Here is a 53,022-nt window from a genome sequence, read left to right as displayed (position 1 = left end):
TCACAAATTTAGCGTACAGTTTTCGTGCGCTCCTATGCACCTGCTTTGGAAATCGACTTTCTCCGCGCGCTCAAATCTCACTTGAAATTGTTTGAAACAACATATTCAAGAAAAATGGAGTTTTCCACTTTTCCTCCCGACGACTTCAAGGAGCGGTTCTTTGTCTCGACAACTCCTTTTAACAACACCACGTCGTTTCTGGAGGATTTTCTGAGCGCGCCTTCAAACAAGACCAGCCGGGCTGTGAGGAGCGACACGACACGTCTCATCATCGCGGTGTGCATCACGGCGCTGTACTCGCTGGTCTGCGTGGTGGGACTGCTGGGGAATGTGCTCGTCATGTACGGAGTGGTCAGGTAAGAGAAGAACACATTTAGAATAATCGTGACATCAGTAGATGTAGAGGCGAGATGGGGAAACAAGACACAAAAAAAGGAAAATCCCAAAACAAAACATGTTGTCTTGTTTCCCACAACCTAATATAATATACTTTCAGACCCCCTGAAAGACATGCGTTATGTATTCCATTAGATAATACGAACACACACACACACACACACACACACACACACACACACACACACACACACACACACACACACACACACACACACACACACACACACACACACACACACACACACACACACACACACACACACACACACCATGACCTCTGCAGTGGTCCTCTGTAATTGTCTACAATTTCAGTGTGTCTAAGAGCCACTTTCCAACTGAACCACCCACACATAAACACACGCACCTCCTCCACAAAGATACAGAGAGGGAGTGTGTGTGTGTGTGTGTGTGTGTGTGTGTGGGGGGGGGGGGGGGGGGGGGGGGGGGGGGGGGGGGGCTGCAGGACTATATGATCTCCAGCTTTGCCTTGAAATGACTTCATTGCAATAATTATTTCTGTCTGTCAAGAATTATGCTATAAACTCTAATGATTGATCTGGGTGGGGAAAGTAGCTGCATATTGAACTGTCTAAATTAATAACTGAGATTCAGTGTCTGGTATAAAGTGCGTTTGTAATTGCAGTGATGTTCATGGGCTAAATCAGCTCGAGCAATAATGTGAGTGTTGGGCCTAAAGTGTCATTCAATCACGTCCCTCTGCTGCAGCTGAAGTAGAGAGATGTGTGGGAGGATGAAGTATATGAGAGTTTCTGTAGTTTTGTTTTTCAATTTCAAAACAATCACACAAAGAAAATGCAGTCCTGATTCTTTGGCAATGCAATTACGTTTGGAGTGAGATCAATGGATGGTGTGGAGTAGAATGAATCTCTTTCTGTGAGGGAGTAGAATAAAACAGGTAAGACAATCCCTTGTCTTCGTTTATCCCTTTACACGTCTGGCAGAAAAAACATTCACAAACTCAATGTAATTAAATGTGACCAGCTAGTGTCATGTTGTGGGCTTACGTGGCTGAATCCAGCTTCATTCCGACCGCCAACAGTGTGACAAGTGTCCAGACAACAACTGCACTGGTTAAACAAGAAAGGAGAAAACAGAACGAGAAATATGGGATGTGAAGGTTTTCTGTAGTGTCAAACCCAGCCTGTTTCACCAAGGAAGGGTTTAATGCAGCTTCACTGAAGCTGGTGTGTATTTAGACTATTGCCATGACAGAATTTCTACCACTGAATGTCTCCTGCATTCTGGTTTTCTGTCATTTCAAAAAGAGGAAATGACAGATTGGTGGATAAAAGGGAGAAAAAGGTTGAAATCGAATGATAATTTAAGGCTCCAACCTTCATGCATTTTAAGAGAAATTGTGAGTCAATCACAAAAGGCTCCATTTATGTGACACGGCGACAGGCAGAACAAATATTTCATCTTCTCCACCTGGCCATGAGCCATAATCCTCCCCTTCCAACCTGCCAGGTACACCAAGATGAAGACAGCCACCAACATTTACATCTTCAACCTGGCTCTGGCCGACGCGCTCGCCACAAGCACCCTCCCCTTCCAGAGCGCCAAGTACCTGATGAGCACATGGCCCTTTGGGGAGCTGTTGTGTAAAGTGATAATCGCCATCGACTACTACAACATGTTCACCAGCATCTTCACGCTCACCATGATGAGCGTGGACCGCTACATCGCTGTCTGTCATCCTGTGAAGGCCTTGGACTTCCGCACGCCTGCCAAAGCCAAACTCATTAACGTCTGCATCTGGATCTTGTCTTCTGCCGTCGGAGTCCCTGTGATGGTCATGGCCGTTACCAAGGAGAGAGACGGTGAGACAGTTTTATTATTAAAAGGGAGGAAAAAATAAATAAATCCTGTAAATGATCCTTCACTGTGTGAAAATATCAGTTGTTCGCTCAGGCTTTTTGTATCTCTTGTGTTTGGTTTTAATTTCAGGGAGTAATCACCACGAAAAGAGAGAACATTTCTGCTGGGTGATTAACTTAAATTAGCCTCTCCGTATGATGCTTCATTAAACTTCTAATTGTTTTAACTCCTCAGGAAGAACTGCCTGCGTGCTCAAATTTCCCAAACCGGAATGGTACTGGGACACAGTAACCAAAATCTGTGTGTTCATCTTCGCCTTCGTGGTGCCCGTGCTGGTGATCACTGTGTGCTACGGGCTGATGATCCTGCGGCTGAAGAGCGTGCGCCTGCTCTCCGGCTCCAAAGAGAAAGACAGAAACATGCGGCGGATCACCCGCATGGTCCTGGTGGTTGTGGCCGCCTTCATCATCTGCTGGACGCCCATTCACCTCTTCATCATCGTCAAGACCATGGTGGACATCAACGACAAGAGCCTCCTGGTGACGGCCAGCTGGCACCTGTGCATCGCTCTGGGCTACACTAACAGCAGCTTGAACCCTGTGCTCTACGCCTTTTTGGATGAGAACTTCAAGAGGTGCTTCAGGGATTTCTGCCTGCCCTATCGCTCCCGCTTGGAGCAGAGCAGTTTCTCCAGAGCACGCAACAGCACCAGGGAGCCTGCATCTGTTTGTGCCCCGGCACCCACGCAGAGACCGCCTGCATGACTAGGCATGGATCTGTCGGGAGGGAGGACAGTCCAGAATGACCTCCAGACAGAGATCACTCAGTTCTCCACCACGGGAGTCTGAATCCACAGATTGGGCGGGCAGGGGGGGGGGACGTCTGAACAACCGTCGAAATAGAAGATTGATTGTGATTTGGGGTTTTATCTGATGAAACTTTGTGAAACACACTTTTAATGTGATCACAAACATGCCTGCGTGTGCCTGTGCTGAAGAACATTTCACTCTAAAAGTGTACGTATATACTTAAAGTGTAAACAAGACACAGACATATTCTAAAAGTGATGATCTTCATATTTCTGGCTCTGGTTAAACAGAAAACATTGTACAGTGTATTTCACCCCCATATTGGGTGAATACTCTGGGCCTCAGTCTCAGTTACACACAAATCTCTTCAATGATCAGACTGTCAGGCAGGACATTGATCTTAAACACACAGACAGTCTTATTAAGTCCTTTTCTTTTTACGGGGGAAACTGTGTCCAGTGTGCGATTGGCTGAGTTCGTCACCTGACCTGTCAGCTTGCCTGTTTCTGCTTGATGAAGACCAGACCGACTTCCATGGAAGAAAGGAGAAGGCAGAGCAGCCGAGGCAAAGATGCTGCTGGTCACTGCTGTCTGTGTCCGGAGCTTTTATTCATTTACAGATGAAAATCACATTATGCTGCAAGCAAAAGTGCATTTTAATTGTCTACATCTGCAGGGTCATCTGCTGTATAAATGATAACCAGTTTCCTGGTGAACAACAAAGACACATTATCACCTCTGGAGTCATTATGACACAGTGGAGAGCAAACAGCTGCCTGTTTACAGGACCAGCAGGGACAGACAGTATTAATCTGCAACCTTGGAAAGACAGATCAACATCAACACATTAAAACAATTCCACGTTGAGCCCCGCCACGTTCTCAAAAGAATATTTGTCCCTTAAGTTGTTCATGCTCCATTATACATCACTGCTGTTGGGTTGAGTGGTGACTATCTTTAATTTAAGAATTGCCTCTATTAATCTTTATTACATGGTGTGCAGTTTTGATTTGATGAAGTTAAAGTGGAGTACAGACCACACAATGAATCTAATGACTTTTAATTGACTTCATGACTTCACTTTATAGTTTATCTACAAAATCCCACTGTGAAAGTTATACAGAATGTGATAATGTGAATGTTAAGTTGAGACTATAGTTCCTTGATGATCATAAGTGGAGGATGTGTTCAGCTGTAAGAGTGCCGTTGTGGATAGAAGAGGATATATAATGAAAGAGCAAGGCCACACACATAATTAAGAGCTTCTCTGAAGGAAGTGATTTTCTGCACAAGCACAGCCGCGCTTTCAGTTTTGATTTGTTTTATTTTCTTTTGCTTCTCTGGTTCATGAGAAACGCTTGTAAAAGTACTTAATAGAACTCGACAACGTCGCTGTCATGATGAAGCCATGGCGACTGCTGTTTGGGGGACTCTGTGTTTTCCTCTAGCAGGCAGGCTGCTCTCTTTTTGTGCACAACCGAAATCCTCAGACTGTAAAGTGAGGAGCCGAAGGGTAAAGTGGCATTACTGTGAGGTGACTGTTGGAATGCCATGAGATGCATTAGCAAGCTGCAAGAATCTTCCTTTACATAATAATGCTGCTAATAGACAGTTTTACACTCACGATAGCTGAACACTTAGAGATCTGCACAGGGAGGAGCCTTTTGTTGTTGCTGCACCAACACAAGAAAACGGTCAAGTCAACGCTCATCTTTCCACTGCAGTCGTGCAGTTTTGTTTAAAAGGGAACCACTATATATTTATATACATATACTTTATGAAATGTAAAGATAACATTGTTCTGTAATAGAATATTTAGGTGTTGATGTGATTTGTTTCATTTCAATGTGCTGTCGAGCTGTTGTACTGCGAGCCTTCACTTTTAACTGTTTATGAAGATCAAGCGTTATGATATAACTACTAAGAACTATAAATGGCAGGCAATGTATTGTAAATTATGACAGGAAGAGAAAATGTTTCCTGTCTCCTGTCTGGACTATCTCAGACTTTTTTTTTTTTTTAACCACTGTCATGTATAAAAAAACATTTAAAGATTCTGCAGTTTTGGACTTTAAGTCTATTGAATGGAAAATTGTACCATAATGCCTTATTCACCTTTGTGTTCACGTGAATTGTTTTTATGAGGCTAAAAAGTGTTTGAACTTTAAACTTTTGTTTCACGGGTACAAGATATAAAGTACCTTATTGTGTGAATATCCTGATTCAGCCTTGGAAAACTATTAATGTCGTTATATAGGTTAGCAAAGGCTCCACCTTACACCTTTATTTGAAAACTCTGATGTAATTATTCTAAGTTTAAATCTTTGTTGTATTTTCTGTATTGTGGATGCTGGCACAAGATATCACATGAAAGTGAAAGTAGTTGCTGGGATGAAGGTTTTATTATCGAAGGCAGAGGGCTTCCCTGAGGGCAGCGGAGGCGCAATCACAAGGGAAACTATGACACAACGTGTACTGAAGAAAGAATAGGATCAAATAAAGCAAGGGTAATACTGACAGAATGATTTGATTTGAACAAATTCTATTAAAATGACTCCAAATGTTAATATTATTGAGTGTATCTTAAGGTAAAAACATATCAATGGCAAGATTACTGGTCAAACTGACATACAATTAGTCCTTTTTGTTGAATTACCGCACATCATCTCTGGTCACAGTTTGTTATCTTTTTAGGGAGGATCAAAAATTTAAAGATTAAAATCAAAGACAACCACCGCTGGTTTGGAGAATTTGCTCATTTCTTCAATTAAAGGATGTTACCGGTGATATGAGAAGATCATAGTCGTTGTTCTGTCACTCAGGACATAATGACTTTCCCAGCTTTTCAGTGGCTCAGCAGCTGATATCTGGAGCCATTTGTATTTGTATTATATATCTTCTTGTTTCTCCATGTTTTTCCAAGTGGATATGAACTATTTTTAGTGTGGACTGTTGACGGTAGATTTGATGTTTTAGAAAACCTAAAGGGAACCACACAGTGCCCCTGTATTTGAAGGACATTAACACATCTCACAGTTAAGTGTCATGAATGGACTTGTTGCTCTTCAGTGCAGATAAAACAGCTGTATCAGGCTACAGAAGAATTTCACAGCCATCGGTTAATGGTTTTTATCTTTTCATGAATAAAACAACATGAAATGTGATTGAAACTATGACTCAAATCACCATTTGTCCTTTTTACTCAGAGAGCAAATTAATTGAATTCCTGAGAGTTTTGATGTTTAAAAATTTTATTCTCATTTTGGGTGAGTTGATTAAACTTACCGGCATGAATCATTTCAGTGTGTCAACAGAGAAGAAAACATTTTATGAGCGGTCTAAACACGAGACATAGTAGTGCATTTAGCTGAGAGATGCTTAGTTGAAATACCAGAGAAGTCTGCAGAGGCTCGATCGAAAAATGACAAAATCTTTCCCTGGCGGGTTTGTCATCAAGGTTACATTAATAAAGAAATGTGGCGTCCTATTCTAATCTATTTCCAATGGAGTATTCTCACTTAAAATGTCACTCCATACATAGTGCAAGCTTGCTCTGCTTTTCAACCTACTTTTTCTTTTTTCATTGTGGGTGACAGACAATATGCTCAAATGATCTTTCATACAATTTCAAGCACATGTTAAACATCTGAACTCACCCCCTGCTTTGAATGATTGACGATGCGGAGAATAAGAACTCTGACTGAACGGTTCCAGTCTCTCATCTCTTTTTGTGGCCGTTGCAGAGGTTGAAATCCATTTTTTAAATGATAGGAATGAAATAAGTTCAGTCTGAACATCTCAAAAGCTTCCATTCAAGGCCTCAAAGTGCTCGTGTCTGAAGACAGAGAGTGACGTTTGTGATGGGGAGGATAAAGAGACCATGATTTCTGAAGGATTTCCACAGTGCAGGCAGCAGAGCGCAGACTATAGCGTGTTCCCTATGAAATATACATGCCTGTGCCCTGTGTTCACTGTGCAGAAAACAAAGTACCAACATGAATAATGCAGTCGAACGCCATAAGCCAGCTTGTGTCATGGCTCGGCTGTATGTTTGTCTTGTTATGCTGTGAATGCCAAGGTAGTTTATTCAGCAGAGCAATCAAATCTGTGGCGCCGACGTGGCTGTAACTGTGACTTTTCACAGTTTTTAAATACGGCTCCTGTTGTGCTCGATTTAGAGGATTTATTGTCATAGTTTAGCCACTTAAGGATCGAGGAGACTTGCTACTGAATGACATGCGGATAATTAAGTCTTGTTGTCTGTTGACTTTAAATTATAGGCACACATACACCCAAATTAGGTGAAGCAAATGAGAACAGAGAGAATCTTGCAGAAGCGTTCATTTCAGTTTAATGACATCCTTTCCGACATGTCAGTTCAGCTCAGAGCAGACATCTACATATTGTAAATCAAGCTTGCAGCGCTACACCACCTCCCGACTGACAAGTGTGCAACTTGTCAATACTGAGTCTCTGCCATGAAGCCAAAACTAAACATGCTCACAAACGGAGGATGATGATGCGCATACAGGAACAGATTTGACAACCGGGCTGGATACTTTGTGGTATAAATAGTTGCCATCTGACAAATTAGGTCACCAGAACTCAACTGAAATGTTTTCAAAAAGACGGACAATCAAACTGCTGTGAAGCCATATTTCCTAATGTTTTGCACCAGAGATGAGTTAATGATTGAAACTGGGTCACCTACTGCATAGGCAGTTATGGTGGACAATTAAAATGAAATATATATTGTAGAAAAGCAAGCCTTTCCCTGGGTTCATAATGTATTCACTCAACAGTTATTACCATCCCCTACATCATGTCCAAATAATATATTACTGTTACTCTTGCCCAGCTTGTTTAGTCATACACTCCATTTTCTTTGCCTCCCTAATAGTTCTATTTATCATCTCATTCATACAACAAAGAGAAGTTCCAACTGACCTCATTAGTCACACTTTTGCTCAGGTCTTGGAGTGTTTGACCAAATGTAAAAACAAACGTAAATATGAACATAACCTGGTGCATCGCCTAAAGGAATATGACAGGATTCATCATTCATTTGAAAAGGACACACACACACACACACACACACACACACACACACACACACACACACACACGCACACACACACGCACACACACACGCACACACGCACACACGCACACACGCACACACGCACACACGCGCACACACACACACACACTTCCAGCAGAGACGTGACATTGACTTATTCACTTCCTGTGCTGACTCTAACATCAGTCATAATTAATTCTGGCAGCATCCTAACTCTGACCTTAACTTAATCTGACCATCAAATATGAGATTTTTGACCTCACAATATTAACAAGTCCTCTTAATGTAAGCATGTACACCTGTAGGTCTGCATAGCAATAAAAAAATACAACTTTCAAGAGGGGCTCATGTTTTCAGAGAAAGGCTAATATACTGTATACTATAGTATAGTACGCTAGTGAATGTGAAATACTGTGCTTAAAAGATGCAACATTGGACTATTCATATTAGTACATAGTTTGACTCTCTGGCTACTAGAAGGTTTTTATTTTTTTTTATTTTAACAACTGTATTAATCTCCTTGGGGCAATTTCAACCAAATGACCCATCAGTAGCAGCCGCACAGAGCAGCGCTCAGTGGGAAGCAGCTGGGGATCGAGGGTCTTGCTCAGGGACCCACAGTGCTTGTTTTCGGGACTGTGGGAGGAAACCCATGAACACACGGGGAGAACATGCAAACTCAAAAGACCCAGCTGGAATTGCATGCTTGTGGCACATGGTTATGAATGGTTGTGGTGATTTTCCTGAAGACACACGGACACCTGTAACATCTATCTGACAGAACGAAAGAATGAAATTCAATCACATTTTATCACAATACTTTGGTGTAAAAGGTTTTCATCCTGATATTTCTACGGTTTTGGAAACTGCAGCTCCAAGCCCGTATGACCGAGGTCTAAATTCAGTGAATACACACATTTTTTGATGGTTTAAACATTGAAAATACTTTAAATGAATGAATGAATAAATAAATAAACAAACAAATAAACAAACTACACTTGAGTCAAATTGGCTGACCACCTCAGCTTGCTCTTCTAGACTAAATCATGGCTCCCATAGTAAATTTAATTCTGTCTCTAAATATCTGGGCGGGTGAAACCATTTTGCTTGACTACAAAATAAAACATACAAATGCATATTAATCATTTTGATGCCATTTAAAAAAAACAAGATGACACAAAAAAAGTCACGAATAAGACTTATTTCCATTGTATATCCCTCACCAATTCCTTGTTTTATCAGCGGCATCTTTCTGTGAAACTGGCCTCTCTGTTCATTTTACCTGCAGTCTATAGAGAGGATTTCTACCATCATATGTGACATGGACCTCCGTAATTATCACACAATCAATTTTTTTCAGCGACATCCAGGTCTGCTGAAGGGATGAGTCACACGCCAAAGTGGTTCAATAACAGGGTTTAATGCCTGGTGTTACTCTGTCAATGTGACACATTCGTAAACACGAGCCACGTCAAGAGATCTGCCCTTCTTTAATGCCCCGGCACAGCTGTTGGTTCCTCACTACGGGGCCTCATGAGGAGGCCTCCAGTCGCAAGGCGAGAAGCCCAATCTATCCAGGCAATCACTAGTAATTACAAGGTTCGTCCGCAGGCGATGGAGGACCAGCGGCTCAACAGCAAGAGAGATGTTCATTTGCTAATAATACCCTATTTGGTTTCCTGTGCACACACTCTCAAAAATACATGGGTTTTTGCTTCCGAGCACGAGCAGCAGGGGCATTTGGTATTGTTGCCTTGCTTCAACACAGAGCAGCGTTGCACTCTTGAAAGGTGATAATATAACATTTTTAAACATTTTCAAAATGTTATAAACATTTTGAAGGCGATGTCTACAAATAGGTTTGCAACATTTGTAAAGAACATTCTATACATGCAAGAAACAACACATTAATCAACCAGCTCCAGAGCAAAATCATAGGTGTAACAGTCACGACTGTATCGGTTGTACCCGTGGCATGTATTTATAATTAAAAATAAGAAAAGTTCAGTTTTTACAGTTTCACATCAGTTAATAACAAAACCTCCTATTGTGAAAAGCATCGGAAAGTCCAACATTCAAGCACAAGTTACTATTTGGCGTGGGACAAATCATGTGTAGTATGAATGTGATTCAGGTTCTTTGAAAGTCCTTTATATGTTGCTTTTTAGTAGTGTGGGTTTATCAGTTTCATCTTTAATGTGTAGTGTTCATAGACAATGGCAAACTGATAAGTATTCCGCAAAGTGATTTGTGAATGAGGCAAACTCGGACTTCTGATCAGTCCACCTGTATAACTGCTTAATATTCTAAAAGCACATTTAAAGACAGTACAATGTGTGAAATACTGCCTGTCACCCAGTATCCGACAGACTACAAGTGCTCTATCATAAGAGCCCCTTTGAATAGACTACTTGATAAAAGAAACCCTCAGAGTAAAGCCTCTCCAAAGCATTCAAGTCATCAATAAACTCTGTATTTCTTGATTAAGACATACTTAAGAAACAGCACGCAACACGGTGGGAAAAGATTACTTTGATTACCAAAGCAGTAGGGTAACTCAAATGTGCCACATCCATCTCAAGGCACAGCTAAATTGATCCAGAATTGTTGTAATTTTAATAGCATGATGCCGCTGCTGCCTCTGACTGTATCCTGCAGACCGTGGAGAGCCTGTTACACGTGTGCAGTGTAAAGCTCACACAAAGAGCACATTAACCAAACAAAAGCTTCTGAAACCCACGTATACACCTCAGAGATGATCAGCCATTTGGTGTGATTAATTTTTCCTCCCGGCATTATTCGAGTGAATGTGCAGCGGTGCAGGTGCCCGGGACTCCTTGCGCTCCACTGTGATTAGTTTAACAAGAAGAAGATTAACGCCCACAAGTGTTCTGAAAAATTACATTTTGCTTTCTGTCAGTGAAAGGAACTAATGGCAGGATGTCACGGTGAAAATCCTGTCTCTGTATCGCGTCTTTGTGTTGGAAATGTGCAACGTTTTAAATCATTATCAGGCTCAATGCTCCAGCATGTGGAAAGTTAACAAAAGCATCCATCTGTGACATTTGATGAAGGATTCCATAACCTCACAACCTAATTCAGTACAATTATGGCCTCACAGTGTCTGCATGTCTTTTTTTTTTTTTTAAAGTCCTTGAAAGCATTACTGGGGTCTTGAGGGCGCAAAATGCATATTACATAGGCAAAAAGGGCTCTTTTGGTGAAGCGGCGACTCACAAAGACATTCATGCACATACAAGGTTGCATGCCTTTCTGAACCAAACTGATCAGGCAGGTATCAAACATGGGAGTGATGCAGTTTGGTACAAAGTCATTTCTATACAGGAATATTGGATACAGCCTCTAATCAGGTACGCCAGGTTAGCATTCCTGCCAAACCCAAGTCTGGATAAATAGAGAGGGATGTGCCAGGAAAGGCATTCAGTTTACAGGTTTTACGAGTTCGATTCCCACAACCGATCAGTCAAGATTTGGGTCCACAAAAACAGCATGTCGGTTTAAACTGGAAACTTTACGTTAAGGCAGGTGGGAAGGAAGGCGAGTTGGTAGAAGAGGAAGAATAGGAAGACCGAGGATGAGATTCGGGATTGTGAACATTGGTAAGGTAAGGCAAGGCAGTTGTATTTGTACAGAACATTTCAGCTGCATAATGCTAAAGATACACTTGAAAGGAGGCAGCAAACAAAAAACGTCTTCAGCCTCATTTAAGAGAGCGAGGAGTCGGTGCCATCCTGCAGTTTTCTTGGCGACGGTTCCAAATGTTTGGTTCTTCAAAACTAAAAGCAGTTTGTGCATGTTTGGTTCTGACTCTGGGAACAAAAAGCAGGTTTGATCCAGACAATCTGTGAGGTCCGGAAGGCTCGTAACGGAACGGAAGATCTGAGATGTATTTTTGGCCTAAACCATGAAGAGATTTGTAGACCAGCAGGAAGATGTTGAACTCTATTCCCAGTGTGACAGGAAGCCAGTGCAAAGACCTGAGAATATATGATCCAGGTTCTTGATATTCGAAGTGTTTGAATCAGTTGCAGCTGCCTGATAGATTTCTTTTTTGCATGAACACCAGTAAAGACTGTAGTACGGCAGTCTATACCCCTTAGGACCAATGTATGGATTAGTTTCTCTAAATCCTGCAGGGACTTCAATCTTTTAAGCCTTTGGAGCTGATATTCTTCCGGTGATAATAAGCTGTATTTGATTTGATTATTTTAACGTGGCTGTCAAGACTCAGGTGAGCGTCTACCATCACCAAGATTTCTGGTCACTATTTAACCTCGCAGACTGATGGAGATCAATGCCTTATCTCTACTATTTCAGTTTTATCTTCAGTAGCTGAAGAAATCTATCCAAAGGTTGCTCTGTTCAATACATTCACTCTGTGATTGGATTGGACTTAATCTCCTGATTAGGGATTGAGAGTCATCTGCATAGTTACAACACATTTTGTTGTTATCTGTAAATCGAAGTGCGAGCATGTGGATGTTTAACAGAAGCGGGCCCAGGATTGAGCCCTGAGGGACTCCAAATGTAATTTTGATCTGCCCACACTCGAAATTAAAGTACCAAAGGAGTCGTCAACATTCCAGTCGCTCTAGCAGTACTATGAATGATGAAGAAAGCCGACATCATGAAGAAAAGAAAGTTTGCAGTTATGGTAGTAAAACTAATAGATCAGGTTAGAAAACATCGGTCTATCATGTTCAGATGAAACAGTAATCACTTTGTCATCATAGTGATCCGTCTCACCAATGTAGAGTTGATGAGGTGAACCTAAAGCTGTGAAGGTTTGAGAACATGAAAGTAGGTGAGCAGGAGTAAATCAAAGTAGAAATGTGAAAGAAAATGATCTACTGTGCCAAGAACCAACAGGAAAATGCTAAGAAGATTAATCCTCCATAATTGTGAAGTCTTTATCGGATTCAAAGAACTAGGAAAGTGATGCATGTGATTTTTAATAGAGCTCAGCTGATTCTCAACGAGGTCAGCCTATAAAGGTCAGCTGTAAAAACACGGCCCAAAAAAAAGAAAGGATGAAATGAATTAAGCAATTGAAAATGTTTCTACTTAGGAAGCTAAATATGAAGCTGGGCCATCAGAGGCTGGTGGGTGGTTTGTCTAACTTGTGGAGTTTGTGTCCGCCCTGAATGATCGTCTGAGGCATTGACTCGGTGAACGCACCATATACAGTGTATGGTCACAGAGCAAGCTGCTGAAAATAACCCACCAAAGGGCCCAGGTTGATACATTAACTGCTTATGAAAGACACGTTAGCATTTCAAAGTGTTCAGAGAGGCTTTTTGCCATGAGGACTCAGCCCTCACACTTCATCTTCAGTCCTTATGGTCAGATGAAAGGAAGACGAGGCGAGCAAAGACCCTGAGCGGTTCGCACTATAAACAAAGGCGCCTGGCTTTGATGTACCTTTCTGTACTCGTACCATCATTAGCATTCTTAAGTGTTTTTGATTTACATTCGTGACGCTGCGTGTATAGAATGTGTCGTTTGCATCCAGGAGGGACATTATATTTTCATAAGGCTTCTTTTCTCCAGTACAAAATCAACTTTAATTGACACCACAGACAAGCAGGTTTAACATAAAAACTTTATTCTAAGACAGGAAAAGCAACAAAATGCAGGATACAGTATGACGTGTTACCAAATATCCAGATGCAACAAGTTATATGCAGTGAATAAAAAGGAACAGTAGTTGCACGTTGTTTACTCGCCAATCTCCCATGTGAACCAAAGTCGAGATAACTATTGCTTTAATGAAAACATTATAAAAGACTTGTTTGGGAAGTCATTAAACAGCTTGCACGCTCGTCTGTTACATACATGCACCATCACATACATCCAATTTTAACTTCTTAAGTCATAGAAATGACTACACTAAATTAATTTGAATCAAATTCAACAGCTAGTTTCTTTAAAAAAATATTCTCTCATTTGCCATGATCTACCAAAGACAGCCATGAACCTTCACCCCCATGCTAAGACATACGCAGTCTCAAAAGAGGCCAAGACCTCCACACAGCTCAGCCTGGGGAGTTGACCCCTTTTCCCCCAGATTTAAGCACCCACAAGGCTCCACCTTGAAAAACAATGAAAGGCTCCTCAACGCTGTCAAGAGACATTTTTAATTGAGTTTCTTTCATCAGCTCTCCTGTTTGTCTTTGGCCAGAAGGACTGTGTGCTGCCCTCCGCTGGAGGCCATCAGTACTACTCGGTTCTCCAGCTGCTGCCCTGTCACCTTCACCGGGCTCCACTCATCATCTTCCTCTCCTGTGCCGAGCTGCAGGTTGGTGCCCATGCCCCAAGCATACACGGACCCTGAAGCACAGCAAAAACAGAGACTGAGCATTTTCCCCCCCTCCTTTGGCCAAATATTGAGAATTTGTCATAAAACCCTGATTAACAAACTGTACAAAACCCAACTGATGGGATGCCACGTTACCAAAAAGCTTCTTGACCACGACGTTAACAAAATGCTAGATTTTAAATTTGGAGCATTAAGAATCACAGGAGGATGAGGAGAGTCGTGGCCATGAAAGTTTATTTTCTATAACTTTTATCAAACTGTGCTTACTGAACTAGCGAGTGTGTCCATGGTCATTTAAAGATCACCAACTTCAGAAATCTTGGTCTGAATACATTTTGCTGTAATCACAGGACAAACTAATTTTGTGACTCGATTGTAAACCGACACCATTTTAACAGTTCATAGGGTCGTTTTCTGAATCAAAGGGCTCATGAATCATCACACCACGACGAGGACGTATGAATCAGGCAAGCATACAATAATGCTGAGTGCTACTTTAGGACCATCACCCAAAGCCCTTACAGATCTGGAGAAATACTAAGATTTTGCTGTAAAGGAAAATATTTACTGCACCTTCAGTTAATGTGTGTGTGTGAGGTCATGGGTGTGCTTGTCTGTCAAAAGACATTTTGTACTTTAAAAGAGTGTATGCCGTTTAAAAAAATGTGATGCAGTCCAGTGATGACTCCTATAGAAAAGATTGGTCAAAAACACTGCATCAATATAGGGTTTCCATTGCGGCATACACCTATTTGTTGATGTATTAAGAAACGGAGGCCTAAAAATGTGATCACTTGATCTGCATTTCCTTTCCCTTACCTTCTCTGGTGACGGCGTAGCTGACAGACGCTCCACACGCTACTCCTTTAGCCAGCTCCGCCAGCGTCACGCGTGTGGGTTCACTCTTCTCTTCAGCCCCCGGACCCAGACCAAGACGGCCATAGTCTGCTCTGCCCAGGCTGTACACATGCCCTTTAAATGGAAGAAGGAAAATATGACGTTGAAAGTTTCTCAGTTTATGCCTTAACACATTCTGGTGGTGTGTGTGTGCTTCAATTGGGTAATTCAATAGAGGATATGTATCAGGAGGAATTTTTAATCCCACACAGTAAGCCTGGATCAGACGGATTCTGCTAACCTTCAGCATCAAGGCAGACGGTGTGATGTTGTCCTCCGGAGAATTCGACCCAGGAGGTGGTAGAGTTCTTAAAACACGTCAGTTTTACTGGTACGAAACAAGTCTTCAGGCTTTTAGTGCCTAAACAAGATGAATCATTTAAAAAAACAACAACATGCAATCGAAGAGACTGAGCGACTGAAAATGAAGCAACATCCCACACTGACCGAGCTGGTAATAGTTTGAGAGGCCGAATCCGTACACGTGTCCCTCTTTCGTCACAGCAAAGGTACAGTATGCTCCGCAGAACGCTTCAATGAAGTGAGCCTTCCCTTTCACCTTGACCATCTGAGGGACCAACAGTCGCTCTGTATCCACAAAACACAAAAAGAAAGGAAAAGGTAATTCAATTCAAAGTAATACAGAAATACGACTGTAATTGTTCTGCTTTGTTTGCCATTAAACTGAAAAACGTGTTCCTTACCAAGCCCTTTCCTGCCTCCTCTGTCTGCAAATCGCTCGGGCACTCTGCCCAGCTGCCCCTGCTCAGCCGTACCCACCGTGTAAAGATTTCCCTCCAGCGTCAGCAAAACCACGTGATCGTTCCCTATCGAAAATATTTGGTAGTCATATTTTTAGAAGTAAAAAAATAAAAATAAAAACAAAAACAAAACATGAAACTGAAAAAATGTTTCCTACCTGAAGCAATTTTCACAACCGGCTCCGTCAAGGACATTTTGACGGGAGTGTGACACGTGTTCATGGGCTCCAAAAGACCAATGACACCGTTGTTATCCTGGAGAAAAAACCCCACATGAACAGAAATGAGTGTTGTAGTGCTCCGGACATAGCTAGGATCGCTCCATCTCTCCGTGTTTGCCTTTAATGGAGGATTTTCCTGTCTTCACCCATAGTCAACTGGGACTGCACGCTGGATGGAGTGGTGAAGATGATGTATGGAATGATCCAACACGCCAAAACCCTTTTCACCTAGAGTTGTACCACCTAATATAAAAGTTTGATTTGCTTCCAGGAATCCTGTTATTGTTTTAAATATCAGTAAACTCCCTATCACCATTATTCATTTCCATTTCCTAAACATAGAAAACAAAGCCACTAGGTTCATTCTCCATTGAATCAAGCATAAAATGAGCATTTATAATATTTTTGTGGGTCCCAGGTTACACACAAAAAAAATTAAAAGTAAGCTACCATTACAAAATTGTTTCGAGGGGTGTAAATGGTTGTAATGGTTGGTAACGAACCCTGAAGCTGCCCCAAATGTACACGGATCCACTGTCTGTCAGTGCAACGGAGTGGCTGTCCCCCGCAGACACCTGGAGCACCTTCTCGCCAAGGGCCACCTTTTCTGGAACCATCTCAGATCCTGTCCGACCAAGAGCCCCTTCATCATTACAACCGAAGGTGTAGACCTAAAAAAAACAACAACAAAAGTTCACATTGGTGTAAGAGGTACAGGTATAGATAGTTTTCATTTCAAGGAAAAAAAACAAACAGATCTTTGCTTACATGTCCAGACTCACTGAGGCACACAGTGTGCATCCCTCCAGCTGTCACCTGCACAATTGTCTCTGGCAGTGACACGAGGGCTGGCCTCTTCCGCTGCATGATGTCCTCGCCTAACCCCAACTGCCCCACGTCACCCTGGCCCAAAACCAGAACCACACCAGCCTCTTTACGATGGCTCCTGTGGGAGACTGAAACACAAATGTTTTTAGCCTCACTCAACCTCAAATGCAACAGCTTGGGAAGGTACTAAAGTAGTGAAATGCCTGTATACTTCCGTCCCACTCAGAAACATTTGACAACTCAATACTGGGACTTTTCAGCTGTTTACCTTTTAGTTTTTTGGGCTCTGCTTCATCCTGTAAAACATCTTCAGTCTTCCTCTTAGCAATCTTTTTGGCAGCAGGCATGGTGGCAACACTGTGAGGAAAACAATGAAGAAGTGCAGCTTAAATTAGATGATATTATTATTAATGGGATTTCCAAAAAAGGTCAGGATCATTGCCCTGAAACAGAGAGTCAAGTAATTTATTGAGTGGAACAACTGTGCTACTACTTTTCTTTTGGTTGATCATAAAAATTTCCACAACAATGTGTTGGACATACAATAACAAACCCTGAACTACTTTGCACTTTGATCGATTTACAAGAAGAATCAAAAGTCTTCTCATGATGTGACAATAGCCTAGAATATGATTATGAACCGACACTGGAAAACACGTTGTGCAGCTTGAATATCAATCGGTTTTCTTAAATGTGCTGTCATTTGGACCTCACAGTTCAACAGAATCGTCTGGAGTTCAACAGTTTTAGAAATGAAACACAAAACAAACCATTTATCTGTGTCAGATCCTTGTTTTCTCTAGTGAGGTCTGACACACCTGGATTAACTAATCTGTCCAATAACGTAAAACCGTTAGTACAGGAAGCTCACTAGGTCCAGCTACAATATTGTCCAACAGGCGCCCCTGCTGGAGGTCCGCCGGGCACAAGCAGTCTTTATTTGAATCGTGACATTAAGCAGAAGCTGTCGAGGTTCAGCAGCTGTTCGGGGCTCATCTCAATCTCTGGCTCAGTGTCACGTTCCCTTCAGTCCTCAAACAGCTGTGCCTCATCTGCCCTTGCCCCTTGTGCTGCCGCGAGACCACCGTCAGCAGGAATGGAGCACGTTTAGCACAGACCCAACTGTAGCCGTGGTGTTGACCTCAGGTTAACACACCCGGGCAGAGAGAGGGTACAGCCGGAGCGAAAATACTGACCAAACATGGAGAGGGTGGAAAAAAAACAAGCTGCGTGCTCTCGTGCAGCCGGACACATGTGTCCTTGCTACCGCTTGGCTTTAGCTCGGTCGCTCAAACAGGTTCTTAGAGCTAAACATTGCTAAAAACAGTGACACAAGCTGCTGCCGCCACAGCAAGTAAACAAAGATGAAAACTCCAGGTCGTTGCAGTTGAACTGAAGCTCAGTGGAGGTCAACAAAGTGCAGAGTCCAACTCGGGCTGGCTAACTGTTTGCTAGCCGCTGCCCGCTAGCTGGAGTCGCTAGCGTGACACTCAGAAATGAATGAGCCGCAGAAATAAACCGCATCACGTCCCGCTGATGGACGCTGTCCTGTTTAGGATGACATGTCTGCGCAGTTTGCCTCTGTAGGAAACGAGAAATTACAAACCTGTGAGACGCAGACGCCCGGAGTTTAACAGAAAGTGAACGAGTAAAGTCTGTTCCCGGTCTTCAGACGAGCAACGCCCGCGAGGCTTCACGCTCTGTGGAGGCATCGAAAGCCCCGCCCTCTTAAAGAGACAGCAGCACTCCGATACGCGACCACCACAACACACCCCAAATGAGGTTACTCCAACAAGTGATGGAACAGACACGTCAACCTCTAATCTGATATAAACTTCTAATAAATGGTCGATTAAGTAGCTACTGTCTTTAATTATCTGTTTATAAAAGTACCACTGATAGATTATATTCGATCAGACTTCATTAATCCCACATAATGAAATTCGTTTATTACAGCAGTTCCACATGGCACAATTATAATTGTGTGAATGCTGAAGGCAGTCAAACATTAGTGATCCAAATATTTATTTCTTCTTCTTCTTCTTCTTCTTCTTCTTCTTCTTCTTCTTCTTCTTCTTCTTCTGACTTCTTTAATGCTGCTTTTCAAATATCAAAACATGAAGCATGTTCCTGAGATGAGTGCTATACTCATAGACATTATAAAGAGTGGATGATGGGATGGGACACCCTGCATCTCCAGTACATTTATTTCTACTGAGGAAGGCATAGTCCACCTGTAATATCATCGCTCGACGAATTGTCACACATGAAAAATATGATCGTTAATGCTGAGATATTTTGTATTATGTTTTTTTTTACAAAGACTGACATATGATATGGCATATTAATAAATGTTTACATTTAGAAAGAGACAGAGAGCGAGCAAGAGAGACAGAAAGAGCGAGAGAGAGAGAGAGAGAGAGAGAGAGAGAGAGAGAGAGAGAGAAGGCCCTTATGTACACATCAACAACACAAGCATGACTTAATATTTATGTTTTTGTGTGCTGTGAGTATATTCTATGTCTATGGTCAAACCAGTAAACACAAACTTCCAGGAACAACTTCCAAAAGAAAATTCAAATTGGAGGCATATGAATCTAAAAGTAGTAAAGTAGATTGCACTGTAGAAAATGTAAGTTTAACGGAAACAGAATATGTAAAGTACAACAACCCCAAATTTAACTTAATTACAGTGATGCTTTTTTAATGGTCAGTCTCATTAAACTGATGACAAATAAATGCTGATGCCAATAGGACACTGCTTAATGAGCGATTCATTTGTACTTACTGCCATCAGAGTTTACAACAGCAGCTGAGGACACAGTTTGAGCAGTCCCTCCATTACCCTTTCCTCTCATCAACAATAACACAGGCTATTTACACACATTTACAATCTCTCCATTTGAGAGAGACTTTAAGATTATGTATGCCTTGAGCCTGTTTTACTGTTGCAATCTACATATATTGTGTTGCGCATATATTTCTCTTTATGCATTTCTATTCTGCTCTGATTCAGTATCAATATTTAAATTTTGTGTTGGAGCTGCTTTAAATTTAGATGTACCGTACCCAGGTATATTGCAGTCAGGGTGGTTCCGCTTCACTCTTAGAAACATTGGCTTTCTGTAAACTTTGAGTACCAAAAATCGTAAAACGTCTGTAAAAGAACTGCTAGAGTTGTTGAGCTGATTCATTACATTGAATCATCTTAAACATCCCTCAGGTTTTAGCTTTGACAAATATACCCAAGCTCCTCAAAACAAACAGCCACCAGGTGTCGCTGTAACCCAGATTTTACAACGTTCCCGTTCACACTCCAACATATAAGAGTGGTCCTTTGAATTAAGAGTCATTTGATGTAAGATTCAGCAATTAAAATGTTTTTAATTAGACCCAGATGTGACTATTTACAATTAAAAAGAAAACCAGTCAGCTCAAACATTTCCACATTCAATTAAAAACAAACTTAGTTTTACATAAAGTTACACTTTACATATTCCCATTGTTTAGCATTTAATCATAAACTAATATATTGTGCTTAAAAAAATAGCAACCTATAATACTTTTATATTTAGAATTTCTTTCAAATGAAAGGAAGACAAGATATACAGAAGCTTCATTTAAATCCATATCAACCTGTACACAGTATAGAGAACCCTGTAAGCTACTGGCCTGATGATCGTACAAGATTAAACTCATCCGTGGTTTCAAATTAACTCCCTGTTGACCGTTTATACATTTTCCCACTCGTTTTGGTGAATCCCTGATCTACACTCACAGCAACTTACATTTAAGAATCGGCGCGACCTTAATCCAAATGGCTACAGAATGCATTGCATGTTCGATCTTTAAAGGGAAGTACAAAAACTCATTAAAAAAAAGTATAAATGAAGAAGGATTATCCAGATCCAAAGGAAGTGGATTCTGTTTTGGCTCATGCAGTGGATTGCAGAAATCAGTGATATGAAAAAAAAAGAAAGAAAATCAGTATCCTATAGAACTTTAGGCATTAGGTATGTTGGCACAAGTGAGAACACCAACTGCCTCCCGACTGGCACTTTCTTTTTCTATAACTAGCTTGACGCTTATGGCCACCTCACATCACGACCACAAATACAGGCAAGCCAAATAAAAATAACAGGCTCAAATAAAAACCGTCACGACTTCATGTGATCAAAATTACAATATAAAATATCGTGTGCATTACAGAATATTTTGTAATTAGATCTTTCCCAGTTTCATTCTAAAGTATCACAATAGCAGTCTGTACACACTTAATATAAAACACACATTATCCCAGAGATGTCCAGTCCTAAAGCAGAATGTCCCAGTCTTCACCCTCCCAGCTCGCTGGATGCAGCTTGTTGTTCCTATAATCTATTATTACTGTGTGAAGTATTACAGATCATCATAGTATTATTGATATTATTGTATGTTATTACATTAACAAGATGAGTTAGCTTTCCTATATACAGTAAAGAAGAGAGAAAGAAAGGCAACACAGAATGAGGCCGCTATAAAGTTTGTTACTAGATCCGAGTCCCTGAGGGGTACCACACAACGGCAGAGTGAGAGTGAGCCCTGTAGGTCCTCTGCCACCTTCACACTTCATTGGCACGTGGTCCCCCCTGACGTCCGGGAGAAATACTGCATCTGGTCTTCACCCGCAACCACTTCAGTCCAGTGAAAGCAATGCAGTAGAGAGGGCGATGGAGGGCAAGCGAGACGCAGTCGTGTTTTGAGTCAATTCCAGGCCATTCCCTGATCAGCTATACAGTACATTCTGGAAATCTAAAAGGGCGATCTGTCTGCACGGGGAGCAGCTTCTTGCCACAAACATCTTAAGTGCTTCATTATCCACGGGCGGCGATGTTAAGGCCGATGAAACCTAAACAAACAAGAAAGATCTCATGAGGCGTGAACGCACATAATCCTTAAGCTTTTAATTAAATCAAATCCCATCTAGATGCTATTTATGGGACACAATTTTCAGCAACATCCATCGATATAAAGATCTCATTCTATGCATTTGCATCTATAAAGAGGGGATTAAAAGTGGTGCGCACACAGTCACTACACTTTTATTAATGAGCAGATGAAAGCAAAAGTTATGTCTCTTATAACCTGAAGTCTAAAGATAGTCACCTTTACTTTTGATATATTTAGAAAAGCAATGAGTTTGCTATCTGATTTATGAGGTCCTTTAATATGAAACAACACAAGCTATCTTCCATCGACGCAACTATGTTTTTTTTGTTTTTTTATTAGGTTCAATATAAAAAAAAATGAAAAAACAAATGCAATTCCCATCAGTGTCTTGACAGTCACTTGGGTTGTCGACAATTCCATGTGTTGTTATGAGTGGGGCTACAGTAATTTAATGTTTTTGTGTTCCTTTCTTCCTGATTGTCTCCATCAGCTTCTTCAGTGGAGGAAAGCACGTTTTATTTTTTAACTGTGCGACACTAGCGTAAAACTCAACAAACATAATGGCCTGTGAGTCCTCTAATCAAAACGGGAGTACTGCTGGCTCTGAAGAGCCACTGTGATGCACAGTGTCTCTCCTTCAACACGCCTGATTGTAATAAGTGGCTTTCTAACAGGCTTTCTACAGAGATTCATGACACCACAGTCATTAAATTCAGATGTGTTTAAGAAGGAAGAAGCTGCACGGTGGTGAGCACTCTTGAGTCACAGCGAGAATATCCACAGGTCATGGCCTAGGTAGAGTTTGTTTCTCCGGGTACTCCCGTTTCCTCACGTTTCCTCCCACAGTCTAAAACAGCAGAGGCTAAATGGTGACTCTCAAATGGCTCGTGATGTGAATGTGGACATGGATATGTGTCTCTTTGCCCTGTGATGCACTGGTGGACACAGACTTCTTCCATTTAGCCGAGACAGAGTCGAGCCCTGAGTGAGATAAAGAAGTTGTAGAAGATGGATGGATGAACCAGAAAGACAATGAAATTATGCCGTCTCCAGCTTACACAAATCTTTGTCTCTCTTCTTTGATTGTTGCATCGTTCAAAGTTTTAGACAGTTAAAATGCAGCAATTCTCGTGGGCTCAGAAGAAATGTCCTTGCCGACACATCTTTATATGAAATTAAAGGAATTTCAACTTCACACAAGAGTTGTCTGGTACTGTGTTAAATACTCACATCTAAGTGAGAATACCTTCCAGTCTGATTCCAAATATGGAGACATTTCTCTATAGTATGCATGTTCTCCCAGTGTGTGCATGAGTATTCTCTGTGCTCCCCTGTCCTCTCACAGTTCAAAGACCTGTATTTGGTGATGTGGTGGTGGTAGCGGGCATATTGATTTCACACAATCTGGCTTGTGTCACTTCTGAAAAACATTTAGATCTCACACGTTCATATTTTTACTTCAAATGATGTTCCAGACATGAAATTAGTCATCGACACGAGCTAACCCCGAACAGATTCCTTATAGCTATACTCCAGAACAGTTCCAGAGTGAATGTGTGTACTACTCTCTGTTGCCACGGTGACCGAGTATGACAGAAACAACAGAGAGAGCAATATGAAGGATTACAATGTCTTGACTCATCCGATAAAAATATACCTTGTGTAAATTCTGCTCTCTTCGTGAACCTCCATTTCAGTGCTCTTATAATCGTTGAGCTCCTTTCGGATGGCTGCCTGGATGAGAAAAGACAAGATGCTCGTTAAAATGACAGCACACGCCAAACTTCACACACAGTGACGATAATATATGACTGTTGACTGAATATTTGTTGGGTGCATCAATCAGGTTGGTTAGTCTCTCCAATGATGCTTCATTCTAAATATTCCAAGTAGCAAAGACGTTTTTCATGCTCCTCTCAGAACTGCACATTCATATGAAATGTGGCACCTTGCAAAAGGGGAATAATTTCCATAGTTTCCAATGGTATATAATTTATTGTCAAGTTGGATTAATTACAGAAATCTACCCGAAACAAATGTACAAATATTTTGTCTTCATAAAGTCGTCATAAATTGTCTCTATTCCAGTGTGGTCATGAATGTGATCTGATATGAATACCTTATCAGCTGGAGTCAGCTTGGTCCAGGGTTTGTCTGCCCTCCTGTCATAGTCCTGGGCATCTGTGACCTCCACGTACTCGTGGAATCGCAAGATCTTCCTCGCCTGTAGCTCTGCAACGGTGGGCCTTTGACTCAGCTACAATAAACACAAGAGTTTCTATTATCAGTTCCATGTACGTTAGATACGCCACACGACGGAAGTGGATGTTTGTAGCTGCTTCACCTTTCTGGTTAGCCGTCTCTTGATCTCTCTGACCTCAGCTTGTCTGTCAGCCTGATTTTTCGCTGAGGAGAGAACAAAGATGTGGAAAGAACAGCGGAGATAAATTTAGATTCGGGCATTAAAGCCTGGTTTGATGTGCAAAGGGAAAGGTTTCAGTTCAGCTGTTTCTAAAATTAGATTACCAAACAGTAATCAGTGTTTGAAAGAATCTTTTGAAGTAACACTCCTTGGAGCTGGTACATGGAAGTTCAAATTGCTGTAAATGCAAAGATGTGGGCAGAAAATTAAAGTGCTGCTTCACAAATTCATTGACGAGAGGAGGGCAAAGAGTGAGAAGGGTTTTTGTGATCTTCCAAAACAAAATGTCCAAACAGGACAAGAAGCAACTATTTCAAACTGACATTTCTTGTTTCACCGATAATATTAAAATTCTACATCTAGATTAGAATATATAGGCAACAAGAAAATAATTAATACTCACGCTGGAGGATGTTTCTTTGCTCAAGTTCCTCAGCGGTGGGTCTCTGGCTCAGTCGCCTGAAGTAAAATAAAGAGTAAAGAAAAAGAAAAATCAAAAAAAAAAGGAGCACTATTTTTACACCTTCACTTTGTCATTCAGATGATAAGTAGGACAAAGATCCAAGAAATGATCTCCTAATTTCTTGAGGACATGTACATACACAGTTAAACAAAACAAAAGGGAAGAAATATGAGAGACTCTATCTTTACCTTGTGAGAGCCGTACCGATCTGGGTGCGAATGGCCTCCCACTGCTCCCGGCTCTGCCAGGTGAGGCCCGTCTGTCCTGGAGGGTGGTCATCCCTTCTGCCCCTGTCCTGGGTGAACCTGTCCCTGTCTGGGGCCGAGGGACGGCTGCCCAGCTTCAGAGCCAACGTGTCCTTCCTCTTGACCCTGCTGGCCAGGGCACCTGCGAGGGAGAAAGGCAGTGACCTGAAGGCAAAACGCTGGAAAGCACACTCATCAACCTTGACATCATATTTCCGTGGGAAAAAAAAAAAAAAAGGCCATGCTTACTCAGCGGGGGCTCATCCTCCTCATCCTCATCCGAGTCCTCATCTTTATGAAGCACAGGACCATCTGAGTCACTGTCCTCCCCGTGCATGCCATGTTGTCTATCGTCATCGTCATCGTCATCTTCATCCTCCTCTTCACTGCTATTTCCCCCTGGGATGACACAAACACCAGCATCACCCACTAAGCACCGGCGGGTCCGTGGCTCCAGCTCCGGCTGGGGGATCTCCCCATCGTACGCATCCTCCTCCTCATCATCATCATCTTCCTCCTCGTCTTCCTCCTCCTCTGAGTAGTCATCTTCAGATCTACCAGAAGGGGAAGTAAATATATGAAAATAAATCATTATGGATTATGGTAAACTTTTTAAGTTTAGAAGATTCAAAATAATTGTTTCAAATTAAATATTTAAACTTTTTTCTGTGGACTCATGACTTTAATAATCAAGGTTAGAGTTTCTGCAGACACAGAGAATGCAAAAAATCTACAAAATAAACAGTGTACAAAAGAGTAGAAAACACACAGGTTATAACACGGTCACCTGCTGAGGGACTAAATATATCTGCAGTTACAATGTTGTCAGGTAACCTTGCCTTTGCTTATACTGACTTAGATATTTGTCATGACAAAATAACCTTGTTACACACAAATCATTTGTTGTGCTTTAGGAAACTCACAGTTTTAGTGGCTGGATGCTGACGGGCAGGGGGCGACCACGATCACTTTGGTACTCTGGAGGGGTCTCAAATAGCAGCGTGTGTGCGCGCTGTAGCCCGTCTGGATGCGGCTGAGCCGGGCCCGGACTGGACAGAGCTCTCTGGATCATGATATGCAGCGGCACGGGAGCAGGACGTTGGGGGGATTCACTGGTCGGGCTCGGGGGATCGAACAGCATCGGTATGGGTTGGGGCAGAGGATGTGGGTAAGAGTGCTGATGGTGGAGGTGGTGACTGTGTATGTGCTGGCGAGGGGGAGAGGGTGGTATGTGAGTGGGCAGTGGTGGGGAAGGAGGTGGGGGAGGTAACTGGAAGCTCACAGGTAGGCTGCTGTGGTCCTCCAGTGACAGCGGTGAAGGGGTGATGGGGTGGCTTGAAGCATGGCTTGAGTCCTCTGTGTTGCGTTTGGTGACAGGGGTGGTCCGCTTCGGAGGCATCGGCGGAGAGGGCTTGGCCGGCAAGAGACTGGTGCCCCCTGTGGCCTGCGTGAAGTCGCCTGTAAATGGAATTAACAGTTAATCCAATTGTATCAGGAAACAACCACAGCTTTATCGATACGGCTTAATTAAGCGTGTGAGATGTCAGCAAGTGCGCCTTATTTCAGCCTATTTTGCCACTGTGACTTGAGTGCACATGCTTCAGTCATACATGTATTAGATGCTCTGCATGACAGAATACACATCAACAAATACTGGGATTACATGTCCGACTGAGCATCAATGTTCACACACAGTGAGCTGGATCATATGACTGTGCCATAAAAGTGCACACTGCCCTGACACACCAGTGTGCAGCTCGAGCCTCAGGCCACAGAGACAAAAGAGATGCATACAGCCTACATGCTCTCCACAGCAAATTGTATGTTATATCATGGTATTGCACAAAAGCACATAAACAAAGTCCAAACCTTGTTTTTTGTTGCATGCACATTTGTATATCAATTGTTTGGTCCTTGAAATTCTGCAGAGCAGCTTTTAAAGAAGCTTTAGACATAGCAGCGCTTCAGTGGCATAGTCAGAGTACAGCGGTGACAGACTTAAGACATGCAGTAGACTATATTGTTATGGATTAAATTTTCCTTTTTAAGTTAAGTCAAGCCCTTACATTAGAAGCCTATCGCCTTCGTTCTCCAAGGCATTCATTCATCCCTTCACATCCACCCTTCCATCCCAACTGAGCGGAAGCCGAGTGGATTAAAGCTATAAATTTCACTCGATGCATGGCAGGCCACAGCTGGAACCCAGTCACGGCTCTCCCTCATTCACATGCCAAATGAGAGAGTGCAGCTTTGATAAATACTGTGCGTCGCTCACTCAGATGTTGTCTCTCATACACACAGAGCACACTCGTCATCAGTTCATTATATGCATGCGGCTCCAAAATACGACATCCGAAGAAAAGCAATCAAGGCCAGTCGACAAGTTAAGAAACGCACAAGGAAGGAAGACATGTTGGAAAGGATGTGACATGATGGAGAGCGAAGACTCTGAAAAAGGGGGGGACATTTGAGACACGGACGCCCTGGTCAGAGAGTTACCAGAGGCCATCCTTTTACCTGAGCGCAGGCCCCCGGCCCGCCGGCAAAGGTAGACAGGCAGGGACAGGTAGACATCATAGTCGCACTCTCGCTTCCAGCAGGACCAGTAGAGAGGAAGCTGAGCATTTTCTCCCCCCTGCAGGGCGGAGACTAACAGGGAGGAGATGGAAGCCTTCAGGTGGAGTGTTTAATGAACGCAGCTACACGGTGCTATTGCTCAACTTGTTACTTAGATACTTATATAGATTCAGAGCTCTATGATACCACAATGTTTTGGCCCAGAATGAAAAGTCATTAAAAATCTTCAACTGGATGTTTTTCTTCCTCCTGTTGTTGCATTCTGTTCCAGAAAAACTCTTTAATATACACAGAATGAAGACTGTGACTTCCTTGGAGCCTTGAGTCAGCATCAAAGGTGACGACAATACGCTTACTAGCGCCTCTAGAGCATTCTGTAACACGCAGTACCTCATTTTCTTAATATGCAGAAAACATTTTGAGAATCAAACTACAAACAGCTCAAGTGTCCCTTGGCTCTGTCTTTATATTGTGATGTCTTAAGAAGCTGGGAGCCTTTTTATTGCTCTTGAGGTGTGTGTGCATCGAATGAAGACAGCCAGATGTTGTGTTTCAACTTAAATTAACTATTGAGTCGGAATACAGCAACTCAAGAGGAGCTACTCCTCTCTAAAGCCATACTGTCTCTTCTGCACATACCTCTCAGCAGACTGCACACTCACTGAGGCAATCAGCACCTTATGTTCAGTTGGGCAGCGACCCTTGACCTGGCTGCCTTCCTACTTGTGTGTGTTGAAGTCCTGTCGACGTTGCAATGAAAGGTTGAAGCCTTTGCAGCAGCCACTGTCAGAGGATTAGTCTCCTCTTTATAACACGGCTCTTCATGACAATATTTAAAGAGAAGATATGCAAATTTTCTGTTTTCATAATGTGGAGCTTCTAAACCATGACTTGAATATCAAAAAAACAAAAACAAAGAATATTCGTATACCCCATACTCTATGCAAAAAAAGTTTTATGATACATTGCAAGGTTGTAATTTGACACCAGAATCATCAGTTACATTTGTTACAGGTGGCCATTTAAAGGGATCTATGACCATCTGACCCTCCAAACCCAGTGTTCAACAATACACATTCAACTCTGGTCGACCTCCCACATTAGCTCCTCTTGAACAGAAGCATTGCAGTTCTTTGAAATGTTATTGTCTATTTTGTTGATAAAATCAATAAACTGCTATTGCCTGAACTGAGTTACTATACCTTTCCTGTCTAATCTCTATAGTTATAATAATGCTGTTGGCTTCCAGTCAACACACAATGTACTCTCAGAAATAGCCAACACATTCAAATGAGAAATTCAAATGACAAATGATCTTTTTTCCCCACCATTTGACATCTGCAGCAAAACACCACGCACATCATAACTGATGCATGTAACCACAAATAGTTATTTCAACGCAATGCCCACATGTGAAAAGGCACAAGGATCTTCTGATGTATTGTTAAAATAAAACTGCATCAAAAGTCGACAGCATCGCCCAAGTGGGAATTAAGGCAAGATCTCAGATGAGACGACACAGCAAACAACAAACAACAACAACGATAACAACCACTAGACTGCTTCTGTGGAAGCAGCGGCTCACAGCCACAAGAGTCCCCGTTATCTTCAGAGTGTAAAATACTGGAAAACTTGCAGCTCGAACAGCTCAGGCGTAATAAGTAATTAGCTGGGGAAAAGCAGCTCAAGCTGTTCTGATAACATCATTACTAGGACATGTGCGTGTGTGTGTGTGTGTGTGTGTGTGTGTGTGTGTCTGTGTGTCTGTGTGTGCGTGCGTGCGTGCGTGCGTGCGTGCGTGCGTGCGTGCGTGCGTGTGCGTGCGCGTCAACTTGTGTTCACTCCATCCCCTCCACCATCAGTCAGTTGTTCACTGACTCAAAAAGTGTACATGTTGTAAACGCTGGCAGGTAACTACATACTAAGTGAGCTGACATTTGAGTGATTGTAAGGCACGGATGTGACCGTTTATGTCAACAGCGTGGGATAAAAACCTTTTTCCCTCCATCATCTGAGAAAATATATAAAGCCACTATTAAGTGGGACTCACCAAGCATGGCCGCGTTCCCCCTGTTCACCGGCTTGGGCGGAGGCATCGGAGGCTGCTTGGTGGCCTGAGCGGTGGAGGACTGCTGAGTGTTCGTACCAGCAGAAGACACGGACCGAACGGGTTTGGACGTCACAGTTGAGGGGGAGGAGTAGAGAGTCGCTGGGTGGTTGGAAGGAGTCCGAGGGGGGCCCTCGCCGCCAGACTCCGGGGTGGAGCTCATCAGCCACTTTGGAGGCATGACCGACTGTTTGGGGGGCAAGGGTTCACGTAGGGTGTCTCGAAGACCCTCTGGGTCCTGGATAAAATGACTGTCGGACTCTACAAAATCAAGGCAACGGAGAAACGTCACACATTAACAGCTAATTCGCCTTCAGGAACTTCGGTCCATTCAAGTCCGAGGGGGAAATGAAATGTAAATTCTGTATACTCATAAAACTTACAGAGCACATTTTCTATTATTGAATTAGCAAGACCTCATAAAATGTCTCTCTGCTTGGCTATAAATGTTTCAGTTGAAAGACTGAGCAAAGAGCTTTTTCGTTTTTTGCTGCTTCACCACTCCAAGCGCTCTCTGTGGTAGCACTTGTTTGAGAATTGCATTATCTAGGGATCAGCTGTGAAGATAAACAGAGTAGGCGGCTGCAATTACCATCAAAAAAAAAAAATATTAAAAAAAAAGACCTCCCCCAGCCCACCCCACCCCACACAGAGTGGCCCCCACGCTGCTGCTGCTGCCCCTATGCCATTCCTCAAAGCTACAGCACTAAAGTTCAGGGTTATTTATTTACAGATTCTCCTTTATCACTGTGACGTCATGCAGCCAAGGAGGAAATAATGAAGAGGTAATCGGGAAGTGAGGATGAAGAACAGAGCGGAGAGAGGGAGAGAGGAAGAGGATAGAAAGCAGGAGATGCGTTAAAGATAGAAAGAGAGTGGGAGAGGGAGAGAAGGTAGCATCAGAGAAAGATAGAAAAAAGGAAAACACAAGGTGAGAGAGAAAAGAGACGAGCAGGGACACATGAAGGAAAGTGGTAGAAAATATCTGCTCACCTACAAATCTGTCGACGGAACAAAGTTTCTTTTGTTATAGCAGCTCTGCAGGTTTATATTCACCCGCGTTTGTATTTAATATTATGTAATAAATGATGTGTTCAGGGCCATTTACAAAACCTTACTGACATGATTTTGTATTGAGATAAAAAATTAAATGAAGGCCAAATGATAAAGTTAAGTTGTTGGATCAGCAATACCAGGACAACTGAGATCTAAAAACAGCCCAAGCCATCCTTATTTCTCAAATTACTATTTTTCAGAGGAATCAATTAGCTATTGCTCATCACCAATTATCACCGAGCTGACAGTGTTAGCGTTAAAGGGCAATAATGGGCATAAGTGATCGTGCCACAGTAAGTAGGAGAGGAGAAGCGAGGACGAGCTATTCCCTCATGTTCCTGAATAAGAAGCGGAGCTGGAACAGGCCTCCTGGGAGCCGACAGGAGCCCGTCTATATCGGGGAGGACAGCACATAAGCAGCAAAAGTGACAGCGAGAGGGACGATAAAATATACATAGACTGAAGTCACCAACTATCTTCAAACATGTATGAAGGAGGTCAAGTCCTAAACTGTGTGCTTTATCAGCGACCCGTCTTAAGGACTTTATGAGTGCTGCTTTTTACAGGTACTGGAAAATCTCAGATGGTGGTCGGGGGGGGGGGGGGGGGGGGGGGGACATGCTGGAAGTGACTCACCTCTGCGGGCCCTGCCCTCCTCAGCAGATGCATGTCGAGGGAGAGTTGGCTTCCAGTCGGCTTCTGCGGGCCGACTCCTCCTGCCGTCCTCTGATGGGGCTTTCTGCAGCCCTGGCCTCTTCTGTCCATCCTCGGGGTGAAGCCTGCCCCCACGTCTGCCCTCCTCCATCTGGCCGTGAATCTGGCCCTGCCAGGCCATGTTGGGCTTCCACTCGCCCTCCCCGTGTGAGCGCACCCCCATCCCTCCACTTCTCCGGCCGTCTTCATGCAGTCCCATGCCTCTGGAGCCCAAAACTCCACGGCGGTCTCCGTCCAGGGGAGAACGCCCCCTGTGGTCATCGGGCTGGGTGAGCCACGCCGGGGTCATCCTGAAGTCTGACTCAGGGGGGAGCTTGCCCTGGTTGCATGGGCTCCTGCCACCGCTAATGACTCCTCCTCCGCCCCCGACCGGCAGAGTGTGGCCATTCTTCACGTAGGACTGCTTCACATTCTGTGAATCGGCGTCTGAATGGGTTGACCCCCCCCCCCCAAATAAAAATAATACAAAAAAAGTACAAGAGCTTTGTGAAAACACAACTTAAATAAGTGACGATGCAGTGCATGCACCAGAGGAGCCATAGTATTAAGGCTGGTGCAGAGCCAAGATTTTAAACAGGAAAATAATTCATAGTGTAACATACTAGCAAAATATTGCATTAAAATGCATTAAAAAAAATCCTATTTATTCCCTGATTTGATTTGATTTGAGAATAATACAATTATTTTTATGTTTCCACCCATCTGTAGTACCTGCTTGGTCCTAGTCTGGGTTTACCTACACATGCATTCACACCAATGAGCACTTTTGACTCACAAAATAACCCGCTAAAATGCTTGAACAACAACAATAACAATGACAATAATAATTAAATTTCCATACATATTGTAATAGTTTTTTTTTCCATCTGTGACCAATTTAGGAGTTCAAACACATCCAAGCATAATGGACAAATCTACAACCATCAAACAGTAAAGAATTCATTTGTAACACATTGTTTTGACAATTACAGTCCACAAGCAATTTTTAAATTTCTTTTTTTTGTTTTGCAATTTTGTTTTTGGGAATTGTCTGTGTTTAAAATGTCCCTCTTTTTATTTTTTTCAATTTTTTTAATTAATCTGATTTAATGATTTCCAATAGAGATAGAAAACAGTTATTTATTGATGTTAGTGATAGTTGATATGCACCAAAAAAAACATGATCTAATTCAGTCACATGGATCAATCTTTTACCTTGGCCATCACCACAGTCATAATAAATGTTTCTTTTGAAACCAAAACACCAATTGTTCTGAATCTGATCCTCTCGAGACGAGCATGGAGCAAAGTTGTCTGGTGTGTTGCCCAATTGTGCTTGCCATTTTTCTCTAAACACTGAGCGTAAAGCGTGACGTTACAGACGTGCACAAAGCTCCAACAGTGGTTAGTAATCTAATGTGCTGTTAACATGAATTCAGGTCACAGCAGGTGGTGAGGTTCTGTTATGATCCAATTTAACTGTAAATTCAATCAGATAGGGCACATCTAATCAGATAGAAGTGTTTGTGTGATGTGATTGTAATCTGATTACTTACGGGCCATGTACCTATAGCTACTGGCATTACCTATATGAAGCAGGGCCAGTTAAACCTACTAGAACAAGCCAAATGTCAATGAATGCTTCCATTTTCTTCAATATTGTTTCAACTAGACACTGGTCACTTTTTATCATGTCCTCAATGACTGCAAAATTACAGCAAGAGTTATCTATACAGCCAAACGATGCAACAGTGCTCGACAGAAAAACAAAGGAGTTGCCTTTAACCAGGCTCCACAGACAGAGTCGGTGTTTGTTGGTGTGATGAAGGAGCAGCTGTAGGTTTTATAAATGGGCTTCTGCTACGGCGGGGACGGCACAACACTCGCACAAACCCCTCTCAAAGCTATTCTGCTGCAGGGCACAATTCGTTCCACTTTTGCTCAGCTCTGGAGAACAGCGTGTAATTTTAAACAGATATCCTATTACTTTGAAAAACTAAGAGGTGCAAGTAAAATTGCCTTCAAAAAAACAAACAAACAAACCCCTCCAAAAAAACCGTCTGAGGCACCTGCTGGATGCAACGAACATGTTCCCACCATGATGTACTGATGACTTAACTGTACTGTCTATGTGGGCGTGATTGCCTCAGGGCCCGCTGCTGTCAGAAACAGACACCAGTGTGTAAAGAGATCAGATGAATCACAGGAGCGCTCTTACCGTTGTCCGGGACTTCTTTCAGCAATCCTTGTTCTATAAGCTCCTGTCGTGTGCGCCTCGTCGACATCTTTCTCTCCAGTTCTGCCATCGATAAACCAAAATTTACACACTTCGTTTGCCGGTGAATAGAAACACTTCATGCTCCAGGATATAAAGAAGCAAGTCCAGAGGTGATCACTTAGCAGGATATCTGGACCGCAGCTTATTATTTCATGTGCACTGAAAAATATCAGGAGAGCCACGGTGGCTTGAAACATTTGGCAGGAACAGACGCACTGAGGAATTTTGATGAAAGTTGAATGTAACCGATATGGCCTGTGAGACAGGAGGGGTGGGCTTCACTTGCACTACAAACAAAGTTTACAAGGCGAACCTTCAGAAGTTTCCTTGAACTTCTCGCTGCTTTTCTTCTTCCGCCACTTCCACGGCTTGAAGATTTTGCCGAGGGTCGAGAGTTTGCCTTTGCGCTTCGGAGGAGGGGTGGTGCTCCCCACGCCGCCCCCCTCTCCCACCATTGTACCGTGGTGCTGCTCAGCTTCATCGTCTGAAAACAGAAAAACACAAATTCAACTGTTTTAAAGAACACCGAGGAGTGATTTGACACCTAAAGCCAGTCACCAGCACATAGAAATGAAGAATAAAGATATTTCACCAGGCACATTTTCACTGACAGCCGAGCGTTTCTATTTTAACCGAGCTCATCTGCTCCCTTTGTATAGAGGGCCAGTCTTATTACGGCTGTTATTATCTTTAGCTGTTAGTTCTCGGGGACTGAGTGTGCTTTGGCATGGTGATGCTGAAAGCTCATAGACTCCTCCACACATCCACAGCTAACCGGAGAGGTCCGACACTGGCGTTCAGCCAGGATTTCTCACTGTCAAGTGCTCACATTCCTTAGCTGGATGGAGACTAGTGCCTTATCAGCCTTTCAGCCCTCAGTGCCTCCGTAGAAAAGAAGGGCACACACGGCTGCAATCGTACGTAGCGGAAAAAGACTGCCAGTCATGATACATATGTCGAGCTAACAGTGCAGACGTGAATGCCGATCATTACAGGACCTCGCTGAGGCTTGAAGTAGCGCATTTGAGCTCTTTCTGCAGTAATGGCTAAATATGCCGGGTTACGTGATTGACAGGCCGCCTGACAGTGTGCTGAGCTTTCAGAGAGTTGCAAACATTCACCCTCTGCAAAGGCTGCAGCTGCTGTATTCAATAGACATAATATTTACCAGTGGAGGAGGAACGGAGTCGGTTTTAAAGCATCCAGGCCCATGTACACACAGGATGTCTTGGCGACAGTAATGCCTCGCAGCCTCGTTCCCACAACAATATGCTCTCACACACGACTGAAGGGGCTGACGAGGGAGTCCAATAAATAACGGAGGAACACAAAAACAACAACAACAACAACAACACTGTTATTGCTGGATAGAAACTCTTAATTTGATGAACAGACAAGTCAGAGATAGCAAGCTTTGGACCGGCACAGCCTGGAGCGGACAGTGTTTCAGTATCCTGCTAAAGGACATGTTAGCATTGTGCATGGTTGCTGACACAGGATTCGAACCGATCTTTTGCAGCTGAAGGACAGACTGTTTAACTCGACAGTGCTGGCAGGGTAAAATTTGAACTGAATGCTTACACAGAGTTCAGGAGCCTGACTGGCATTTTATCTTTTTAAAAAGCGTGGAGGTAAAATCTGATGTCTTCATCCTCTCGTCCCGGTTTATAAAGAAGAATTCAGACAAACCGTAAACAAACACAAATATACCTGGAGGAGGCATGTTAAGTGTCCAGCTTCCATAGTGGTGGGACCTAAAACAGCATGCCATGAGGAAGCAGGGGGCATTCAGCAACCTCCCCAAAGAAAAGCCTGAGTATATTCCAGCAGATCACCAATCACAGAAGGAAAAAAATGAAGTTGAAGAGATCGGGTCCAAACTACAGTAGAGGGGGGCCGAGTTCAAAGGACATGTCCGCACCATGGAAATCCAATTTATCTTGGAGAGGTAGAAATCTGAGGATTCAGACCAGCTGCCATAATATTCAGATTAAGCATTGCTCCAGGCTTTTTTTTTTCTCTGTGATCCAGAACTGGGGTTTGCACCCACAGTACACCGTTCTGTAAGACAAGCCTCAGCCACAGTGGCTCAGCTGAAGCCAGCGAAGCAGGATAAGAGCTGGCTGTGCCAGGCCAGCACCCAGCAAAGCACTGCAGAGATGACGCTCGCGCAGGACTCAGCCCATGCAGCAGGTTTCCACTTCAAAAAAGATGACAGGCTATATCCTGGGCAGGGCTATACATTAAAATTCAAAGCTGGGATGAGAGTCTGCCAGAAGTTAAAAAAAAAAAAAAAAAAAAAAAAAGCCCAGAAAATTAAAAACTGAAGAACATCTGACTCAATTATCACTTTCAAAAGAGCTGGGGGTCCATTCAAAATTATTCTTCACAGATACAAAGTAAAACTCTCCGACATGTCATTGTTTCAGCTGTAGTGAGAAGACGTCTGGCGTGTGGTGACACTACAGCTGTTAGTGACTGTGGGATACTTGGGAATGGGAGTGCAGGCTAAAAAAAAAAAGAGCTACAAAGGGAGAAAAAGCACAGACATTATGTGGTGGTGGTGGTGGGGGGGCTGGAAACAGTCACAGAATCAGGGTGGAGTGCCGTTTCCTCCCCAAGAACAAAGACAGCCTCTTCCCCTCATACTCAACAACACAGTTCCACCGTCCAGCTCGTGGAAACACGACGCTTCACAGTATATACGGTGACACCGGCAAAAACTAATGAATGACGATAGAAAAATACTTTAATTCATAACAAGGCCAAAACCAGAGTGCTTGTATTCACACTCAGTGAGCAGGCATAGCCAGGATGTGTGTGTGTGTGTGTGTGTGTGTGTGTGTGTGTGTGTGTGTGTGTGTGTGTGTGTGTGTGTGTGTGTGTGTGTGTGTGTGTGTGTGTGTGTGTGTGTGTGTGTGTGTGTGTGTGTGTGTGTGTGTGTGTGTGTGTGTGTTTTACACTTAGGCCACACCTCCTGAACATCTCCCTGAGAGACCAGATTTCCTTCTACCCTCATGATTCAATGAGTCACTTCAGGGCTGATGAGGTGAGCGTGCGGTTAAGGGAGATTATTGCGTCATAGCATTGTATTGCAAAAAGGGGGCATTAGTACCTCAAGTATTTGAGGAGAACTGCAGGGGGTATGTCAAACTTTTATTTGATCTGCAATGATTCAACATAAATGAAGAAGAAATATACTCAAACCTAAAGTCACAGGATAAAATAATAAATACAATGTAGTTTTCAGAAGAAGATGAAAGCTGAAATCAATAAAACTGAGTGACATGGCATCGGAGTCATTATGAGAAGACAAAAACTAGTTTCAAATAAATTCAGTGGTGGATTTCAAATTAAATTGAATCAATTAAACTGAAATATTCAGAAAAGGATTGCATCAAAAAGATTTTGGTCAAAAAGCCTCTTTTCTACCCACTATAATAATATCTTGACTGTCTGATCTTCAATTCATCGTGAACATTTACATAACGAAACCTGCATCTATGTGGCCTGACACTTGGAGAATACCCCCAACCCCATAAGGATCAGAATAATCCAATAAAACAGGGCACCTTCTAAAAAACTTTAATCGACTCAATTGGCCGCACAATTTTATTTAATTCCTACTTGTGTTTTTTGTGCATGTTTTTTTTTTTTTTTTTAACAAAGCCCTTCGACATTTAAGAAGACAGCAAAATAACAGCGAGTCAAGAAATCTCTTTTTTGTAACATTGTTTCAGTCAGAATTGTATATCTACTGAAGAATGAAAGACAACTCCAAACATATTATTTTTACTGAAATAAATGTTTTACTGTGCTCTCCAACGTATGAGACCAAATGTGCACACTGAGAGAGTAAAAACATAGTAGAGACTCTTCCACGTGATCTCAGTGATTTAGCATTCCTTGCGGAGAGAGAAAGAAAGAGAGAGAGAGAGAGGGAGAGAGAGAGAGAGAGAGAGAGAGAGAGAGAGAGAGAGGGGGAGAGGGAGAGAAGTTGATTACACAATTTAACACCCTCATAGCTCATCTCTGCTTTAATTCCGCAAACAACTATCAAACAGAAGCTAATCCCATGCTGTCCATGTCAGCAGCGTCAGGAAACACAAAGACAGCACAAGTGAGTCCAGACACTCACCGCCACGGGTGTTGTGTAGCTGCGGGTCCTGAGCTGGGATCTCCACACGAAGGCTCTGTCCCATGATCCAGCCCCTGAGGGGCCTCTACCTGTCCTGCCTCCAGAAACCCTGGACAGATCAACGGCCACACCTGCTTTCCCTCCTCGTCAACAAAACACCCCAGAGTCCTCAGATCTTTTCTTCTTCTCTGCGTTTCTCTCATCTATGCCTTTCCCTTCAGTCCTGCCCCTGTCCCTCCCCTCCTCTTGCAATCTTCTTAAGACCTTCCCTCCCTCCAGGAGCTGGACTCCCCTCTCCCCCTCACTCGCTGACCCTCCCTCCTTGGCTCATAGCACAGGTCAGCATTCAGTGAAAGATGCCTACCATTCCTGGGAGAAAGACGGGTTGTGTTTTCAATTTGATGTGCGCGCCTTGGTCTGTGCAATAGTGCAATGATTGCATCCAGTAGTGGATGAACAATGTCAAATATGCAAAGTGCTGTTGTGGGTCTGAAGACTTGCATATTTGAGACCAAAGCCATTAAATGAAACTATTTAACCAGTCCGAAAGAAAGCAGACCTAAAGCCGCAGAGCTCCGACCACTTTGTACGTCCGCAGAACAATTATCTCTCCAACACGCCGGTTTCAGTCTGTGCGGCTTCGTAGAGCCGAAGGAGCAGAGAGGAGACACAGGACACAGTAACTCGATACTGGTTCTTAAGTCAGTCTGCATCGGACTGAAAACCAAAAACTCTAATGCCGTGAGTAACTCAAACAAAGCCAGAGACATGACTGTACGAGGGCTTTTGTGTAAAGGTAACGTGTGCCTGAGATGCTGCTTCCACTCAACAGAGGAAACATGAATCCCAGCATAGACCGAATTAATTAAAGGCAGCATGTTAATGCTGTCAACAAGTCGACGAGAGGAACAGAATCTGCTGCCATTTCTCTATCTGGTGCTAATATTAGGTGATGTTGTTAAACATGGAGTGGGTGTTTATCATGCTGCTCACCTCTCCTAATGCCTCCAGACACTATTTTTCGACACATCTCCAAGTCTCTTATCACAACTTCAACAGACTTGGAGGAATTATTCTAACTTTGAAACATGTTTGCCAAGGAGAGCTGTCCTGTTGGACGCCTGAATCCGGCATAGAGAGAGGCACAGTGAGAAGGGAGAAAAGAGTTCTCTAAAGTAGAAGAAATGAGGGAGTGTGAAGCAGACCCCCCCCTGAATCAGTGCTTTGATTCCTTTTGAGGTTTGAGTGTCTTCAGAAAAGAAAAAAAAAAAAACGTGTGCTGACTTTGCCTCAGAGGAATCCGGTGCACTGAGCTGTGTCATTATGCCTGGGCAGATCAGAGTTTTCTGAGCGTTTGGCTGCATCTTGGGTTGTTTCTAAAGATGGCGAATGAGTGTGTTGAGGAGTGTTCTCTCTCTCTCTCTCTCTCTCTCTCTCTCTCTCTCTCTCTCTCTCTCTCTCTCTCTCTTTCTCTCTCTCTGCCCCACATACAGTCTCCACACCGGGCTGGCTTCCAGTGAGAGCCGAGCCAATCCGCATGAGCCTAGAACCTGTTGGCCTGACCTGGATAACAGACTGGGCCAGGCACGCCGTCCGAGTCAGGTACGCACATACACAGAGTCGTGCGACACGTCGAGAGGAGGCGAACGTCCCACAAACAAAGCTGCGTGTCACTACTCTGCCTCACTCATGGGTCTCAAGTGTTCTAATACTGAAACACAAGCACCGCGGTTTAAAAATCGAAAAGCAGCATCACGAGGATCCAATGAAGAATCAGAATCAACAAACCTTTATTTTGAAATGAGTTGACTGTTGTACCTAAAACAATGCAAACCAAATAAATACATCTGTTATTCACTTGTTTGTGAGCCTCACAGTCAAAGTGCCGTCATTGTTTGCTGTTCAAAATATCAATCCAGTCCTTTAAAGCAAATCCAACAGCTTTACTACAAACTGTTGGACGTTTTTCCAGTCGTGTATCGAAGAGAACAAGTGGCACTGCCTAGATAGTAGCAGGTGAACTTTACAAACAGGAACTACATGAGTGAAGACCAACAGGTGATGATGTATCTAAACCTCACAGCCACACAAAGCTGGTACTTCCCTTTCCTGTACAGCTGCTGGACTTACAGGAGAACAAAAGGTCAGGGTGTGAGAAAAAAACATCAGACCAAAGCAACTAGTTTCAATATACAGGAAAAAAAAATCATATTCCCCAAAGTGAGAACTTATTTGATAAAAAAAAACCTGAAAACCACCCGACCTTTCGGGAGAAGTGGATCCCGATTCAAGCCTTGATGTTGTGAAGATGTATGGCTGTAATCCTGAGTGGCTCATAAAGTTTGCAGGGGCGAGACAGACCCTATAAACACAGTGGATGTACAGCTCTCACCGCGGCATTAACACTGCACTTAACAGACCACAAAAAGTAACTTAGTACTCACCACGATTTTCCATTACAGAGTTTGAGGCACACCGATCAACGGTTCCTGAAAAACAGCAGCCTGAGCGTCAACACCAGTTTATCATGTGAGCGGAAGGTTAGATAAACCAGAGGAGCTGCAGAGAGTAATTCTGTTTAACTTCAGCTTTGTTATGTGACGTTTCTTTTCTTTCGCCGAACACAATCAACACTGTAGTTGTGGCTTCATGGGCAAGATTTACTTCCCCATCGGCCCTAATTTGCCTCGACAGTGGAAGTAGAAGCTTCGGAATGACTGAAAAACTGGTCTTAGAAAACATAACTGGAAGATAAAACTTTGAATTTTTTATTATTACTTTTCAAAAAGTAATATAAAATTTTAAGATCGAATTTTTAGGCTGTATTTGATTTTTTCAAACTGTGTCAGTACAAATCATCCAACAATCCTATTCATGATATATTATGCTTTCCTATGATGCACAGGGTTTAATCAATATTTTGGTTGATATGCTGATGTATTTTCAATCACATAGCAGCTTTAAAAAAAAACTATTATATAAAAAGCTTTGACAAAAAGGAAACAAAATCAATCAGACAAGCAAAAGGGAAAACAAAAACCCAAATATTAGACCAGAAAGAAATCAAATTGTATTAATAAACAAACCAAAGCTCCAGGCTTCAGAATCTAATAGTGTGAATCGTTTATTCATTCATGGTAAATGTGAGTAAACATGAGGAGTTGTGGACATACACTGGCGTTAGTCATGGGTGGGGGTGGTGGAGGTCCTCAGCAGCAGTATGGTGGCACTTTCTCAAGTCTCCAGCGCGACGACGACGACGACAGCTCCACCCATCTTCAAAACCCCTCTGACAAAGAAAAACAATAAAAGTGACAACATGGTTAGTCATAAATGGAAAACATTAGCGAAAAGGAAAGAATGCATGAATGAATGGTTTAAAAGGGAAGAATCTGAAATGAATCGGGCTTCATGAATTACGAGAAACTGACAACTGTTCCTGCCAGCACATTAAACATAAACGCAGGATCAGTGCCAGTGCAGGGACACTGAACATGTTATCATAGGACAGACGACACTAGATCAAGAAGACATAAACATGTTTATCCCTATCAAACACTTACGAGGTTGTCTTTATGCTGCATTTGCTGTCTGAAAAGCGCTATATAAAAGACGATTGTAGGAAGTATGCCTTTTAGGATTATAGTGAAACATGAAACGTGACCCGGCAAAAGTGTTCAAGCACTTGACCGAGCTCGTATTAGGACAAAAAAAGGCGACAGAAAACCAGCACAGACCCTCAGAGACTCAAGAGCGTAAAAGCATCTCAACACAGAGTCGGTTCAATTTGAGGCGAGGCAACACAGAACGCACTCCAGTCCACTAAATGGATCAGTCCAGTGATTCGGAGGTGTGGATCTGTTTATTACGTCATGCTGCTCGGAGAGCGGAGAGCGGTTTCCTGGCACGCTGTCCGACTCCTGGGTCGGAGAGGACGACGCTGGATTCATGTGTGAATACCCCAAACGCTTGTTATGCAATAAAACATCTATCCTGGCCGAATGCAGGACTTCACAACTAATTTCAGCCTTTTATTTAACTGAAGTTTAAGTCACTTTTGCTTATGAAAAAAAAAAAAAAAAAAAACACACCAAAAAATAACTTCAATACTTTAGAGTTAGCAGAAGTAGTGAAATAAATTATTAAACAAAGAAATAAATAAATTCAAAAAACACTGAAAGGAAGGTAAAATGTTTTTTTTTAAACCAAAATAGTTGTGAAAAGATGTCACCGTCCAGCTGAGGCCAGTACCTTTTTACGATTTCTATCCAGCTTTGCGGGAATAAATCCAACAACATTGGTTCTCAATCGTTCTTGCTCGGAGGCTGTGGGCCGTCTCTCCAGGTATTGAACCACTGATCTACAGTACGTGAGCTTCTCGTCATGCATTCGCCACGGAATTTAGCCTCTGGCTCATCATGGGGCTTTTAAACATAGGACCTGAGAAATCCACAATTTACCGTCACAATTTAATTTGTTGTTTTATACAACTGTTTGATACATGATTTGAATTGGTCCTCTTGAAAAGCAGTTTTATTTGAGATGACAGACACCAGCCACCAAGCATGATCCTGTCTGACTTGTCTTTTTATTGCCGACTCAATTAGCTGTTGAAATGGATGCAAGGGAGGTTTTTTCCATTTCTGAAGCTGCTCAAAAGAGGCTGGAAAAAAAAGAGGAGAAGTGTGGCATCACGAACAGACAGGGGCTGTCATGGGCAAAGTTTGAAAGATATAAAGTCAAACAAAGTTTCTCAAGAAGGAAAAGATTCACTTTAACTGCATCTGTCTGGAGAAGGTAAAAATACCAACTTTTTGCAAGTTTACAGAAATCCGCCAAAATTTCTAATGAGATGAAACTTGATGGAAAGATGGAAAACTGTCCTACATAATCCAGTGTCTATATCACTTGATCCACTTTATGGTCACAAGGGCTGCAGCCAAACCCAGCTGACATCGTGAGCAAGGTTGGATTTATACGGGACGGGACGGGCTGCCAGTCCATCACAAGCAACGAGACATTCACACAAATGTTTACCAAACATCCATGTCTTTGGACTGAAGGAGGAAGCTTGAGCACTCAAGTGAAAACCACCACCAAAGCCAAGAATTTAACTGCTGACATTCCTTGTTAAGAGGTGAGAACGCCAAGCACTGCTTTTCACTGCTTTTGAGGAGTGTATATCTGTTTTTTAATATCAAGATAACGCATCTGTGAAACTGTAAAGCCAGACGGCATCTTTACACATCCACATTGTTCTAGAAGGATGAGAAGAACAAGCAGGAATATTTGCACCGCACTCGAAACCAGAAAAGTAATAGTGTGAGAAAAAAAAGTGACTTGTTGGATCTGTCAGTAAGAAATGTGACCTAAGAACCCTGAACCCCAAAACCAGCTCATAAATTCCTTCAGCGTCTCTCTGAACATTACGAGTCGCCCTGCAAGGTAACCTCCTGGTGGCCCGACGGCCCTCCATTGTCATCTTACATCAGGGTGAATTCTAGGGCTGAACAACTTTCAGCATGTTGCTTTGGGGCTTAATGTCATAAATTAATGAAAAGAAAAAGAAAAGAATCCGTGTGTAATGATTGGATTTGTTATTGTAATAGAGTTGACCCTTTGATATGATCACTGAATCACTAAACTTCTATAAAACAATCTTGAGATTATGGATCGTAAATCACACATTTAACCACAAAACAGACTTTACCCATTCGACTAAATTGTTCTCTATTCCTCTTCCAAGCTAATTCACAGGCAGGGGTCAAAGGCCAACTTCCCTCTCAAAAGAAGAAATCCAGTATTGACACTTTTTGTCGTGTTGTCACTAATCTCCCCTAAAGGCTCATGAAACTGGCTCTGAAATACAGCATCACGTTGTTCATAGTGCAGTCCCACAAACACTGACACCGCTGAGACCTGGCAGATGCATTCGTGGTCAGAGATGACATTTCTTTACACGCCCAGTGCTACAGTCTCGGCTGTACGTCTGAAAAGAATCAAGTGGAGCGGAGAACGTTCCATGGAAAGGGAAAAATATCTCTCAAGTTTGAGAGCAAAAAGGCAGTGAGGGGGTAGACCTACAAATACAGACACTTTCCTGGCAACTGAGGCATAGCCTGATATGATATATGTGCATAACTCCTCCATGCATGGCTGCGTGTCAGTGCCAACGCATATTAAAAAAAAGAGAGAGAGAGAAAATAAGAACATAGAACAGATACACCCCGACATCACACATTGTTTCACTTGCTGCTTCTATCTCGCTCGCAGAAGGTGCCCGGCTTAAAATGTTGGCGATGGCCTAGTTCCTTTTTGGTGTTGTTAACCCTCTACATGCCCTCTGTCATTCAGAGCAGATCGATATGAAAGTGATGAGTCTGTCCAAACAGTGCAGGACCTCTGTCGGTCAGCATCTCATCGACAGCCACCAGAGCTCCCAGCAGAGGCTTGAACCAACAGATCGAAGAAGACATGACGCGGACAACCAGTTAAAGGCGCCAGCGCCCAATTAGAGCTTCATTATTCAGATGGACGAGTTAATGAATGAGGTAAACCTACCTTAGCACCTCATCAATCACTACTGAGCATAGATCTATACAATCAGGGGGGAGCAACTTTGTTTAAAAACTTCCCATTAACGCCCCACATCCCTCACAAGGACGACTCCTCTGCAGAAGATGATGCCGGCTCGGATTCAGCGTCTGAGCTTCTGTACCACAGAACCATGAACCAAGAATAGCAGCCGACATCCAGGTATGTGAAAGTAACTGTTTTACAGACCGCCTAGAAGTTCCCGACCGTGTAATCGTCTGTGGGGCGCACACACCCTCACTGGCGCACTCTGCTAACGCTGATTCAATTACGACGGGAGCGGAAACGGCAGCAGCTGGCTGGGCTGAACCGTCCTCAAATAGCAGTGTGCCTCTCACTCCCGGGGCTCGGGCGTTTGGGGCACAAAAAGCCACCGAGTCAGTTGAAGAGAATTGTTACCGCCGCACTTACATTTCTGGTCCACTTCCTAAAAAAGTAACTTTAAAATGTGGAGAGGAACTCATTTGAAGCCAGTCCGTATCGGAGACAGTTAGACGGAGTTGAGGTATACTTACTGATCTCCACAGTGACAGGTCGGTAAAAAGTGCTCAGTGTTTCTTCGCCCGGACGAGGGTGTCTGTTCCCAATCCCGACTGGGTGAGCGTCATCGCCGAGCCTGCCCCAGAAAAACCAGCGCTCACCACAGGGACCGGTGGCCCACTTTGACAAGGAGCCCAAACCGCTCCTCGACTCCTCTAAACTTTTCTTTGCTCAGTGTCCCTCCACCTGTGTGCCGGCTGCACTGCAGGCGAACCCGACCTCAGCTTATCAGCACACAACACCGTCCTGAAGTGCAACAATCAGACACAAGCAGCACAACCAGACACAGTCCATTGAAGAGGAGCTGTCCACCTCTGCTGCCCTGCTTGTTGCAGTCGTACAGGAAGGGGGGTGGGGGGTGGGGTGCATTGAATACACTTAAAAGAGAGCTACGGAGGAATCTTGTCCATAGATTGGTCTCATCGGCGGTGTAACCGAATCAATCAGCCACACATGACAGCTTAACCATCGTGGTTGCCTCCTAATGGTCCATTAAAGAAAGGAACTTCCAATAGGAAGTGGAAAGAGCAACAGCACAAGCCACGAGGCTGCAGTAAAGCAAACGAACCTCAAGAACTATTACAGCAATTAGAGGTATATGCATGTTACTTCATAGGAGAGGTTGGAGGGGAAGAAGAAGAGGAAGCACCTGGATCAAGTGTACCTACACATATTGCAACAAATACGATGATCAGAGCAGGAAAATATGAACGCAGCCACAGAGTTTTCATGTTTTTCTGCAGCAGGTTTTTCCGAGAGAACGTGTGAAATCCCTGCACAGGGATTGACACTTGTAATCTGAATAATTTACCGTGGTCCTTAAAGCAATTCCTGACAATGTCCTTGGAAAACAAAACCCTCATCAGGGTCTGATAGAAGAAGAAAAAAAACCTTTCTAGATTCATACTTTAATATCAGAGCCACACAAATGCGGTTTCCAACTGAAGCAAATGAGGAGCCCAGTCTATCACGTCTTCCATCTTTGCCCTAACAATCCCTGTCCTAATTAGATCTAAATGGAGCGAGGATTTCTAATTGCATCGCAGAGATAGGCTGACTATCGTTTAACCATTTTCTGTCCGGAGGCAAAAAACGTAAATTACCTGAGAGGAGAACCCGGACTATCGCACATGAATCATCAAATGACAAAGCTGCTACTGCCGGCAGCAGGAGAAAAACGGAGCCGTGCGTGGAGGATCTCAGCACCGACCCGCCTCCCTCCTCTTGCTCTCTCTACTCTCGCTCGTTCTCCATCTCTCTCTCTCTCTCTCTCCCGCAGACTTGAGATGCTGCTGCGTGAACGAGGGACTGGAGTCAAACCAGCTGCAGCAAAATACTACAATCTCCTGTTCCCAGTTTCAAAGTAACAGCGTGCATATGGTATGTTAGGGCAAAAATAAAAAATAAAAAATGCAATCAACACATGGAGGATGTGCTATATGTGCCATATGAAGTGACATTTACGCGGTTATTCTAGGAGCAAAAATGACTTGTGCGTGTGTGGGGAGCTGCGTGCATTTAGATCGGTATATGTGCAATTACATATGTGTCGGGGAAGTCATTTCCAAGTGCATACACAGATTTGCATGTGCAAAGGAATAAATTATGTGAGTCTAATGTTTTTGCCCTCTTTGAACTGACAGGTTCACTCATTTAGCCGTCTTATAAGTGTAATACTTTAGTGTGGATTTCGTAAACTTGTTAAATCAGAGTGAAATAAAAAGTGAAACTATAATGAACCTCAATACCTCAAACATTTATCTTATCCCGTCTCGCATCCACATGCATCACTGGCGTGTTCATGAAAAAGTCAAGGGCTTATGTGCTCGAAATGGAAGTAGAGTGAGTAAAGCATTGATTTTCCTCCTTGGAAATCTACAAACTTTTGATTTGTTGCTGTGCTGATGTTGCTTTGATCATCGGGTAATTTGGTGTTGTGTTTCTAGTGGTTGTTAGTAGGCACAGGTCTTGGCAGCAGTCACGCAGTACAGGGATAAGAGACAGCCATCCTGGCATTTCTAGCACCATCACAAGATTTCCGCAGCCGGTCTGTGATCAAACAATCATTTCAGATTGTACACTGTAAAATGTGTAACCATATATTTTTCGGTAGAGATGGTGTCAGAGTTATTTATCCTTTGTCTCTGACAGGTCAAAATAGCTATTTAGACTGAGTCGCTTTTGGCTACATCATATCTTCTTGGATACCGTTTTAAATTTAAATGGACATGATAAACTTTCTTAACAGGGTAAATGCAACTTTTCTGCTAGTTGCAGTACTGGACATGAGCTATACTTTACTTTGCACATGTGCAAGGAGATTGTGAGATTGTACAAGATCCCAGAGTTCAGTTCAGTTTTTAGAATTCAACCGTGCTTCTCCAACAAAGTGTGCAATTACACCATCATGTGGGTCAGCATTCACCAGGGTCTGTATTGGCCTACACAAAACAAGTTGATATTTTGTGTTTTGAAAAAATGAAAACTATATAAAATGTATTGTGTGTAATGTATATAATATATGTATAAATAATGTAAATGTGGAAACTGATGACAAAATTTGTATATTTGTATAAACTGTAGAGACTTAAAAGAAGTAGAAATATTCTATGCTTATGTAAGTTCTGATTGCAATTTGAATCATTTGTAAAACTGTAAAAGAAACAAAAGACTGACAATGTATAAAGGGGTAGGAAACATAAGTTTTACTTCAACCTACTCCTTTTCGAATTGTATGTACAGTATATTACTTTCTTTTTATTTTTTATTTTAAATTTTTTTTAAATTGCATTGTACAAATTCGAAATAAAGACTACTACTACTACTACTACTACTACACAATGAAGAAAGACAGCTTGAGTGTTTACATCTTACTATTCTATTTATGCAAGCACGAGTGTATTACAAAAAGCACACCACCAACAAGTGGCCAGACATGCAGACAACAGTGTTTTCAACATCCCCGTGCCAAAATGTTGCATTATCAACATGAAAGTTTTCAGCAGAGTGGCCAACAGACCAGAAGTTGCAAGAGTAGTGCTCAGTGAAGTAAAACATGACAATACAGTGATGAGAAAGAACCCGTCGCGATAAATGTTAGCCTGCAGTCAAGACCAAGGGCAAAGGACACCCACACACTAACACACGATTTGACACAGACACACAAATCTGTGCAGTAAAATCAAAGTAAACACTAACAAATCTCAACAAACACAAACACGAACCAAGAGCTCCATTAACTCTTTACATGCATATACAAGTACTTTTACTATAATAAGACCCCCAGAGAAATTTGTCATGCATTGTTGCTGACATTTTACTCACACTGCATTTCACAGTAGGACGTCAATTTCTTGTCATTTGAAAACCGACAACTATTAGTGGGGAGTAAATGTTTTGATTCCCCTAAAGCAAAGCCCGGCTGTATGCTTCGTCCACGCCAACTCACAATTTTTGGTTGAATGCGAGACCTCCTAAAGTTTTTTTCACATGATAAGATCTAATGGTTAACAGTTGCTGAGGTTCACTCTAACTCTAGTCAAACTAGAGGTTTTTTTTCGGTGAAATCAGGTCAGGATTTATTTGTCTCTACTCTACTGTCTGTTTTAAACTTACAACTAATTCAGTAATGAAAACAAATGTGCTTCAAAAAAGTAATAGTTTTACCCTCCACTTGTTTCTTTCTATACTGACTTGTCAAAACTGCAACAAACCAAATCCTGTCTCAAAAAGGCTCTGCCCTGATCCATGGATTTCTCCTGCTGCTTTGCCCCAGAGAACGTCTCAGGCCCCAAAAAACGTTTTGGTTTTCAACTGCCCCACCCTCTCTACAAAGGACATATTCACTATGAAATCAAGAAAGAGAGGATGATGGAGCTTTGGTTGTGATTTAATTATTGGATATGTCAAAGGTATCTTCCTGGTATTGCCAGATACTCCCAGAAGCCCATGCACCGGCAGAGTCATTAACTATGGTGGACTACAGTAAAAGTTTGAAATGCCCAAAATGAGCTGCTTATTTAAAAAATGTCATTGTAATCGCAGTTAACGGGGCATTTTGGATACAAAGAAGAAGAAAGGAAGTATGTGGTATTACATAAAAATACCAATGTTATTAAATCAATATTTGACATAGACCCTCACCAACACCTAATATCGTCCTAATATGCATTTAATGGAAAACATGAACTAATTTCCCACTGTATTTTGTAAGAACGAAGACAAGAACTGGCTAAAGATGTGAAGGGTGAGGCTTTAATAGCAGTTTGTGTGTGTGAATTTTGGCAGGATGACACAAGGGGTAAGATTCAACGAGGTTGTACATTAATAAAATGAGTACATGGAAGAATGATGCGTCCACTGTCCTGCTTATCTGAGACAATATCTTTAAATTGCAGTACAACTTTCACAGATTAAAATGAGATTGTTTCTCCAAGTGACTGTCAGAATATTCTCAACAGGGCAACTGAAGCGCTCCCATGGATGAATATTTGTGATGGAACATGTAATTCAGGTAAACGCAGCATCTTCATCACGCGCTCACAGGACGTCTTCAGGAGCGTTTCACGGGGAAATACAAGCGTTTTTCATCGCATCATCTGCAGGGATATATATATATATATATACATTAAAAAAAGAAACATCAAACCTTCAGCTACATCCCTCAGTCACGAGACTACAATCATCGACACACACCATCCACATCCTGTCGATCACGCCGCATCCTTTGTTGTGCGCGCGGACGCTCGTGCGGCGCATCATTGGGAAGCAGCAGCGGTTTCAGCAGAAAACGCAGCCAATACTCATTGATCCACGAGGCAGCGGGACGGTGCGGGGCGACTACACGCTCAGACGCTGCATTGCATTGTAATAACGCGTTTTAACACCAGACAGCGGCTTGTTTTATCATCCGCCAAGTTTGAGCGCAACTTGCGCGTCATTGTCTGCGCAGAGATCCTCCAAAACTCACCGCGGATTTTCCGGTTCCTACCGGGGTCAGCACTCGTGCATCCCTCCGTAGTCACTCGCCTCCTCCTGCCCCTCGTTTTAAATCAGTTAGTGTCAATGTAAGAATAGCAGCCCGGTCATTTCTTCACCTCACACTTCTTCCAGCAGCGCCCGGTCCAAACATTTTTACGCACTTACCGGAAACCATCCCGAGCGGAGCATGCCGGTCCCGGTAGTTCCCGGCGGGAGCTGCAGCTCATCAGCAAGCCTTGCAAAAGCGTGTCTTCTTTGTGCGGTGGAGACTGCATCACCCAGCAGGCACTGCGGCGTTGCTGGGTGGGAGGGGGCGGTGGAGGCATACCGTTATATTGTCCAGCTTCTCACTGCGTTGCTGAAGAATGCAGAGTTCAGAGGGTTTATTCCTCTTCTCCGCATGTCCTCCCCATCCTGACAAATAAACAGGCTCCCACATGCAAACAACACCCTGCCTTCACATCCACCGGATCACCCACACTGTCTTAGTTCAAACGCAGCACCGAGTCTACTTTGTAATCGCATTGAAGTCCTACGACACTCATCTGGTTTGTGCACATTTTTGAAATGCACTTTTCGTTTTAGAGAATGAAACTGCAGCTGAAACTCTTCATAAAGACCGTCAAACTTCTCACAGTGTTAAAATGATTGACTTAGCAACTGCCAAACTCAAATTCATCATTCCTGTTAATAACAATGTAAAAGTGTAATTGTGATTTAAGATTAGGGATGTATTGTCATTGTCACGCTTACATCTCAAAGTTGCAAACTTAAATCTCCATGAACCATCTGATGCAACTTGTTGTTCTTTTACATCTTTATCATAATCATTTACATTTCTGGAAAGGGTCGATATAACAATCATTTCTAAACTAAGAAATAAAACCGGATTTATAATGATGGGATTGGTCCTGCGGTTGTCGTCATACTAAAAATAGATTTTCTTCTTTGCCTTCATCCAGAATTTGTGGACATTTAGTGAATATTTTCCTCTCATCAGTCTGTTCGATCTTTGCTGTGTAACTTGGCTGCCACACGAGCCAGAAGCACATTTGGTTTGATGGATATATCTTTTGTTACAAATACTACTTTGAAAAAAAAATTTAATCTACTGGAATATATTTTCATGGAATACAGTTCACCATACCCTCGATGCTGTTTCTACTATTTCAACATGATCCCAACTAATAACGTAAATCTTTCCATGGACTCTGCTCTGTCATTCAGGATTTTAAATGTCTTTTAAGGACATGTATACAGTGTACATCTTGTAAAAATGGCAGCTTGTTTTCTCAGATGATTATGGTTCTTTTTCATCGGGCTGTTTTTCCAAGTTTCATTTTTTAGTAAAAATACATGAAAAATAGAACAGAAGTGTGTAAGCCAGCTTTGTTGGGTTAAAATAAGAATTCTTTTTTCTTTCTGTTTTGTCTTTTTGGTGTTTTATGTTTTTATCTGACAGCTTTCTTGGACTTCAAAATCTTATCTTGACTGAAAGTAGTAGAGATTGTTATGAACATTTGCAAGAAATTTACTTGTGACTTTTACATATATTTGTACAGTTCTCATCCACTCTACAGGAATCAGTCAGCTTTATCTCGTGTAATAAACTGATCATTTCTATGTGGGTGTTCGTTTAACTAAGGTTATGAGCCATTAGTATACTTCACAAAATGAGCATTACATCTAGACTACTTGTTCACTTTTGCACATATTCTATTGACAAATGTGATGAAAAGAGGCAGCATAAATATTTCTAAACAGATTAATCCGAATGTGTGCTGTCTGCATTCGATGTAGGGCTTTTTTTGCATTAGTTGAAAATTTGGGCTTTTCTTTTCAGAAGAATGTTTAAATACTCTCAGCAACATGATTGTTAGTGAGTGGTTTGTTGATTTAAAGGGGAACTTTTTACATTTGAGTTTAATTATCTCGCTCTTGATTCATGGGAGTCACGGGCCATCTACTGGTTTACTGGAGTGATAGCATGCTTCATAAATAAATAGTTTACATACAATCTTAAAAATAAATGCATCTAATGCAGTCCATTTCACCAGTCTTGAGATTATGTTTAGATAAACCTTTTAAAGAAGCTGTTAATGAAACAAAAAATTAAATCCTTTTTTTGGGGGGGGGGGGGGGGGGGGGGGGGACTCAGGCATATATATATCATACATATCATAGATTTAATTGCACAATATTCCAAACCTTTCTGATTCAGTAGTTTATCGAACAGGTATGGTTCGATAAGAGTAAGTGCATCTTTCATCAAGTGTATTACACAATCAGTTGCCGTACAAGAGGAGACGAAGAGGCAGCGCCACTATTTACGACATCAACCAAAACCTGAACAGTTCTGACGTTAAACTACATTTTCATGGCTGCAATGCTTTTCTATAGAAGTTAACATTGGGCGTCTATCTCCTAAATCAGGATGACTGTCAAATGTTGCATTATGTTGTCTTTTTGCAAAGATTTGTGCTGAGAAATATCCATGTGTTTACCAATCAGCTGATGTGTTTTCCTGTCAGACTTTTATCTCAGAGGGAAACTAATATTATAAAGAAATAGACCATAAATACAGAAAGGCTTTCCATGGAAGTGTAAAACGTTGACAACGAGGCCCTTTTATGACACTCCCTCAAAAGACTAACAGACCAACCTGAATGCAGCTGATTCCATACACAGTTTTACACAGTAACATAAGCTTTGTACATCAGAATTGGAATTAATTTAAAACATGTAAAATGTCAATATTTAGCTTTAATGCTGTGTATATAACAAAAATGTTGTGGTAAGAATAAGTTAGTTAATAAAGTGAGTGGA

The 53,022-nt window shown here is 42.5% G+C and overlaps 3 protein-coding genes across 7 annotated transcripts; 1 reads left to right on the top strand and 2 right to left on the bottom strand.

Moving 5' to 3' along the window:
- Window positions 1-114: 114 nt before the first annotated feature.
- Window positions 115-3,002, top strand: oprd1b (opioid receptor, delta 1b; the record flags this gene model as incomplete). The annotated part of the gene is made up of 3 exons (XM_080472196.1): window positions 115-356; window positions 1,888-2,240; window positions 2,473-3,002. 3 exons carry the CDS (start codon window positions 115-117, stop codon window positions 3,000-3,002), a joined length of 1,125 nt encoding a protein of 374 aa, XP_080328322.1.
- A 10,734-nt stretch (window positions 3,003-13,736) lies between these two features.
- rcc1 (regulator of chromosome condensation 1) lies at window positions 13,737-18,878 on the bottom strand. Its single transcript, XM_080471290.1, has 10 exons — window positions 18,781-18,878; window positions 17,443-17,531; window positions 17,115-17,302; window positions 16,850-17,017; window positions 16,284-16,380; window positions 16,069-16,191; window positions 15,812-15,952; window positions 15,606-15,725; window positions 15,287-15,439; window positions 13,737-14,478 (listed from the first exon to the last, which is right to left on the bottom strand). Exons 2-10 carry the CDS (start codon window positions 17,519-17,521, stop codon window positions 14,303-14,305), a joined length of 1,245 nt encoding a protein of 414 aa, XP_080327416.1. The 5' UTR covers window positions 17,522-17,531; window positions 18,781-18,878; the 3' UTR covers window positions 13,737-14,302.
- A 1,656-nt stretch (window positions 18,879-20,534) lies between these two features.
- phactr4b (phosphatase and actin regulator 4b) lies at window positions 20,535-50,355 on the bottom strand. 5 transcript variants are annotated; one of them, XM_080472064.1, is made up of 16 exons: window positions 50,186-50,355; window positions 41,256-41,371; window positions 40,527-40,571; window positions 34,258-34,428; window positions 33,885-33,965; window positions 31,610-32,113; window positions 29,861-30,178; window positions 27,751-27,882; window positions 26,157-26,691; window positions 25,483-25,787; window positions 25,177-25,375; window positions 24,929-24,984; window positions 24,448-24,509; window positions 24,223-24,360; window positions 23,761-23,837; window positions 20,535-22,062 (listed from the first exon to the last, which is right to left on the bottom strand). In XM_080472064.1, exons 3-16 carry the CDS (start codon window positions 40,537-40,539, stop codon window positions 22,047-22,049), a joined length of 2,607 nt encoding a protein of 868 aa, XP_080328190.1. In that variant the 5' UTR covers window positions 40,540-40,571; window positions 41,256-41,371; window positions 50,186-50,355; the 3' UTR covers window positions 20,535-22,046. The 5 variants fall into 5 exon arrangements, with proteins under 5 accessions (XP_080328190.1, XP_080328189.1, XP_080328191.1 ...); XM_080472063.1 differs by lacking the exons at window positions 40,527-40,571; window positions 41,256-41,371; window positions 50,186-50,355 and adding an exon at window positions 38,083-38,220; XM_080472065.1 differs by lacking the exons at window positions 27,751-27,882; window positions 40,527-40,571; window positions 41,256-41,371; window positions 50,186-50,355 and adding an exon at window positions 38,083-38,220.
- Window positions 50,356-53,022: the final 2,667 nt, after the last annotated feature.

Source organism: Lipophrys pholis (genome assembly GCF_963383615.2).
Source record: "Lipophrys pholis genome assembly, chromosome: 9".
Classification (NCBI taxonomy): Eukaryota; Metazoa; Chordata; class Actinopteri; order Blenniiformes; family Blenniidae; genus Lipophrys; species Lipophrys pholis.
The sequence above is the reverse complement of the archived record's forward strand: the minus strand, read 5'-3'. Positions and strand labels throughout refer to the sequence as shown.

What these genes read in the sequence shown, in the direction of transcription:
- phactr4b (XM_080472063.1), bottom strand. Translation starts at nt 38,146, where the DNA reads ATGGGACAGAGCCTTCGTGTGGAGATCCCAGCTCAGGACCCGCAGCTA. An exon ending in GAAAGAAGTCCCGGACAACG is followed by an intron (nt 32,114 to 33,884) that starts GTAAGAGCGCTC and finishes CAACCCATTCAG; the next exon opens with ACGCCGATTCACAGAATGTG. An exon ending in GGAGGATGAGCCCCCGCTGA is followed by an intron (nt 25,376 to 25,482) that starts GTAAGCATGGCC and finishes TCTCCCTCGCAG; the next exon opens with GTGCCCTGGCCAGCAGGGTC.
- rcc1 (XM_080471290.1), bottom strand. Translation starts at nt 17,521, where the DNA reads ATGCCTGCTGCCAAAAAGATTGCTAAGAGGAAGACTGAAGATGTTTTA. An exon ending in GCCTCAGTGAGTCTGGACAT is followed by an intron (nt 17,018 to 17,114) that starts GTAAGCAAAGAT and finishes TGTTTTTTTTAG; the next exon opens with GTCTACACCTTCGGTTGTAA. An exon ending in ACATTTGGGGCAGCTTCAGG is followed by an intron (nt 16,381 to 16,849) that starts GTTCGTTACCAA and finishes TTTTTTCTCCAG; the next exon opens with GATAACAACGGTGTCATTGG.